Genomic DNA, 72089 nt, shown 5'->3' on the forward strand with positions numbered 1-72089 from the left:
CGAAGAAATACATTTTTTGGATATTATGCTGAGGTAAACTCTGAAATAAAAGCCATCAGGTCTCCATCTGGACTTGACCAACGTCCTCTTGCAAATCACGCAAGTGTGCTGCCATATACACCACTGGCAAAACTATCCTGCCTTTCTTATTTCATGCACTATGGCATGAGGCACTGAGGTAAAGGCATTAGTATATGCAGGGCCGGGCTTAGGGGTTTTGTGGCTCGGTGAAAAAAAATTTTGCGCCCTTCCCCAAAAAATTTATGTAGTAGCTCTTCGACTAATAAACTGAGTTATGAACATAAATCTTGGAGAGAAAAATTGTTTAGGAAGAAATCATTTCTTTATTATTTCAGAAACTGCATTATTATCAGAGTTAAATTGATTTCAAGCCCAATTGACTCTGGTCAATTTAATCGAATACCAAAAAATATGTAAAATAGCCATGGTTTTTTGCAGTGCATTTGTGATGTAAAAACAAAATCAAAACATGGACCCCAGAGCTGTCTTCTCTTACTCCGCCTTGGGCGAGTCATGACGTTAACGGCTACAAACGTACTTTAAATACAGTATTGACAAAAGAGCAGGGCGGAGAAACATCTGTATTTTAGGAATTCTGTAGATTTCTGATAATAGAGGTAGAAATATAGCTGAAGAAAGGCAGTCAAACCTCACTATCCGGAGCAAATTTATAATGCTGTGCCCCAAGTAGTCGCCTGACGTCAAAAATGACGTTTTTTTGAGTGTCATGAAATGCCTTATTCCTGACGTCATAAAGTAGGTGATTATGTCCATTTTGAAGACGTCATCTGGGTGCCATTTCATGACGTTATTAAATGACGCATTAGTAAATAACGCACCCCCCCCCCTACAATACGTATCGCGTTATAAATTATTCATGTGGAATAACTAAAAAGACAAACACAAGTATTTGAAGAAAAAAAAGTTTTATTCAGTCAAATATGCATATTATATCTCTACAGTGGTTCAATGGACGAAATGGATTATGAACTGCGCAACAATGGTAAGCTTACAAAATAATCTTTCAAGGGCAGCAGAACACATTTGGAAACATCCTCCTCTAAGGATACTTCAGTATATATATTTTCGATTTTTCACATCATGTGTTAAGAATCAGGAATGTGAAAAATCGACCATCGCCGCTCACTGTTGGCAAGAAGGCCACAAATTCAAATTTCAAGAAGCGAGAGTTTTTCACAAAGTCAAGTCCACAGTTGATCTAGATTTCTACGAAGGCACATATATTCGGGCCTTCAAAAATATACTAGTGAACGATAATAAATCTACACCTCCGATCGCAACACCATGGCTTAAATTCATTTTGAGCGAGAATTACAAGAAAATTCGAATGGACCAATCGGATAGCACTATTCCGCAAAGGTCCAATCAGGACGCTGCATTAGTATCTCACGCAGGCTCACAGTTTCATTCTGACCACGACGTTTGAAGTGAACAGACGTACTTCTTCCGCTGAGCAACCGAGCGTGAAGATTTGGTATTCAACCCAAATGGGAAACTCGGTCAGCGAAACTAGTGGTTAAATTTTTCCTCTGAAGACGGCACCCATTGGTGTTGAAATGCATTAGGACTTTTTTTTGTGTATTTGCCTTATTCGTTGGTGTCTTCTAAATAAACAATTTATGACAAAAATGCTGAAATATATATACAAATAGAAAAACTGCTTGATCCCTAATTAAAAAGGGGGGGATGAGGTGGCTTTGAGGGGGGGGGGTAATGATTACACACACAGGAAGGAAAAAATTGATATTTAATTATTAGATTAATTATATAATTTCCCTAACTATGTTCCATCACCCCCCTTTTTCAATTTTCCCCCCTCGTCACCCCTTCCTCTAGTGAACCCATAGGAAATCTCCCTAGCTTCTACTTTGGAAATACTAGATTAAATGAAGGAAATAACTTTTTGGAGTCCTTGAAAATGCAGAGGCAGGAAAAACTAACTTTGGGACAACCATTAAGACACCTATGCCTATATATTAGAAATTTATTTCTGCCGGTTCACAATAATTTTAACTTGTCTGTTATTTCACTAGAATTTTCTTCAATATACTTCAACTGCTGAATAACACACAGAAACACAGGTTAAATTATTTCAAGGAATAAATTTATTTTTTAAAAAACAAATTATGCAAACATAATATATATAACTCATGGAAGCACACCTTTACAACTATCATATTCATAACAGTATGTTGTACATTGTATTCTGATACAATGCATTCAACAACTAAGCTACTGCACTGGGATTTTATCTTCAAATTTCGAATTACAGAAAAATCTTTAACAGAGAAGGAATTTTATTTGTATTAAATAAGTAAATAAGTTACTGCTTTGAGCATAAATGATAACATCTAGTCATTTTCCCCCAGCTGTGTAACCTAACGGCAATTCATCTGAAAAAAAGGTGAAATAAAATAAATATATATTGTATTTAAAATCAACACTTCATATGAGCCACAAAAGCCCAAAAACTGTAAATGAAAATTGCAACAATTATAGCAAAAAAATAGTACATGCATGAATATTAAATATCCATAATTACTCATCGGAGACCCTCGTAATAGGACACTAATGAACTAATCTTTGAAAAGTTCTTAATATATAAAAGTATAACTATATTTCAACAAATATTCATGAAAACAATACACTTAGATTCCTTTTAACATTTTGTATTTAGACAATGGCAAGCCATCCAAGTTTTCTTCAAGAAATGATAAGAAAAGCTTGCGCTTGTTCTTTTGCTCAAGCATATGAAGACTACTACTACTAAACGATACATGTAACTTGTCCATATTCCTCTGCGGAATTTTAACGAATTGGTACATGTTGGAATGTGCATGTCCGTGTTGTGAACCTAACGTGAAGCTTGTTTCTGTGTAATGCTTGTTATAGAAAGCCATCTGCCTCCTATTTTTCGAACTATGAGTGAAGTGTAATGATTGGAAATTTTGGAACAAAACCAACTTTAGCCGACCACCATTGTGGCGACTTGGTGGTCGGATGAAGTTAGGTTTTCTGTGGTTCCCAACTTCGAAGACTGGCAGTTCCAGCACATAAATGGGTTTTTCTTTTTGTGTTTTTCAACTAACAGACACAAGAGTATTCCAGAGCTATCTGCATTTCTTAAAATAGTTCAATATAGATCCAATAATTAAAAGTTTATGTATGTTTGACTAGGCATATCCTTTTTTTCAGGGGCTGCCCCAAGAGTAGTATTGTATTTATGGTTTTGCCACACGTGGGCTACACAAATTTCTCAGCTTTTGCCCTTTTTTTGACAATCCATCTCTCAAATTTGAACTCGCTTGGTCCTTATGCCTGTAAATATGTTCATGTTTTTTTAGCCACTCACATGCTTGCATACCCTCTTGGTTGCGCGCATGCTTTTATGGTCTCTTGGTCGTTCACATGCTTACATACGCTCTTGGTCGTTCGCATGCTTGCACACATTCTGGTTCATTCTTTTGGCTGCTTATTGACTTGGTTCTTTGCCCTCTAGGTACATACTCACAGTCACTCTTTCGATCATTCAGATGCTCACACACTCTCTAGGTCACTTTCGGCCATTCACCTGCTTGTACATGCTTTAGGTCACTCATTGTAAATCATTTATTTGGTCATTAATTGTAAATCAACCACTGCCTAAGGATGAGCCCATAGTGGAGCAAAGAGGTACGAGTTATAAGAATTGCAACTTGGAAGGAAAAACTGCATGGGGTGGAGGAAGGGATGTCCACACATAGCAAAAGAGAAGGATAGAAAAAATGACTGGAGAGGTTCTGAAATGTTATGGTGTGATGCAGAAAGAAAGAAGGGAGAAATGGACTGATGAACAGATAGCAAAAAAAAATCAGCAGATCTAGGTGAAAACAAATGTTTGTTCAACCCCCAGGGGTGCAAGCGCCCCTCATCTATTTCGGAGCTGCAAATTTCATTTTTGGAGCAGAAATTTTGAAAATGGAGCAGAACTAAAAACGAACTATATCTGCAATATAAGGAGTAATTTTTCTGTGAAATGCCAAAAGTTTTGCCAAAAATGGTTGAAACAAATAATTCTAAATAAATTTCCTTCACAAATTAAAATCCATTTAAATTCTTTCTGAATTATCTTATGTCACTACTAAAACATGCATTACTGAAATGACGAATAAAAATTATTACTCTTTTCAAATTAAGCAACATGCATACTAAAAACCTAGGCAGCAAGAATTTCTGCTGCTTGAACACCAAAATCTTATTCATCCTGATATAGCAAAAAAAAGTGCATGCAGAATATAATAAGGGTTTCCGGGAAAAAAAAAATTAGCTTCTCACAGAATTTAAAGGAATTATTAAATTTAAAAGCAAAATGCAAAAAACGAGAAAAATATAAAAATACCTTATTTACTTAAACAATTTCTCAACCTAATAGCATATCAATAGATTACGAATCACAAGTCGCTTTCAGAAGTTCAGCATCTCAATGATAATTTTTTTCAAATTTTTCACGCTCTTGAACATAAGATTTTGTATGTCTTATTCCATTAAAGCATTGGATGGACAGATTTTTCAATGTTCGAACAGACTTTTATTTATTTGTTAACAATGAACTCTCTTTCACTGTCTGCATTACCATGTGCTAAAGAAAAAAAGCCTTCACCAAAACTGGCAAAATTCTGAAATTTTGGGCTGCTTCCAAGGTCACAAAGTGTGAATATGTCTGCCCAATATCTATCTATCTATTCTCTGAACTGATTTCACTTCTTGTAATTCTTTGCATTGTAGTGTAACCCATTCATCACACATAATTAATAGTTCTGTTGGTGATACAATGTTAAACAACATCCCAGCAATACGCGAGGGAGTAATGTGCCATCCCAGCAATGCACGAAAGGGAGTGCAAAAAACAAGAAAGAGTGCAAACGTTTCGTTCTCTCCAACATGTTTTGAAAAGGTAGGACATTAATATAAAAAGTGTATTTCACAGAAGTTATGTAAAATGAGCACATGCTCCTAGTACAAACTCCTTCCTTTGATTTGACTATTGTTAAGAGCATGCCCCTCCCCCACCAATGCAGTGGCGGACCATGCGGCCATATTGGGCGCCGCTCTAGGAGGGGTAGCAAATGGAGTGGAAAGGGTGAAAAAAGCTTTGTTGACCAAAAAAAACGCCATCAGTAGCGCCAAAAACAGGTTCCGCATGGGTAGAAATTTTTTTCCTTGAGCCGCCCCTGTGTGTGTGTTCACCAAATCCGGATTTTCGCAATGTCAAATTGTCACGACCGGCAACCGCTGACGATAACCACATGACCGCATAGTGGCTAGATAACAAAACTATGAACATTTTAGCTGGAGTTTTTACAGATCCCATTTTTTCCCAATGATCTTCCGAAAATGTCGGTAATTTAAACGAGTAAACCAATCCCCTTTCCGATGTATGTATGTATGCCGTTTTTGAACGCAGGTTGGCAGCCGCGAAATTACCGTTATTTTCAGTATATAACCAGTAGGAGAAAAAACGGTCTCAGAAATCGGAAAATTCGGCATATTCATTCAGGGACTTTGATAGCCCACCGGTTAACCAATAACAGTATAGGACTTTATACTTCAAGGTAGTAGAACTACTTTCCAAGGTCACGAGATAACGCGATTGTGGTAGGTGGTGGGAAGTGAAAAAAAATTCGGACAAATTTCCCCCTCCGTATCTTTTTCCGTGTCTCGGAAAGACCGCGTCCCGTGAACAAAATTTTCATGCTTCTTTTTCCTAAATTCCGGGTATTTGACGCACTACAGTGCATTAGCGGTACCTCTGCGAACCACAAACAAGAATTGGCACAAATGCGCAGAAATTCGGCGCCTTGCCGCACCATGTAGCAAGAGAACCGTTTCGGCGCAGTTTGGTACAATTGGCGCAGCTCTTGCACCCCTGAACCCCCAAACTTCAGTGATTGGCCTCTTTCTCTCCCTCGTTTTGCTTCTCAAATTTGTGTATAGTAGGCCAAAACAATACAATTGTTTTATTCCTAGACTATTATGCATTCTCATACCTGTTGGTCGCCGCTCTATGCACACAGCCTAAGAATATTCAGACCTAGCAATGATTCCAGGTAGGAATCCAGGGTTCATGGGTGTTTGAATAATATGCAAAGCAAGAGCAGATGAAATAGGGGTGGGACAAAACTGATTCAACCAAATACTGAATATTTGCCAAATGTTTTGGCCGAATATAAATTTGCTTAAAATTCATAATTACAAAAAAGAAATTGGTGTCTAATTAAAAATCAAATTATTGGTAATTTCAAATGATTGATATAGAATTTAAATTATGCAACTTATTATTTAAATAAATATTTAAAAAAAACTGGAATTGAAATAATTGAAAGATTTTGTAATATTCATGCCTCGTAAAAATGGAACGTACATAGAGAGAGTGTGTTTTAAAATTCATAGAGTGGCACTTGCATCGAAAATAATCTTGACTGTGGCATGGCTTGGAAAAAGCTTGGCCCCCGTTATAAATAAATGTATAAAAACCACACACATCACTATATTATGATACATATTCTTGGTACAAACGCACATTAATTCTTTTTAACAAATAAATGCATTTGTATATATTGTCTCCAACCAACCAAGTTCCCTCCCCCCTCTAAAAACTAAAATACAAAATGATGAGCAAGCCAAACATGAGCTTTTCTTAAGCATGTGGGAAAGACTGGAATTTGCATTAATAGTAGCCTGGCAGTCGAGTGCTTAGGGAACTAGCTTCTCACTGTGCAGGTGTGGGTTCGAATCCCAGTTCGGACATGGATGTATACTAACAAATTTCCTGGACGGATCATGTTGATTCCTTGGAAATACGTGAAAATCACATTAAAAAATTATTATTAGTAGTACAATTTCTATTTTCCATGATACTGCATGTTAATTCATTCATTATATGTGTATATATATTGAAACCTCATTACAACAGTTACTCAATATAACAACAAATTCCTCTACAGCAATATTTTTTTTAAATCTTGTTTTTGGAAATGTCTTGTTCACAAAAATATTTTTGCTTGACATTTTATAACGAATTATATTATTGTTTATTCATTGAAATAACCAGTGTGGGATCTTATCAATATTTTAAAATGTTAAAATGTGTGTGCTGGCAATTTTTAAGTTGTGGTGCTATGGCAGCCCATGAGCAATAAAGCAAAATTTGAGCTTTCAAAATTTTACCATCAAATTTCACGCTATCATCAAACAAAATTTAAACAGTAATAGACCAAAACACCAATGAAAAATATGTTCAGATAAAACCCCACTTACCTTTAGAATCTTTATAACTTTCCTCATACATAGTATCCTGTATTCTGCGCTGTTTGATGTGCATGGATGCTGCCAGTGTGAACAATACAGTTACACCTAATTTGAAGATATAATAAAAATAATTTAGCACACAACCTTTTTTTGTTTATCTTAATTCAAAATAATGTCACAATTTTATATTGCTTGAAATTTACGAATGTAATACAGTATATATGATGATACATATTATCAAGTGATACATTCACATAAGGTACTGATCTGTAACGACTAAAATACTGCAAATTTTCTTTTTAAGAAGAACCTTGTCTTTCGAGGACAATTCTTTTTTCGAAAAGATTCTACCTCAGATTCAATTAACCTTTTAATGGCTGAATTCAGATTTAGATTGATTTTTATTATTATTTTTCCATCTATTTCCTTTCCTGATCCTTCAGTTTAAAAATACCAATCAAAAAATCCATAAACAAAAATTTCCCTGCACGTTTTCTGAACCCAACCATGTCCATACAAAGAGCATTAGAAAACAAAAAATTAAATTTTATTCTTCCTCAAAAATGGGCAATTTTAAAAAAATCAAATTTATGGCATAAGTGCTGAAATATATGAAATTTGTGTTTTCTAAATTAAGTTTGGAATTTCACACCTTCAGGCGAAAAAAAGTGCTTTCATGAAATTTTTTTTCTTCTAATTATTGAAACTGATGTTCCCAATTAGGAACATTGGAACTAAAAAGATAAATATTAAATTTGGCTAACAACACAAATTAGTGATCACTAACAAACACAATTTTGTTGCCTGTTGTAAAATAAATTAAGGGACAGAAATAAAAAAAAAATTTCTACATCTATTATATTTATTTTTAATTCCACTACATTTTGATTTACGGATGCAATTGAGCCAATCACTCCTAATCTACAAGCGATAAGTTGCCAAAGCAGCAAAACTCAGAGAAATCAAGCCCGATTTTAAATTAATTTGAATTTACTTTGATATGCTACTTAAAAATAATAAAATAAGCATATTTGTAATTTAAACATGTTACTTTCCCCTCAATACATGAAATAAGTTACGATTCTTTCAATAAAACAGTGATAGATCGCTGCCATGTAGCAATAATTCACCAAACTTGGAACAGAAAATGTGAGCGATCAGAAATGTTTCAGGATTAATTCATAATTCAAGATTCAACTAGCTCTATAAATTAGAAATCCTCTAGTTAAGCATCATTTCTTATACAAATACGACGCCACAACAGGAGAAATGCCCAACGAGATGGCCGCATTTCTAAACCATGCGGAATATAAAAAGAAAATGATTTCATATTTTAAAATAGGCTCTTGTGCATAAACACAACACAAAATTATGGCGCCAAATGTTGTCTCTCCACTATTTCCCACAGATTTTTTTATTCCCATTTTTTCATTTAGTTCTTATTCTTATTAAAAACATTACCACAAATATGATTTTGAAAAAATTTAACACAAAATAATTAAATTTCACTTCTCACGGACAAGCTCCGTTTCTCGGTGAGAACTTGGCACTAATGCAGTTCACGATCTATTTCTCACATTGATATATATATATATATATGTTTATCAAGCTGGAAATCTTTTTATACGAATTTAAACTTTACGGAAGCCGAACAACAAAGGCATTCTCGCAGTTATTTCGTAAAAAATGACAAAAGACTCAAAACGCTTTAAAAATAATTAAAAAAGGAAGAATTTGTAGAGAGCCTACGGTAGGATAACATTGCACATCGCTGCGGAAAGGTACAAAATGGCGGATGAGTCGGTCTCCCCTATTCTAGTGGCTATACTAGAAGCCTGAAACATATCTTCGTGACGTCACAACCCGGGTCCTACCACGTACACGCTTCACATTTAAAACTCACAACCAACATGTATTTTTTGACAATTGGGAGGAAAAATTGACAAATTTAAATTTTCTTTATTACAATTATTAAGTACGGTATATGGAAAACACTGAATGTTAAATTAATGAATAATAAAAAAGAGGTAATTTAATAATTATAAAAAAAGATAGGTTTCACAAATTCTCTGCCAACACGTATCTCTAGATGTTTTTTGTTCCCAAGCAAATATTTTCGAAAAATCAGGCAATATATTCGACTGTTCAGCGACTTTTCTTTTTTATTTATTTATATAATATGACTCATTAGAATTTGTATTAAAAATAAAAGGATACACAGGCAAAGTACAAAAATAAAAAGAACGTCACTAAAATATTTTTATTCACTGACATTCATTTTTATTCATTTTATTCTATACATTCATATTATCAATTCTAATTCAAAGGGAAATTAGTTGCTCTAAAGATAGATTTTTGTAAATGTTCAAATTTATTAATCTATGAGGCAATCTATGAGGGGAACTTCGAAAACATAACATTTCAAAATTCTGATATTACAACATTATGATAAGTCTTACTCTTGTTGCACTCATTTCATCTATAAATTTTAGTTTTTAATTTTAAATGGTGAATTATGAACACTTGAAAATATTTATTTCTAACTAAAATTCTGAAAATAAAATGTTAATATGGGATCAATTATTTTTCTAAATATTAAGTTTCAAAATTAAAAAGACATCTCCTGAAAAATGTAAACATTTTTTCATACGTCTAATCAAAATGCGCACACACACTTTTATTACTTTTTTGAAAATACTCCAAATTTTAAAAAAATAAACTATTCAATGCAATTAATAAAAAAAATAAAGATGATTGCTTCTATCAAACAAGTTTCTTTTAATTGAAGTTCTTTTAAGAGGTGTTATACCTTTTAACATGGCGTAAAACTATACTCTAATAGAAATATCATTAAAAATACTATTTAACTATCGATTTATTCTAAATTTTTTACACTTGTTCTTGATTGTATGTGCTATCCTATGCTGGTATAAAGTTTTACATATCTTAGATACTTAATGTTTTGTGAATTTTCAGAAAAAAATACATTAAAACAGCTTGCATGCATGATAAAATATCATGACATCAATGTAATTGAATATAAATAAAGGAAACTGTTCAATTCATGAAATGAAGCAAAAGATTGATATTTCATTGATGCAATCTTATTTAAAATTAAATTTTAACTGTAAAAATTTTTGGAATTTAAAATTTAATTTTAAATAAGATTGCGTCAATGAAATCCCAACCTTTTGCTTCATTTCATGAACTGAATAGTTTCCTTTATTTTTAAAGGAATTTTTAATCAATTTTTATTCAATTACATTGATGTCATGGTAATTTATCATGCATGCAAGCTGCTTTAATACAATTTTTTTTCGAAAATTTACAAAAAATTAAGTATCTAAGATGTAAAATTTTATACCAGCATAGGATAGCACATACAACCAAGAACATGTGTAAAAAGTTTGAAATAAATCGATGGTTAAATAGTATTTTTAATGATATTTCTATTAGGGCATAGTTTTCACCATGTTGAAAGGTACGAGACCCCTTAATTGAAGATTTGGTATTAAAGTTATTTTTAGTTTTTATATAATTATTCAGGAATACATTAGATATTATTTTGATACAGTCATGACAGAATCACCTTGAATATTTTACCTTCGAATATTGTATTAATGTCAAACCTTTAATTGAAGCTTTCTTATAAAATGTTCCAAGCTTAAAATAATTACATAAATTTTGGCCATTATCAAAACAACTAATTTCTCGATTTCAAGAAGTTCACAACTTCAGCACTTTTCCTGTTAGATGTTACACGTTTTCAACCATTTCTCATTTCTGTGGCCCCCTTGCGAACATGAATAATTTTCTACTCCCCCCTTTCCCCCCCCCCCCGTTTTCCCATTAGAAGATAGTTATTCAAAGATTGTCTGAAGTATAAATATTTTTGAATTTAATTTGATTAATTTTTAATTTATGAAAATAACGAAAAATCACAATAAACATAATAGAATAGTAAAAAAAATAGAATAAATTGTTTTCAATCAATGTAAACGCTTCGCTTGAAGAAAGCACAATGTCATCAAGTTACTGTACTGGATGAAATTTGTATTTTTTCCAAATTATTTTTTTTTTTCAAATTCAAATTTCCTTTATATAAGATTTTTAAACACAGTTACAACACATTTAGAGGCTAAGCAAGCTTATGAGCCCACACAACAATATCCGATACATATCTGTCGGTATAAATAATAACGAGAGAAAAAAGAAAGAAAAAAACACACATATATATATAACACCAAAAAATAAGTGGCAACAGGAATGGAATTGTTAAACAAAAACATTTGCCAGTTAGCAGCGTATCTTATACATAAATGTGAAAGTATGTCTCTTCTTTATACAAATCTACAGTTTTAGGCCGATCGTCGCCAGATTTTGCATATATACCAAACAGGACCGGGATTGAACCGTAGGCTACTTTAAAAGTTCGTCAGAGTTGGGCAAATGCCCCAAATGGGCGAAAAACTGTCGGACAACAATGGTTTTGGGGTCTCAACAATCACTGTCGGAACGTTTATTTTGGTTACCGTGGTTTCCAACAATGCGTTTCAGACGTGTATATATATGCCTTTACACACACAATGGTTTGTCACACCTTTAATTCTGTTATAACAGTTTATTCCTTTATAACGGTTTGTCACTTTTCCATTCCTACCAGTAATTGAAGAAAACCCGGGAAGCGCCGGGTATTTCTGCTAGCCTATATACAGGGTATCCTGTAAGTGCTAATGCGGCCTTTATCTCATCAACCGCCCATCGTAGAGATATAGTTTCAATTTAAAAATTGCTTAAAAGGCGTTTGGATAATATTCGCTGCACAAGCTGGACGTATGACGTCGCTAACAACAGAGAACAACGACTACAAAACTGGGAATAAAAATGTTCATCGCCAGCTGATGAACTCAATGATTGCTTCAAATCATCAACCCTCTGGCACGAAGTTAAAAAGTTATCCACCAACAATTGAGTTCAACTGCAAAATGACTCAGCACTGCTATCATTTTTACATTAGTTGATCAAACTTGCCCATGGTACAATGGAAGAATTGCCGTAGACCCAAGCACTAGACTGAATACGTTCCCAAATGGATTTTTTCAGTTGATATAAACCCAGTTCAACAACTTGCAAACAAAGTCTTACCAAACATTCAACAAAATCACCGAAACCACGAGTGGCTTTGTGAGAGAGTGATTCTGGCACCGGAAAATGAGAGTGTGAACGAGATCAACGGAAAAATCCTAAAAATTATTCCGGGAGACTCCACATCTTACAAATCGGTTGGCACTGTCACAGACTCAGCGCAGACAGTTCTATATTTTGCAAAATTTCTGAACTCTATGGATATTCCGGGTGTGCCACCACACAACTTGACCCTCAAAGTCGGAGCACCTATAATGCTTTTAAGAAATTTGGAGATACCGATACTCTGCAATGGCAGCAGACTCTGCTTGAAGAAATTGTACAATTACATCATCGAAGCACCGATTCTTACTGGATGTGCCAAAGGAGAAGACGTCTTCATTCCACGTATGGGGTCGTTAGCAGTGCCGGGTATTAACCTACTTGAGCCCTGATTTTCCCACGGACAGCTTTATGTGGCGTGTTGGCAATCCCAAAAATTTGGCATCTACACACCAGATGGAAAAACAAAAAATATTGTGTATCCACAAGCGATTCCCTGAAGTTTTTAATTAAAATATTTAAAAATTAAAGTAATTTTTACTTGATGCTGAATTTTTTTTGATCGAGAAGTAATTAATAAGCTATACGTATGTATATAAATTGTTTACGGGGCGGGCAACGTCAGCGGGTATCAGCTAGTGCAAGATAAAAGAAGATTACATTGCAATATCAAACAGATAATTTGAATCTTCTTGAGTTAACACCAAGATTTTATATTGATAAAAAAAGATGTACATGAAGATTGTTCTTTTATTAACTGAGGAAGTAAATTAAATATTTTGTAAATTAAATTTTTGTGTAAATTATTATGATTTCATTGAGAAATTTCAGTTGTACCTTCCAAATACTGTACTGGATAAAATTTGTATTATTTCCAAATTAGTTTTTTTTTGTGTAAATGATTATGGTTTCATTGCGTATTTTGGAAGCTACAACTGACATTTCTCATTCTTATAATGATAAAAATCGCAAAAAGTGGTAGAAAGCAGTTTTATTAATTTTATTCTCTTCATGCGGATAAAAGTAGTAATGAGGGAGTAGCCACACAAATGAATCACAATTGGAAAGTTCAATCTTTCACATCGTTTTCAAGAATAATACATGTATCAAACATATGGGTTCATGTTGTAGCCCTACTATGAATTTTAAAAAATTAACTAAAATACGTGTGAAAAATTTTTAAATATTTGTTTGAACCATTCGTTCCAGAGAATCATGTACGCAGTGACAAAACTGTTCATGTGAACATAATAATGATTCATTATCAGGATTTCAAGCCCATCGGAAAATACAAATCGGATTTTCAAAGAAGAAAATTATCAGTTTGTTGATTTCATTGGATGACAAGCTACCTTCAAGTGTCTTTTTGGCCGCTCTCTCTCGAGCGAACGAAGCAACGCGCGAGTTGGTTTAAACACAGCACAATATTTCACATAACATTCCGCACTATATTTAATATACAGGCGCATAGGTAACGGGCATATGGCATTTAACTGGCGAACCTTTGGTTCTAGAGGCATACTTCCAGTTGGAAAAAGTATCCGAATAATGTGTTCATTATTCGGTTCATTATTCAAATTCTCACATACAGTATTTGATTCATGTTTGCCAGGGGTTAAATAGTTATTAAAATAAAAATGCTAACTTTTTATGCGGACACCCTGTGCCCCAAAACCCAATTGGAAAGTTGTTTCCCGGTCTCCAACAAAAAAATTCAACGTTTTTAAATGCAATATTCAGTGAGATATTCGAAGAATGTTGAAAAAAAAAAACAGCATTAAAAATGCGGGAAAACCATTTTACCCGCATTTAATGCTGTTTTTTCCCAAATTTCCTCAATTTTTTGAATTCGCATATCTCGGTGAATATTGCACTTAGGAACGTGAAATTATTTTAGTTGGCATCGGAAAAGACAGAGAAACAACTTCTTAATTGGGTTCTTTGGCACATGGGGACGGTATAAAGAGTTATTTTTTTTATTTTAGAGCTATACAACCCCTTACAACATGAATGACATATCTGAGTTGGACACGTGATTTGGATACTTTTTCTAGTTGGGTATGTCTCTAAGATTAATGGCTCACCAGTAAAGTGCCATACGCCCTGTTACCCATGCAGCCTCCATATACACGTGAAAAAACAGTTTGAGACGAAATACAGTCAACTCTCATTTTAATAAATACCATCATAAAACGGGAAAAATATCGCTTTAACGAAAACTTTTCTAATCCCCCCGAATAAGTTTATATAGGAACAATATAAAAATCTGGAATTCCTTTGTAACGAAATATCGTTATTACGAAGTGATTTCTCCCGTCTCTTGGAGTTTCGGTCTAGTGGGGTTTGACTGTATTTCTCCCCAAAAAATCTGACATTTTTGCAGTAAAGTAAATGAACTTCAGCAATTTGATCTGAAAACAGTCCTTTTTACTTTTATAAATTTAGGAAGAAAACAAAAGGAAGAAAGCGTGGGGAGGAGAAAAGAAAAATGGCCAAGACGGGCTCGGTTGTGCGCAAATGCCTCGAAATTCCACTTGTGCGCAAGGGGATTCACGCCTCACTCTTAGTTTTATGACAAAATTTCACATTTATGAGACGTATGACTACGGGCACGAGATTAATCTCTATATATATAGCTTTCAATATTAAAATATTTCATTTATACGAAGCACAATTTCAATTATTTGGCATTTTCATTTTGACTCGAACTCCAAATGTTTGGCATTTAGACATCATTTCCAACTACCAAATCCACGCAGTTTTCGCAGATTGTGAAAACGCGTCGCTGAATTGGTTTTTCATGCGTATTATCAACACTAAAAACCATCAGTTTTAGGTTGACAGGTACAAAGAGACGCATTAAGCGGGTTATGGATATTTCAAAGTGAAGACTTACGCGAGAATTTATGCCACTTTTCTTAGAAATCAGCAGATGCAGTGAGTCCCTAATAAACGGATTTAAATTGCTTTAAATGTGGTCATACGCCCTTTTAGAACGCCCTTTTTTTAATGTCCACAACATTGTGTTCTTGCAGGATAGGAAAATTGCATCGAGATTATTTAAGATGTTGCAGGCCAGTAGTAGGCCAGCAGCAGGCTTAAGTAGTAGGGCAGTTAAAAGGAAGTATTACAGTATCGATTAGAAAAACCTTAAAGATGTAGTGTAGAGGAAGTCCCAATACAGAGGTGGCTTGAGCTTACCTGCCGCCCGGGTGCGAAGCCTCATGTGCCACCCCTAATGGAGAGCCTGCCAGGAGGCTGATAGGGCTTCGGTGAAGGGCACTTGTAGATAAACCTAATTTTTTTTTCAGAAGAAAGCCGCACATCATTGTTTACCGTGCAAAATGTGGGTGACCATACGTCCAGCTTTTGAAGTAGACATTTTTTTTGTTTTTTGTTCTAGAATTATTTTACCATTCTTAATATAATACCAGATAACTTAATTCTTCAAGCAACACTTACTTCTGTGAGCCATCATCACTTATCCTGTAAAAATGATATTTAACGGGGTAATTTTCATTAAGAAAAGTTTTTCAAAAGTGTTTCTGGTATTACAGGGGCCGGACAAGTGAAAACCAAATTTTTCCTTTGCCTTGATTTGACTATTGTGGAGCAAATTCTGAGTGAGGGTATGGGCCCCTAGGTTGAATGAATGAACGCCAGAACTTTGCCACTAGACTTATCCCGTTGCCGAGATCTCTTCCAGCCCAGCTTCGTGGCAGAGTCTGGAACACTTGTTTTTTCCCCCCATGATGTATATCGTTTATTGCGTATTTTTTTTTATTATTAATTATTCATACATCATATACATTTCGGAAAAAAAATAAAATCACCAAGGGATCATACGATCCATACTGGTGATCATAGATAAAAATGTACGATTCATTTCGTATAATATTATCACAAGTATATAAATACAATTCACCATGTATGAATGAAACGGTTTCTAATAATACTGTTTTAATTCATTATTGTACTTTCAAATTCAATGTGATGACAATTCAATCAATTATGATGTGCTTCTTTTTCTTCAAAAATTTTCAAGTAAAAACAAATGAATATATTATAGAATGTTAGTACATCATTATGCGGCAAACAGGAGTGTCAGTTTTAATAAAATATTATATCAGTCGTTATAGTGTTATCTCAGAATTAGAGGGAAAAATAGATGACAAGTAGGCACAAGACGTCAGATACGATATTTTAAAAATATTGTTCAATATCAGTAATGGAAAGTACGAACTTTTTAAGCAATTTTTTGAAGGAGTGTTAATTTTTTTCATTTTGGATATCGATAGGTAGCCTATTGTATTGTTTCGGAGCTAAGTAAATGAAGTTTTTACATAGAATATTTTTATTCGGTTTAGGAATTACTAAAATTTGATTTGGTCTTCTGGGATTGATAACATTACGTCTATTGCACCGAACTAGATTTCTGTGAACGGCAATGCAGATGTTATAGAAATACAAATGTCTGATGGATAAGACATTAAGGTTAGTGTAGTTAATCAAAGTTATACTTCCATTAAAATTAGGTAAAATTTTGATAAATTTATTTTGCATTCGTAAAACTTCGTTAATGTTAATGATAAAGTCATGCTATGAGGCCATAATTTATTTGAGATTGAATCCAGGCATTATACAGTGTGTGTAAAAAATTATTTACTTTGAATTTTAGATAAAAAAATTTGCTTATAGAAAGAATCTTAATTTATGTGAAACATTTTTTATATGGGTTTTCCATTTTAGGTTAGAGTCAATGTAAATTCCAAGATATTTAATAGATGAGACTTCCTCTAAGTGTTGGCAGTTACAATTTGTTTGTGCATTACAGGAATTATCGTGATATGTTAGAGAGAATATGTCAGGAGTTATAATATTGTCAGTCTCTTTCAATTTGAAACTCATGTATTTAGTTTTGTTAACATTAATATTCATGTCGTTTGCCAGAAACCAGTTACGTATTTTTAATAAGTCATCATTTATATTAGTATGTATAGTATTTAAATTCTTTGATGAATATGAAAGCACGGTATCATCTGCGAAACTAATTAATTCTCCTTTTATGTCAAGATTACACAGATCATTTATATAGATAAGGAAAAGTAGGGGGGCCCAAACTAGAGCCCTGAAATACACCACCTTCAATTGGTGTAAAAAAAAAACAACATTTTTACAACATTTTCCCCGGACAATTGGATACTGTCGCGATGATTAACATTAATCTGTGGACAAAGAAATGACCTTTGACTGGGATACGACACTTCTTCCCCCTTTTCGAACTGGGATGTGATTTGTCTTCTCTCTCTTCATTGGACTGGGACGTGGCATCTCTTCCCCTGGCCATTGTATACGCCTTAAACGGACTTGGATGTGATTTGCTTTTCCCCTGCCATTGAATTTGTTCGCATATCTTTTCATATACATATTATTTTCATCTATGTCATTGTTATATTTAACCCTTACTGAGCTGTTCTTGTTCCCCGTGCAAATTTATTTTATATTGTCAGTTCATTGCATATTTACTACCCTGAGCACGTTTGGTATTCTATTTTTCTTCTCTTTGTTCTACGGCGAAAATTTTTGTCTTCTAATGTTTTTCGAAATGACATTTGCAATGTAGTATTTTTACAATGGTTTTTCGGAGGGTTTCAGGCTTACCCAATCCTGCCGCGTGTCTGCGGAGTGTGGTCATTATAGAGGAGTTCCCTTTTGTGGTATTGACTTGCTGGCACCCTATACATACCCTCATTTGAAGGTGGTGTAAAACGCGCAGTGATGGTAACCTGTTCCAGCAAAATTTCACTCAAAAATTTCTATTTTGATTAAATTTTTCCCATGCATTCCGAAAAATGTGCTGCCATCTAGCGGGCAAAATACATAACCAAGTATTTTGCAATAGAAAAAGTATAGCACTGCATTAATTTCTTTTTCAAAAAGTTCTTTTGTTTGATGCTCTCTCGAAATTTCCCACCTGGGCAAATTTTGGGCAATTTTTCCCACGAATATGGGAAATTTCCCACGAGTTACCGTCACTGAAAACGCGGAAGAAATGGGGCTTTTTTCTGTTCAGTCAGATGCTTGCCGATCATTGGCTGTGTTACTGAAAGTATGACGTCATTGACTAAAGATAGAAATAGGGTTGCTGTAATATTGGCGATATTAGTTTCCTTCACCTCACATTCTGTCAAAGTCCCGTTTTTTTTTAATGACGTCACGATTACAATTTGTCGCATCAGTTTCTTTTTGAGAGGTGATTTAGGGTTGCTCTAAATTGGAGATGACGTCAGAATGATATTGGCATGCTTTAGGGTTGCTCTAAATTGGAGATGACGCCAGAATGAGATTGGTGGGCTTTAGGGTTGCCCCTTTTCATTCGTTGACGTCAGACCCTGGATTGACTCCTTCTTTGCTAACTGAACGGCAAGTTCCAGGGATGATTTATGAATTTTCTCCCTATTGTTGGCAACAGAACCGAGCTGATACAGTGTTGTGGTCTTGGGGTTGAATTAATTTAGGGAAGACGCTAGATTTCAATAACGGAGCCATTGGTCTCTTCCCGTTGACGGAACTCATTAAATAAATGAGCTCTAGGGTTGCCCTTTTCTCACTCGATGACGTCAGACCACGTAACAGCAGATCCATGATTGTTCCCTTCGCTGTCAACTGAACGGCAATTCGAGGTACCCCTACTGATAATAACGGAACTGGGCCGCCTCCTGTCACGGTCTAAAGTCGGGTTTTCCTAGCAGTAGAATTCGCCAGTTCGGGATAATCACGTCATCGGTCTTCCCCATAACTGAACTTGAACTAAACCAGCCCCTAAGGCATATTTTCTCATTGTTCCTCGACAGTTCTTCCTCCTTGAACTTATATTAATTATATTTTGTCCCGTTTTTCATTTAAACCATTTTTTGGGAGTGAAAAATCGGGACTGAGACCCCACCTCTGGGGCCCCCCAGGCCTTCCCTATCGCATGAAACTCTCCGAAATTTTGTAACACAAAAGTATTGTATTTGTACTTTCTTTTTTGTCCGGAAAAACGAGTTAGAAGTGTCAACTTCCATTGTTTTTCTTGTGTTTAGAATTTTTTGAATGTCCCGTATTTGTCTTTTACTTTGACCATCTGTCCCGACTTTTTTTTATCGCATTATCGGGACCGTATTTATTACTGCTGATAATATATGCAGGTATTTTCTTTATACGTGTAGTACTTCGCACGCAAATTTGTCAAGACCGATTATGACCGAGAAATTGTAGTCATAGTTGGAGATTTTCTATTGTATTTTGTGTGTACTGGTTTGTAACCGTTGCTGGGAATTCATGGGACTACAGAAGACATTTGCTTTGCTCTTCGGACTGGCCGGATGGGAGCATGCCCCGGCTGACGGCCGGGTGGCAACTACTGTTCCCTGGCAGACGGCCAGGTGGGTCTGCTCCCCAGACAGAGGTCAGGGTGGGAGGCTGGATCCTAGCCACGCGTTTTCCTAGCGACGGTCGCGTTGCTTTGTCCATCAGTTCAATTGATCTTTGCAGGACCCATGAAGGTGCATAAGGCCTCCCACGGATGTTCGTCCTGATGTACGGTTCTTGAGCCTTTTGTTTTTGGATCAATAAACGACCCTCCGGGCTTCGTCTCCGGGGTCGTTGGCGCCTGGGGGGCTGCTTGGTCTGTGGGAGTCTGCTCGGGGCCGTGCGACTTCTCCTGGCTCATTTCGGTGGGCCTGTCGGCCGCCTGGGGCGATTTTGCTGCTGCGTGGGATGTGCCTGCCCCGCTGCAGGATGGACCGGCCCGGATTGGGGCTTCGGTGCCGTCTCGCTCTTGGGATCCTCGTGGGGGGTGTTTTGCTTTTCCAGCGCACCTCCGATACGTTAGAAGTTCAATAGAATATTAACGTGGAGGTGTGTCTGGTGTTTCTGTCACGATTAACAAATTTTGTGGTGATTACAGATGAGATGGGATTGGGAGTTGGAGAAAAGTTTCGGGGTTTAGTTAAGACGGATGAATGTACACATATTAGGATGGAGGTATGTTTTAAAAGCATTTGAGGGCCCCCCCCCCCATGCCATCTCATCTGTTAGCTTACACTTGCCATATTATATACACAGGATACAAAAAGAAAAAGAAATGAGAATGTTATTATGAAATAAAAAATAAAAATATATATATTCATCGGAGCGAGTCATCTCGCTTAACACCTTATTGGTGAGCAAATGGGTTTGGTAACTTGCGGACTAGAAGCCAGCATCAGTTTTATTGGGTTGAGTTCACTCGCTCCGACGGATTTAATGAAAATACACAAAATAGAAGTATTGTGTGGGGGAATATATACAATTATGGAGCACCCGTGGCATCTCGCTTAGCACCTTATTCGGTGAGCAACATGAATACGACAATATGAGTACGCACGTGTGTTGTGGACATGAGATGCATGGACAACTTGAATGGAGGAGAGAGAAATACACACATTTATATACATATATATAACTGCTAGGTCGAGTCGTCTAGCCCTAAACCTATTTTGGTGAGCAATGTGGGCTTGGTTTAAATGGGGGATTGTCTGGAGAGAGCTATAGATTGCCAGGGAAAGCATCTGCTCTTGGTGTTCTGGTTGACTCGATCTGGCTGGTTATATTTATATTTAAAAAAAAATGTGTATATATATATATATATATATATATATATATATATATAAAATATAAACTACATGTAATGGTTATTATGAAACCATTCGTGTCGTCCCGCCTAGCACCCTAGCTAGAATAGCGGCATGAAGGACACTTGTGGTTATCACATTTACATCATTGTAACGGGAATATCATACAAATTCTTGTTCGGGTCCCGTTAGTACATGCTATATCATGTATTAGCAGTGGCAGTCATGTGGATATTATTTTTGTTGTTTTTATCCATTTCTGTTTTTCTCCCACTTATTTTTGTTATATTTAAAACATTATTTTATAAATCTGGTGGACAGATTTCTTGTTTTTCGTTGCCGTGTACATATCTGACAAGGCTTGTAATCCTTGTTGCTGTGTTTTTGATTATTTGAGTGAACCATTGTTTTCTATTGTTTTTGGAATATTTGTACATGTGTCGATGTTTTGTAAATTTGCACTCTGTTGCATAGTGAACAGGAGTGCCCACCGTACCGCAGGCACATTTGTCTGTTCGGTGGCATTTCCGTTCGTGTAGATATATAGGGAATGGGCCGTGTCCCGTTATGAAGATAGTCACCTCCCTATTCCAGTTTAGTGTGTTGTATGTGACTCGAGGGACAATTTCGTGCACTTTCGTAGCTGTTGTTTCTTGGTCCCAAATTTGCTGTCATTTCTGGAGGGTTGCTTGTTTAAGTAGTCGCTTCAGGAGCGTTAGTGGAAAGGGTTATCAAGTTTATTGTCACAGTTGATTGCATCTTTGGCTAGAGTGTCTGCTCTCTCGTTTCCAAGATTACCTATATGGGCCTTGGTCCAACATAGGAAAATTTTTGGGTTATTTAATAGACGCCGCCTCAATACACGTACTATTGTGCTTCTATTTGTTGGATCTAGAAATGCTTGAAGGGAGGAGCGGCTATCAGTTATTATTAAAACTCATTCTTCTGCTCTCATTGTGTATTGTGCAGCTGCTTCTATCGCTAACAATTCTGCTTGGAAGTTACTATTGTTTTTATCTAGCGCTGCTTGCCACGTTTGCTTTTCTGCATTGTTTGTGTATACACAACAGGCTGCCCCGACGCCTTCATCGGTTTTGGTGCCATCTGTGTATATGTGGGTGCTTGCTAGTTTTATATCGTGTCCGTCAATCGAAATTTGATTGGCGATAGTTCAGCATGAGGGGTGGTGGTGCCAGCCATGCTCCGGTGCTTCAAAGTTATTGGGGTCAAAGTCAAGAAGTTCTGGTTGAATGTTTTTCCTTTCAATGCTTCCATTTGGAGCTTTAGGTGTAGTGGGCAGTTGCCTGTGATCACCCGGAGTCCGAGCGTGGCTGTTGTGTCATAGGCTCCAGTTATTGTTAAACTAAATTTCCTCTGTGCGCTATCTAGGGCCTGTTGTGTTTTTTTGGTTGGATGCTTATATCAAGCTGAGGCGCCATGGGCTAAAAATCTCTCATGGGCCCCTAGGCTGGGATCTTTTGCAGACCCCCAGTCAGATTTCACATGCCCCCTTCTATAGTTAATTTATATCCTGGAAAAGCCAAAAAATTACGAGAATTGTCCCGGACTCTTGTGGGGGCCATGCGTGAGGGAACCAAAATGCACACATGCCCCTTGTAATGGGGTTCAAGGGCGGCACTTGGCCATGCGACCCATTGCAGGCACCGCTAGAGAGGATGCTAAATCCGGGGTGAATGGGTAAAAAAAAAATTCCATTGGCCGCAAGAAACAAAACTCGCTCTGGAGGGGCGCAAAATCCGGAATGAAAGGCCGAAAAAAAATTTTTGTAAGGAATTGTGTGGATAAATTGTGAGGGAGGGCATGACCTTCCAAGGGTAGGACTGACAGGACTCCAGCTTGAGGCCCGGGACTAAATCCTTATTACTTTTCTTCTTCACTCTATAAATTAACTGCTGTAGAAGGGACCCCATTTAAAATCTGGCATGGGCCCCACGAAAGATTCCAGCTTAGGGGGCCCTGACGGAGGAGGTAGGAGGTGCAAAAAATAATTCCCACACCTGTACAGATTTTGTCTCGAGCCGCTCAGATAGCTTACATTCTTGTTTCTGGTATTACGGTCAGAGGCCTTGTGTATTTTCTCAACGTTTTCGTTGTCGAGGTATACAGTCTGACTCAAAAGCGTGATGTCATGTGAATTTTTACTGTGTTAAATTTTGGGGTGTTAATGCTACGCTGCTGCCCCTTACAACCTGCCGCCCGGGTGTGTTAATGTTACTTGAATAGGAGAGAAATTGCGAAAAAGATATTTTATGCACTCTGTATGAAATTAAATTTTTTTTAGTCAGTGACTAAAAAAATTTAATTTCACGAACTTTTCTTCGTGGCCCCGTATTAGCAGCCGTAGCTCCCTTTTTGCGAGATTTTAATCCGTGGCCCCCCGGGACCATATGGCCCCCGGTTGAGAACCACTGGATTAAGGTGTTTGAAGCCCTAAACCACTTGGGTCCAGGGCCGCAACTAGGGGGAAGCAGGTGGGTCTCGTGCCCAGAGCGCTGGACCCAAGGGGGCACCAATTTCAATCTGAAATCTCTCCAACATTACGGGGGCGTCAAAATGCGCGCTTGCCCCGGGTGACCAAGCATCTAGTTGCGGTCCTGTTTATGTCCCCTCACACACTCCGCCAACCTCTGATGTGGTCCGCAGATAGCAAAACCACACAGCTAGATTTGCTTTGAAAAGTTCAACACTTCATCAGTACACACACATACATATCTATTGTTTTTTTTCCCCCCATAAATCTGAGGGGAATTTTTTTACATATGTGTGAGAGTTTTCTTATATAGTAAAAATTTAAGCATTCATATAAAAATTTGTTTAACTACTTTACCATATAGCGTTATTTTTTGTTACAGTATATGTAAATATGTCAACGGTACAAGATTGGTAATAATGTTTAGTTAAGCAGAGGTGCCGCTGTCAAATACCCGGAATTTCGGAAAAAGCATAAAAATTTTGTTCACGCGCCCCCACAAAACGCGTTCCTTCCTAGTTCAAAGAAGAAAAAGTACAAAGGAAAAAACCTCTCCGCCGTTTTTCTTTTTCCCTCTTTCTACCATCTATCAGTTTCTCGTGATTTTGAAAAGTAATTTTACTACTATGAAGTAGAAATGAAGCAATTTACTGTATTTTATTTATATAAGCCTTGGTTGTTGGAGAATAAGATGACGAGACATCTAGTTGCGTCGCTGAATGAAGGACCGTATACCGAATTTTCCAATTTCGGAGTCCGTCACCCCCCCCCCCTCGCGGGGTACATACAGGAAATTGTGGTACTTTGGTGGCCAGGGCCGAATAAACCATTAAGCAGGAAGAACATGAATAAAGGAAAGCCACGATTAAACCACCAGGCATAAGGGGCTATTCAAGTATTACCTAAGCAGATTTTCACCCATTTTTGACAACCCCCCCCCCCCTGTCAGCAAAAGTCAGCAAAACACTGACCCCTCCTTCCCGCCTGTCAGCAAAATTTCGTCCGCAGCTTAGAATATTTCATATCTTTAAAAAGGGGTGGTTGATGACGTAAGCAACCTTCAAACTCCCCTCCCCCTTTTCATCAAAAGTCAGCAAATCCGAAACCCCTCCCCCCTCCTCGATGCTGACGTCATACTTTAATGATTTCTAACCAAAAACAGGCTCGACAAATCCCATGCGCTAAGTCAGCATGGCGACTAGAAAATTGATATCGGCGCCTAAACATTTTTATACGCAATCGTTAAATTGAAGTTTAAGAATGGTACAAATGTTTATAATTTTATGACAGTGTGCCTCTCAACATGGAAAAAGGGATAGTCGTAAAAGCTCTTGGCTTCAAGAATATCCGAGTAAACGTTTCATGCACTCACGAAAGCCGCGGGCTTCTCAACCTTTGAAAGCCCGCGGCCCGGTCAATTTAATTTTCCAAGTTGAAGGCCTAATCATACACGACTAATGGAGAATAAATGGGTAAAACTTGAACGGCGAAATCACCCATGGCCCGGTATGAATGATGTCGGTGAGCGGTACTGGGCCGCTGCCCGTCGGTTGAGAAACACTGCTGTAGAGTAGAAACCGAGATATTTTTTAATTACCAAGTCATGAACGGCAAAGCTGTATTGATCTGCTTCCAGTTGAGTTTGTTGAAGTACAAGGAGAAAGGATGAGAGATATACGATTAACTTCAACTGGTATAAGAACACACCTTTTGTTTACTACTTAGATGACCGGCCGATCCAAAGAACTGCCCTTCTTTGAAACTTTCGGCTATCTAGATGCTTTATTCCGTGTATGATGTTTGTGTTCTGATGCTAGTCTGTCTGGACACCATAAAAATGTAACATTGTGTTGGCCAGAGATGGTAACCTCTTCCAACAAAATTTCCCTCAAAAAATTCTGTTTTGACTAAATTTTTCCCAATCACTCAGAAACATGTACTGCCATCTAGCAGGGAAAATACATAATTAAGTATTTTACAATAGAAAAATATTGCACTGCATTAATTTATTTTTTGCAAAAATTCTTTTTTATGATGAACTCTCAAAATTTCCCACAAATGCTAAGAAATTTCCCACTTGGGAGAGTTTTAGCCAATTTTTCCCACGAATATGGGAAATTTCCCACGAGTTACCATCACTGGTGAGTTGAGTGATATACTCATATATATGAAAGGATGATTCAGAAATCACATGGTGGTGATGACTGTCAGTTTCGAGAATGTTCTCACGGGTTCTTAGAGGCTTCCAGGGAGGCGTGCCGCACCTACTGCCCCGAAAAACATCTGGTGGTCCATTCCTTTGCGTGTTTATGTTCTCTACCAATACCAATTAGCCAGCTTTGACTAACCTTATTAACCTTAGGCCCCTTTCACACGAAACGATTTTGTCGTGTCGTCCATTCGTTCCTTTCATACACTCCGATTTCCTGCCGGACGGGTTGTTTGCACCGAAGAATTTTTCTTTTTTTCATTTAGTTTTCAGTTCTATCATGGATCGGAAGAAGCGTGTTATAGCGATGTGGCTCTTATATCGTCGTATACGGTACAGAAAACGATACAGCCGTGCTCACTGGGTGCACCCAATCAATCAAAGGAGAGATGTGGTAGGCATATTCACCACATTGTTTTCAGAATTAAGAGCAGATGAAAACAAATTCTTTAATTTAGAATGTCTGCGTCGTCCTTCGACGAACTCCACAACCGCTTGAAAGATCATATCCAGCGGCAGAATAGCAAGATGAGAAATTGCATCCAACCTATAGAAATGTTAGCTGTAACATTGAGGTAAGTGGAAAAAAAAAGTTACGTATTAATATTTTTTTTATTGTTTGAAATATATTATAGATAAACGTTTTATACCGCTTCTCGCTATCAACTTAAAAACGTGAAATTGTAAACTCACGCAACATGGAATTGTAAAATCACACAAATAGAATGAATGCATACAAATTGAAAAAAGTTTAATTTTTTGTATTTTTCGGCTGTCATTGAGGGCCGAGTTCTAAAACATCAATTGAATCGTATCTATTGCAATGAGTAGAAGGGCTCTTCCCAATTATAATTCATTCATTTGTTATTCACTTCATTTTCACTAAACTTCTGTAGAGAAAGCATTATTCCGTCAAAGAATGATTGGTGACGGTTTGGTTTTTCATCCTCCAAAAACTTCATCTTGAGTTCTAATGCATCAGGCTTTCGATGTTTTCTTCGTTTAAAGTCCAGATTGGGACTTCTTGGTGAAGTCGCTTGGGTTGAGCTCGTGGCACCTTCGCGTCCATTGTTTCTGGCTGAGAGAGAGACTCTTCCCCCAACTGATGAGTTTAGATTTCCATATTTTTCCTCAAAGTTCTCTTCTACACTCCGTGCTTTGTACAATTTTGAAAGAAACTGCAGTTGGTCACTATAAATATACTACTTATTATTAGAAGCCCCTGCACCCGATTTTTTTTATGGATTTGGCTTTCATGTGTGACCTCACAAAAGAATCTCTCACATTCGTCCACTTTTTCACGACTTCTCTTTCTATAACAATGAAAAAATCAAACAATAATAAACAAAAATGAAACAAAATGAAAACAACAAATTAAACAAAGGAGGAAAATCAGGAGAAATTTTAAATAAATTTCATAACTAAAATATGCCTATGTATAAATACATATATTACGGTAAATGTAATAAATGCGTTTATTATACATACATACTAAGGAATAGGGTAAGTGATAAATTTAGGAAAAAGTATCCAAATAACGACCAGTACCCAAATACGTCATTTATTTTGCATGGGGCTGTATAGTTTATTAAAATAGAAATGTTAACTCTTTACACGGACTCTTCTCCCTGTGCTCCTACAACCCAATTAGAAAGTTGTTGCCCTATCACTGCTGATGCCAACCAAAAGAATTCCACGGTTTTAAGTGCAATATTTTCTGAGATATTCTAATTCGAAAACGAAAGAAGGTTGAAAAAAAAACAGCGTTAAATGCGGTAAAACAGTTCAATAAAAATGGTTTTAATAAAAATTGTAAATTTTAAATAAAATTTATATTAAGATAATATTAAAATACTTGAAATTATTATAACGTATTTAAAATTAGGAATTGCATGTAAAAAATTAAAGCAGAATGTAAATAAGATTAAAATTTAAAAATTTTAAATTAACAAAAAATAACTTTTTTGATAAGTTTCTAAGAGATTAAAACCCGATGAAAAGAAAAAAAAATTAAATTAAGTATTATAATAAAAATTAGGTTATTAATTTTTTTTAATTTTCACTTCAGAATGGTTTCGTCCTGTAGAATGAAAATAAAAAATTAAATGAAGGATAAAAATACAAAATTAAAAAATAAATTTAGTTCATAAACAAATAAATTTAGTAATAAATATATACAGTGGATCCCACTTATAACGTTTTTCAAAAAACTGTCATGAAAACACGTTGTAAGCGGAAAATTTTACTGAGAATTACTTTGAGTTGAGCCCGCGAAAATACGTCGTACTGAGCGGGAAAACGTTATAACCGGGATCGGGTGTATATATACAGTATATAAGTTACTAATGTACATAAATTTAACAAAAATACAATAGGCATTTTGACAGCAAGCATGATCGTCAAGAAAGTATGTAGAGCTATATGGTCAATAATGAGGTCAGAAATTCTTCCCACACCATCGAAAGAACTGTGGGAAAAAATAGCTACAGATTTCGAAAAAAACGCCAATTTTTCGCATTGCATAGAGGTTGTTGACGGAAAACACATTCGTATCATTTGTCCCAGTGGTAGTGGCTCAATGTTCTACAACTACAAAGACTCTTATTCTCTGGTGTTGATGGCGGTAGCAGATTAAAATTATCGTTTTGTGCATGTGAGTGTCCGCAGCTATGGTAAAGATTGCGATTCTGCAATTTTTAAGCGAAGTGGGTTGTGGAAGAAAGACACCAGCTACCAGAAGATAAATGTCTGCCCGGAACACAAAGTCCCCAAGTGCCTTATTTCTTCGTTGGGGGCGAAGCGTTTGCACTCCTCAAATATCTATTAAGACCTTATGGTGGATCAAACCTTCCGTTAGGGAAAAAAGTGTTCAACTACCGTCTGAGTAGGGCGAGAAGATATGTCGAGTGCGCGTTTGGCATTCTAAGTAACAAATGGAGAATATTGCACCGAGCAATGAACGTTGAACCTGACATCGCAGTTGACATTGTCAAGGCTTGCATCATTGTTTCGCATAATTTTGTATGAGAGAGGGATGGCATACAGTTTGAGGACACAACAACGATAACAGGGTTGGAAGATTTGCAACCAGAACGTTTATCACGCGGAGGTTTGTCAGCAAACAGCATGATGCAAATATTACGTGACTACTTTGTTACAGTGGGAGCAGTCCCATGGCAAATGTCAAAAATCTGAAAACTTCAACCAGGTGTTAAATATACCATAATTACCGATATTATAGAGGTATAGGTAAACTTTATGTGATTTACGAATACTAATTTCATGGATGTCATTATTTTTATTATTTCAGTTTGAAAAGACTCGGAAGCATATTCCGGTGAATTATTATTATTACTATTTTGTAAAAGAATATTCGGTATAATAAATAAAAAGTTGGAAACTACTCACCAAATTCATTTTGAAGCTGATCTCCTATGGCATTAAAGTCCTCTTTAAGTTCCGCACAAACTTCTTTCCATTGCTTTTTTGTAGCATTTCTGTCCTTATAAATTTCCAGGGATTTATCCCACAACACGGTCTACCTTCTATTAGTGAAATCATAAGTTCCAGATCGATACATTCATTCTTCATGATCTTTTCACCAGCAATTGCCCTTCAAAAAAAAAATAGACTATTACGGACGACAGACGATAACAAGTCGTGGCGTGGGAATGCATATACTCAGTCACGTACTCGACCACCACACGGCAACGTTCATTGTCAGTCGTTGGGACGACAGCTTCAGCGCCATCGGACGACAAAAAGTCGTCTGTCGTGCTTTGTTAAAGGACCCTATTCTTTCTTCACTTGACTACTCCCCTACCACGACAAAATGGCTGCCGGCACTTTTCTCGGACGACCAAAATCGTTGCGTGTGAAAGGGGCGCAAGCCTTTGTTATAAAAAGTAGCTTAGCCTTCTGTTACAAAATGAAAGGAAATCCTATTGGGATTACCAAAATTCTCCCTGGTCTTTTTTCACAAACAAAATGGAATGTCAACTAGAAGGGAAGAACATGGAGATTTCTATAGCCCCGTTCACATGTGCAATAAAACATCCCGGGAGGTTCCCGGTAACGGGGATTTTCGCTACAAACCATTCATATGACGTTTGGTTCATGCCGGTAATCCCCCTCTTCTTTTTGGAAGTCGTCACTGGTTACGTAGGTTGAACGGAAGTGATTGATTCAAGACGGCTGACGATGGAGCTTATAGTAGTTTTCGCGGTGCAAACGATTATGGGAGAGAAGATCGGTGTCGACCTCCAATCCACCCCAAGAAAGATGGGCTTTTTTTGATGAGCTTCTCTCCCACCTTTTTCTTTCCTACGAGGGGAAAAAAATTGTCATGCCGGTAATTATCACCAAAGCGACCCCTAATCTTGCACATGTGAACGGGGCTTAATGGTTTTTCATAAAGGGGTTCCCCCTTCTGGATTTCAAGGATCTATTGTGATCACAGATACCCTTCTACAGAATGATACTCAGTATATACAGTCGAATCCCGTTATAACGAATTCCAAGAGACCGGAGAAATCACTTCTTTGTAACGAAATTTCGTTATGAAGGAATTTCAGGTTTTAGCATTGTTTTTATGTAAACTTTTCAGGATACCCGGTCCGTCCTTGTCAGAAAACTTTCCTGGCACAGGGGTACAACAAAAAACGGCGACTTGACCTCAGCAAAAAATTGCTACTGCAGGGAGTCCCCCATCGAGGAATTAGCACACCAATATTCTCGATGAGTACAAAAAACAAGCCTGCCGTTCGGAATCGGCAATAAATTGTAGATCCTGGTCTAATTAGCCCTCGTGTGCAGAAAATGACTGTGGAGCGACAAAAATGATCAAACTTATCTAGGGGATTAAAAGTAATCGTTAAAACGAGATTTTCGCTATAACGGTATTCGATAAAATTGGATTCGACTGTAATAAAAGAATAAGTAGTGAATTATTTTCTCATTCAAATGCATTGATTCCCATTGAAATATTTCCAAAGAAGTGAAATAAAGAACGTTCGAGCTCACGTGATCATGCGCAAGGCTACCATTCGAGTGGGTTTCTAAAAATCGTGGAAAAGGGGGGTTACTGCATTCTACTGTGGAACATCAATAGTCAAAAGCGCCGGTGAAAGAAAAAACTACGTACTACAGTCACCTTGGGCGCACTTTGTGAGTGGACACATTGGGGGGGGGGGTGTACATTTCGATGGGTCTACCAAAGCGAAGTTCGTACTCATTCGGCCACTCAAGTTATGGGTTTGGCTATATACGGAGTGATTATAAAAAAAACTATCCCGACATATGGGGCCCCTAACTATCATGCCATTCACAGAAACTGAATGAAATTTTGGCATAAGGTATTTTGATGTATACGCTTAAGAATGATATGGAAAACAACAGTGTCACTCTAACAGTTACGGTTACAGTGAGAAAATTTCGAAAATATCAAATGGCAACACCAAGTTTTTTGTATTGGAATGCGATCTCCATACTGAAAAATGCAAAACATTTTTTCATATGTCTACTGAAAGTGCACACACTTTTTTTTTGAAAATACTTCAAAAAAACAAACTATTCAATGCAATTAAAATTGTTTTATAGAAGCAAGATTCTTTTAATCGAAGAGTTCTTTTATGAGGTGCCATACCTTTTAGCAAGGCAAAAACTATACTCTAGTAGAAATATTAGAAATACTATTTAACCCAATGATTTATTCTAAATTTTTTACGCATGTTCTTGATTGTATGTGCTATCCTATGCTGGTATAAAGTTTTACGTATCTTAGATACTTAATTTTTTGTAAATTTTCAAGAAAAAAAATTCTTCAGAAACAGCTTGCGCGCATGATAAAATACATCAATGTAATTGAATAAAAATTGATTAAAAATAAATGAAACTTTTCAATTCATGAAACGGAGCAAAAGGTTGAGATTTCATTGACTTAATCTTATTTAAAATTAAATTTTAAATACGATTGAGTCAATGAAATCTCAACATTTTGCTTTATTTCATGAATTGAATAGTTTTCTTTATTTTTAATCAATTGCATTGATGTCATGGTATTTTATCATGCATGCAAGCTGTTTTAATGCATTTTTTTTTTTGAAAATTCATAAAAAATTAAGTATCTAAGATATGTGAAATTTTATACCAGAATAGCATAGCGATAGCACATACAATCAAAAACATGTGTAAAAAATTTGGAACAAATCGATGGTTAAATAGTATTTTTAATGATATTTCTATTAGAGCATAGTTTTCCGCAATGTTAAAAGGTACGAGACCCCTTAATTGAAGATTTGGTGTTTGAGTTATTTTTAGTTTTTATGTAATTATTCAGGAATACGTTGATACAATCATGAGACTTAAATTTTACATGAGATTTACACTCAGAATATTTTACTTTGACATCAGTATAATATTCAAAACTTTTAATTGAACCTTTCTTATAAAATGTTTCAAGCTTAAAATAATAATTACATAAATTTTGGCCATTATCAAACCAACTAACTTTTCGATTTCAAGAAGTTCACAACTTCAACACTTTTCCTGTTAGATGTTTCACGTTTGCATTCTGTACCATACGCTAGGACACCTACTTTTTGCAGCAATGCTTGAAGTAATATGCATGGGGTAGTATCAGTTTATTTGAATTCCTCACAAAGCGATATGAAGCTGGATTGGTGAAATAAAATATTGATGTCCACAATATCATTTTTGGAGATTAGCGAGCAGCTATGATAAAACTTGTTGAAGATGTCATTAATGTACCATCATTATTATTATAACGAGTCGCGGAATGGCAACAGTATGGCATTCGAATGTCGTTTTGGTTGTTATGGCAACATATGTCTAGGCCGGATGTTTGTTATTAAAGTGTCAGTTATGTTCTGCTTCTCCTCTGCCATGTACGATGATATCATCAGCTACTGCTATGACACCTTCCAAGCCCATCAAGAGTTTGTGTATACGTCTCTGAAAGATTTCTGGAGCCACCTTGATGCCAAATGGGAGTCTGCACCAACGGAAGCGTCCCAATGGAGTCTGAAATGTTGTTAACAGTGATGACTCTTCGTCTAGCACTACATGCAGAAAACCCCATTGCAGATCACATTTTGTGAATGTGTCTGACCATTACCTACCTATCATGCAACACGTCATCTATGGTTGGAAGGGTGTAATGTTCTCTTTGAAGAGCCTTGTTGAGGTGGAGAGGGTCAATGCAAAGTCTCAGTGATCCATCTCGTTTAGGAACTATCACGAACTGATTCACCCAGCTGGTTGGCTCTACTACTCGCTTGATGATTCCTTGCTCCATGAGTTGGTGCAGCTCTTGCAAGAGTTTTTCTCGGAGAGCGATAGGCAGCTTTCGAGGAGGGGAGACCACAGGTACGACTTCTGGATTCACTTTCAGCTTGACTTGTAACGGAAATTTGCCGACTCCTTCAGAAAAACCGCTTTCCAGTTCTGGCTCCAACATCACATTGGCAACTCTGATGAAATTGCTGTGTTGTACAGATATCAAATTCATGGCTTCACATGTGGGAAGCCCCAGGAGTGGTGACAGTTCTTGGTCGACTATAATAAAGTCCATGGTGTGACGCAACCCAGTCTTAGGGTTATGTACCTCAGTTTTACATGACCCGCGTGCGATAAGCTACGAATTATTCCACATTTTCAGTTTGCGACGACATGGCAAAACATTTGTATTCGGTGCTACTTTTGACCTGGGTAATAGGTTGATGGACACCCCTGTGTCTAACTGGAACACCACTCTTCATCCGTTGACATGGAGAACACACTTTGCAGAATGTGTATTTACCGAAGACACATTCTACATACTCGTCTTCCAGTTCAGGATAAGCCTCATCCGGGTCGTGCCCGATTTGTCGGATCCGCCTAGCTTTGGATGATCGCCTTGCTTGTATCTGACCCTTCGCTATGGACATGCACACGGTCTCAAAATGATTAACTCTGTTGCATTTTTTGCTTGCATGCAGGACAAGATTCTTTTCTCAACGGATGCTCAAGCCCGCAATATTTGCATTCACTAAACAAAACTCAGTTCCAACTATTCATGCACAAAGGATAAATTAACTTATTTTACCATGAAGTACACCGAGTTTTTTCCTAGGAACCACTCATAAGAATCAGTTACAAGATGATTATTGAGTGTGACAGTGATACGAGACTGATTTCATTATTTCTTTCCTCTGTTGACTTTTTTAATTGGTAACTTTGTCGTTCCTTCCTCAGTAGGACAAGGGTTCCATTCTGTCTTTCGCTTCCCTTTCAGTTTGACCTACAGCTGCAAAGACAGGAGCACCGAGACACCTACAAGAAAATGTAAAATGTTATAGGTGTAGTATTTTTATATTTTTATAATATACAGCATATAGGCAAAACAAAATTATTGAATTATAAATATTCTGAATAGTGCAAGAATGCTTACACAGGGAGATGACATTTAAATTTAATGGTTTAAAATGCAAGTTGAATTTGCAAACGGTGAAAAAGCAGTATAAGCACCGTTCTTGGTACTGCTTTAGCACCAAGCAGTGCCGAGTCTAATGTAACCCAAAGAAAGAAATAAAGGTTTTTTTACTGCTCACCTGTTTTTTCCCCCATCCTGAACGGCACAGCAATAATCCATTAGAAACAGAAATAATCCTTGCGGCACATGCATGTGAAATTATCCTTAGGACACAAACACGTAAATAATCCGAAATGTGCTGTTGTTGAAGTTACTAGGCCTCGGCCCAACAGAAGCCATTTAACACCGTCAAGAATTAAAAAAATCGGTGCTGAAATGCGACTGCGAGCAGAACATCCTTCAACAACGAGCGATGGAAGTGAAATGACACGTAGTTCAGCAATGCATTAGTGCAGAAAACGTTTTGTCCAATCGCTAACAAGTGCATGCGAATATACAAATCAGTGGCTGCACCTGTAGGCCGAACTTTGTTCAGGCTTGGCCGCCTCGCTACGCTAAGACAGCGCTTTGCTCCTCCAGCCATTAAAGGGGGCCTCTGCCCCCGGCCTGTAATTATCAACTCTGTTTGCACCATAACCAGAGTCATGGCAATATTATTTCATGAAGCAGGATACATGGCAAGAATATTTCACTAAGCAGGAATAAAGCCCTAGCAGACCGAGAAGACAGTATAATCCAGTTGAGGCTGAAGGTAAACAAACGTTTCCGAGGTGCAACAGTTGGCGACTTTCTGAAGGGGTCTAAACTGCATCCCACTTGATCTGAAAAATGTGCTCCAACGATTAAACAAGTGGATAAAAACTGCTCTCAACGCAGGAGGAAATAAAATTTCGACATGAAACTGCAGCGAACATATCTACTTTCAAATTAATTACGCAAAATAAAGTCAGAAAAAATAAATATTTCAGATGTATTGACTGAATTGTGTACAAATAGCTACATACCTTTTGTTTTTGCCCGTCATCAGATGATTATCGAAGTTCTTGGCTTCTTTTCACAACTATTTAAATGAAATTTCTCCCACTAATGTGTTACAACAAATAAAAAAGCAGTAACAATAAGTAAATAGTAAAATAAATATTAAAAACTCGAAGAATTTAAATAAAATATGACGATAAATACACGCGGCGTGCTTCATTAAAACATACAAAATAGCCACTCTAAGGACCCGGATTGTGACGTCACAACCTCGGCAGAGCGATACATTATGGCTTGTACTTCTAGGAGGCTTTGGCCAAATCCAGGGTAAAAGGGCAGAAAAAAGAAATTATATATTATAATAAAATCTTGCTGTTCCTTTGAACACATCAAAATAAAGTGATTAAAACAAGTGTTTTATCAAATTAGATGGAGGTCAAGGGCACCAAAAGTAGGTCCCACACGTGTACTGATTTTGTCTCGAGCCATACCTGAGTGCAATGTATGTGTGTGGATCAAAAAATTCCAATAACCCTAACACACACAACTAAATATCTTTTCAAAGTTTCATGGACCTACATTTCAGATACTCAGGCTCAACATAAAGCACAGGTGCATAAGGTCAAAGCCTCTTAAAGAAAGTAAAGATGGAAAATCAAGCATTTCTATCTTTACATAAAATATGAAAACATTTTAAGTAGTTGCAAATAATATTTCAATGTATTCATAGTGATGGAACACTACTAACAACCATACATGCACTTCACACACATTCCTCTCATATTTTCCTTCAGCGCAGTTTCTAGAAATTGTTAATTTGTTGATCAGTTCGAAAATTTTTATAAAATTGCTCATTTGTGTGTTTCAATAACTTTTTTTTCATTCAACAATTGATTATGTGTCAAAGATTCTCTCACATCTTTGGGTAGGGTGAATAATTTCTGAAACTTTTTAAGCAGATGATGTTTGGGAAAGCTAGACCAAACTCACTTTAAATGAGAAAGAGCAAGTTTTTGCTTATTTTAGACAATTGCACTGCTCATTCAGAGATAAAATATCTTCACACAATCAAAATATGATTTCTCTACCTAATTAAAGATGCCTATTCACAATAATTATAAACAGGTACATACATAAACAGTTTTTAAAAATCATTGAAGGTGAGATAAAATGGAAACCTTGCTAACTTGACACCTGCTTAAGTGGGCAATTTTCTCGATCCTGTAAGAGTGTTGAGTTATCAAGGTACTACTGAACCACATATACACATTTCTGTAAGGAATTTAACATGATTGGCATGTGGATGAATAGTTTCCTTCCTTAACACAAAACTAACATTCCTAAATTGGAATGCATTGGCCATGTTCAGAAGATGGTTGGTGCATGTTTGAGTTAACTGAAGAAAACCATGAAAGGATTGAGTGGTAAAGGTAAATTAACCGATAAACTTATTGATAAACTACAAAATTACTATGGTATTGCTATTCGTAGCAATGTGGGAAATTTAAAAAATATGCAGTTACAGTGTCTGTGGTGGTAGAGTGGTCATAGTGACGAACTCGTATCATGAGCACCGTGTTCGAACCCCACCATTGCCACAGTGGTGGTCGGCCGAAGTTGGTTTCTTCTGGCTCCTAACTTTGAGGTGCAAATGTGAGCAAATCTCCTCATTAAAAAAGTCTCGCCACAGAGAGCAACAGACCTACAACGATACAATTACTTAATCATTACACTTCAATCACAGTTAGAAAAACTAGGGGCAGATAGCAGCACTAAGCATAAACGCTGAAACAAACTCCACATCAGGTTTCACTACATGCACATTCCAATATGTACCAGTTCTTTATAATATTTGCAAAGGAATATGGAGGAGGTACATGTGTGGTTTATTAGTAGTCTACAGTTACAGCTGTATTTTTTCATTGTTGCTCCAGTGATAAAGAGCATGCGTGGACAATGTCCAAGAGGACCTGACAGTTGGTGTAAGCATCAGAAAGCTGCATGTGAATGACATAAAATTACTGAAATCTCCTGCTGGCCTCTCTAATAACAGCATAAATGTAATAAAGCCAACATACATGAGTCCTTGTGCACAATCCCTGTTTCAAAGTGCTTGCATGGTACGTTGCAGAACAGTGTGATTTGGACAATTTTGCCTGTAGGGGCACTTTTATCGAACTGCAAACAATGCTTTTGGGGACTATTGCAGTTCTGCGTTTTAATTCTGGCTATATAGACATACTGTCTGTACTTGAAACCTAGGAATCCTAATTGATGAACTAGTGTCTATTTACTCTGGGTTGGGCGATGCACATGTGACATGTTCGAGATATCATGCAACACTGGCAAAAATGACCAGAAAAAAAAAAAGAGCAAGAAAGTCAAAATTAGAGATATTTGAAGCAAAGGAAGTTCTGTCATACAAACATGGAGAATTCTGAATGTTAGGAGTGTATGTGAAACATTTTTGTTAATGCATTTACTGATTTACATCATTCTTGTCTGCTGCAAACCTGATGCCTACAAAACTTTACAAGATATAAATTTTTTCCTGGGGTTCTGTACAGCTATGAGTATGCAATGAACTAGGATCTAAGCAATATCTTTGAAACGTTTTGTGATTTACACGATTTTGAATTTAAAATATTGAGTTTTTTTAAATAAAGTTTTTTTCACGTAAACCATACCTTAAAATTTTTAAATTTTTTTGTATTTCAAAACTTTTAGTTCATTGAACAGAACAATATTATAGCAACGTACTGTGTCAGAACAAGTTGATTTAAGTAGTAGTATTTCACAAACAATGTTTTGCATAAATACTAAAATTATGCTAATTTTAGACGTATAATTACTCTAGGCAATATACATTTTTTTTTAAAAATATTAATGAAAAACATTTTCTTATGTTTACATATGTTAAAAAACACGTCTTTTAGTTTTATTCCACATTCAAATTAAAAACAAGCATTTCATCCAAAATACATTTTTGAAAAAGTACCTCACACGTAGTCAGTCACCTTAATGCATGCTTCTCAAATAAAATACACATTATTTAAATAACTGAATTACACTTAACTTTATAATGCTATTTCCTATGCGAGTTTAATGTTACAAAATTATAAATGGTCAGATACAGAAAAATTTCAAACAAAATGTAGAAAAATTAGACTTGCCTTTAAAGAAATTTGCAAAAATCATACAAGATCTGTCTGTCATTTCCTTCAGAATACACCATACTCTCAATGCTCTGTAGTATAAAATATTAACATTAATACCACTCAAACTGAAGTTTCACTCATAAAAATTAATTGTGGTGTTTGGTCAGAACACGATATCTCCAAAAAATGGTTTTTTGATCTAAAAGAAAGTCTTGCTAATTATAACTAATTAGAAGTGAGATAAATGTGCAAACATGCGCGTACAGCTAAACAACATGCTGATGTATGATATTTTTATTTGTATTTGTATGATTTATTTTTGATTTTCAAATCGCAATGAAAATGCTCATATCTCAAAAATGTGATTTTGGAGTTATGTTCTGACCAAACACCACAGAATTACTCATGCAATACATTAATAAAGTGCTTAATAAGCTGTGTTATACATGCAACCATTAAAAAAAAAAAAAAAAAAAAAAAAAAATCAAAATCATGATACATATAGAACCTGCAGCAATTAAGGAAAGTATGAAAATTAAATATAGAATTTGGCACTCATTTTGCATTGAATTAAAAAAGAAATTTTTAACAAAATATACAGTGGGGTCTGACTGGGTGGCATGTAGTTTTTTTAGGATGCATTATATTTTTAAGCGTTTTTGCACATTGCAAGTGTATGTATCACGTTTGCATGTCAACTTTTACCCCCAAAATATACGATTGGAATTTTCATGATAGGGTTTAGAGAGCCTTGAACTGTTTCACGTCATTAAGACAGCCCGAAAATGAGCATTAATAAGACAAACATAAGATGTGGCATTATCGGTAGGCCAAACAAAATATATTACAATACATGCTATTCCTATTTATGAAGGGAATTTATTATTTACGAATATATATTCGTAATAATCGAATATGGTTATTCGAAAAATCTGGTTCCTTTTTGAGTGAAAGTGGGTTCTCCTAAAAAAAAAAGAATCTTGAAAAAAAATTATGCCCCCCCCCCCCCATAATTCACTGTATCTATGAATTTTCTTCCAGCATGCCGTCTTTGATCTTATATTTCTTCTTTGAGACCGAGTGGTGGGTCATGTTCTGGGTAGGAGAAGATATCTGTGAATCAAGTATAATTCATTTCTAAAAACGTGTGTTCTATCTAAAGGTTCATTTACTTTCATTGTCTACTAGTAGGAAAAACTTGCAAAAAAGCTCATTAGCACTGAGAATTTAATGTATGGAATTCCGCAGATGTAATAAATCTAAAACAAATATAAAGTTGATCCCCCTTATAACGTTCCTCCCATTTAGAACATTTTTTCACTTAGTACAACTTATTTCCGTGGTCCCAACAATAAGTAATCCTCATTAAGATTTCTCGTTCAAAGTGTTTTTCTGTTTACGTTTTTTATGGCAGTTTTTCGAAAAAAGTTATAAGCAGGATCCACTTTAATTAACAGGAAGCACACATTTATATATTTACTAATAAATCAATCTATAAATTCCCTTCTGAGTGATTTTTTATTTCTTTAAAAAAAATCTTAGCACTTTCAATATCTTCTGATCAAATTTAAAGCAAATTATATTCCCTCTCTCAGACACTATCTTCTGATTCCCTATTCATACTTTGGTTTTCTTTCAAATCCTCCATGGGTTAATTTTTAATATTGACACCTCCAATATTCTAATGAAACTTTCACATTTCTCTGTTAGACTCAATCATTCCCAAAAATTACAGCCCATCTTTGCCTCTTTAGATTGTCACAAATTTAGCTTTTTCCCAAGAACTATTATCGACTGGAACAACCTACCATCAAATATTGTAGATTGCACCACGATTTCAGAACTCTCTCGTACCATCAATCGTCACTTTCACCATATATAAATTCCGCATCCTCTTGCATAGGCCTCGGCCAATCAATATTGAATAAATAAATGATTTTTTCCCCCTCCCTGATGGTCCACCACTCTGATCTGTCGCCATTTAACTGGCACATATTTTTACACCTGAATATGGGAGCCATGTCAGATTTGTGCTGGAGAAACTTAACAGGGGGCAGCTTGTGTGTGTGCGCCCAGCATTTGGCGTGTTTTGTGTTCAGTAGATGGTGCCATCTAGCGCCATAACTAGATACTTTCTCTAACAGAGCAAGCACACCCATGTGATGTGGAAGCAGTCATAAAGGGTGAATTTGGTGCCCCCTTCTAGTCCAGCCCAGGACTTACCTGTCCCTCCCAGTTGCGACCCTGCATCTATCCTCCAAACTAGCAATGCTTGCATTTGAAATTTAATACGTACATATTTGTGTTGTAGGTCTGTGTGATCACAGCGGCAACTAAAAGTTTCAAAGGAATAGACAACTAAAAATTTGAAAAACTTAGAAAATCATATTTTTAACCAATTACCATTGTGCAATCATAAGATCCAAACCCGGATTTTCACCAAAAGCAAAATTTTTTGGGGATTTATAAGGGATTTCTTTCCTTCTTATAAAGAGGCTTCTTTAAAAAAAAAGAAAAAAAAAAGACATTTCTTTTACATTTACATTTCAACACATTTCATATTTTACATACATTATATTTCAATTACATTTTGAGAAAAAATTCGGCCAAGGATGTTTGCTTTTAGGAAGATATCTACTGAATGGTTTGCCAATATTCAAACGGCAACATCAATTAAAAAATAATTAAAAAAAATATATCTTCATTAAATGCACATATATTTTTATTTTTTAACATATTGAGCAAAAAAACGAGGCATTTTCAGGCATCAAAGCTTCCAAGACAAAAACTCTGGGATGGACTGTAAGCACCCTCTCGAATAAGAGGGAAAAGAAACTATCCATGTTTTTGCCCCAGATAGAAAAGATGAAAAATTTATTAGATGGATACTAAAGGATTGGGAATCTGCTGATATTCACAGTTCAAAATTATATTCTAGTTTAAAGGCATCTAAAATATCATTCACCAATGAAGCTTTCCCTTGACCTATCCAGAGCCATCAACAAACTTTTCTCTTTCTCCCATGTAATTTTACTCTCTCAAAAAAAGTTTTCTTCTGGTATATCCTTCAAATCGTCGCTATTTTTATTTATCGTATCCAATTTAGAATAATCACCAATCACTTTCATATCTCCCAAATCATATTCCGGTAAGAGTTCCTCCTCAATTTCTTCTTCCAGTACTGAAAGTCTTTCTGTTTGTCGATACCATGATTTAAAATTACAGATATTTTAAATTCAAAATTGTGGACAAAGAAAAGAAAAACTTCTGCAAGATATACCACACTCAAGAAAGGTTTCTTTTAGACTTAAAGAAAATTCTGAGTTTTGAAAAGAATACTTCTCTTAAGCCATCAACTCCAACTCAGTCATGACCAACCTTCCAAACACATATATAACTTCATAATGAAAGATATTGTACACAAATGAAATGCAGACCTAAAGATCCTTCTTATAATTATGACAATGAAGTGTTGATAGAGATAAAAACCAGACTAGGGCCTGAGATAAGACTAGCTGGTATTGAGAGAGGGCGGCAACTGGTCCCCTTCTTCCTTTAACACATATGGAAGGTGAAGAGTAGATACGAAAAAGAGAAACAGAAGTTGTTGAAAGATTTCATGAGCTAGTGTGGTCCTCTAAAAGCTCTGGCACAGCAACACTTCCTCCATGGAAAGAAAGGTGGATATGATCATTTCTCAGGAATAAATGTTAAACAGCAAACGTTCAAAGAATCTGAAAGAAAAGTTTCAAAAATTTTGTCTCATTAAAACATATACAATAAAATATGATAATTGAAAATAATATAATAGTTATGAGAGATTAGTAGATAACAGTTATATGATATTTAGTACAAAATCACATTATTCCTCTTTTTGAATGATATCAAACACGAAAATATAATGTATTAAAAAATAGAGATAACGAAATAATAATGGATTTAAAAGAAATTAAGATATGCAGTTTGCCATCGCTCGACTGTATGTGAGTTTGATGTACTCACTACCTTACTCATCATTTAAGGATTAAATTTTAACCCACGTTTGTTAGTTAGTGCTTTAGCCTCGTATGCCTAGGTCATTGTCCAAGAGAAAGCTCCACACGGCCTCCAGCTTGAACACTCGGAGTTAGCAAGGTCCACCACTGGGAAGTATAATCACTGACTTGATGGCAGGAAATGTGGACTCCCTCTGGCCTTGGAACTCAAAGTTTCAAAGCAAAATATTTGTATTGTTGTGTGGTGAGCGCAGAGCTGATTGGAAATGTTCTGCGGTAAAAATTCCCACAATATATAGCGATACACTTTTCTTAGAATTCATCCAGATTGTTCGATGGCATACGTCAGAGTTTTCGCCATATTCTGCTTTGGGGCATCATAGAATCAGATAAATTCCTTAAGACAACACATTTCTGCTTTTGTGCAACACATTCTTCATTACATAACAAAGTTATTCAAATTAATATGAGAACTACTTTGAAGCATTACATTGCACAGCTACTTTTGAAGATAAAATTTCATTTTTAAAGCGGGACTTTTCAGTATAAAAAAAAAAGTTACACAATGCTATTTTTCTAACAGTCTGTGAAGCCGTAATGCATGATGATGCCCTGCAATGAGATAATGAAGCTAATTTTCCCATATTTCTCAGATTTAATGTCTCTTTACATACTCAGCAATAAGTGGAGTTTTGTAAGTGGCAGCAGATGAGCTGCACTAGTCTTGTGTTCACACACAGTCTAATTCACATAATTACGATTGTTTTAGAAACATTAAAGTGTGTTTTAATGGTACACAAAATTTTGTTAGTTGTTTGCAACTTTCATGTGTAATGAAGGATGTGTAAATTGTTTGTAGAAAAATCGAAAATTCGTCACATCATTTGGTTACACTGGAAATTGAAACTTATTGTTTCAGGGCTGCAATCGTAATAAATTCTGTCTTGCCACAACAGTCAAACACTATGGACATTGTCCTCAACAACCTAGCTGGTGCAAGGGCAAAAAAAGTGGCCACATGCACAATTACACACAAGAAGGTACTATTGTCTTGTCTGGTGGAATCTCAAAGTGATATAATCTTCTATTACTTTCTTTCCAGTGGAGGAACAATCAATGCCAGAATACATTGTGGCTATTCAGACAATATTCATGAAATTTTAAAGCAGAAAAGCATATTGCTCGTGTGAACTGCAAGGACGTTCTTTAACTCCAAAACAACAATGGGCAGCACAAAGTGGAAGCCATGAAGATAAAAATTCAGGACCACCCTCCATATTCTACAGACCTTGCTCCCACTAACTTCCACCCAGGGCAGCAACTAAATACTTTGTCACCCGAGGGAAGCCAGAATTTTGGTGCCCCTTGCATGTAGAAGTAGTAGAGGGTGAATTATGTGCCCAATCTGATCCGGGGCACCAGAGCCACCTGCTATACAGAATCACTTGAACAAGAGCAAACCAAATAATTCTGAAAAAGAAAAAAAATAAAATCTCTATTTTTCTCAACTCCCGATTTTTTTCAACGAACTTTCAAAAAAATAAAACAGATGGTTGAATGTTATAGATAATGAAGATTATTTCTCAATCCTTTTTTCCAAACAAATTTCTGGCAAGAACTTTGTTTCCCACCTAATATTTTATGCAACAAAAACAGGGCTGACCCAGGATGAAAATTCAGGAAAATCATGTGGGGCAACCCAAAGATGATTGAAAAGATTTTAACCCTTTATTTGTGACCGTGTTGCTCTCAAGCAACATAGTTTTCTAATGTTTTTGAAGTAAAGAGATTTTATATTTTGAGCTAGTTTTCAGCATTGGCGATTTGATTGATTTTCACTTGTGAATTGCACCCAAAGTTTCTACAATCGATAGTAGATGGCTCAAAAGTACACCTATCTCCTACTTTTGGATATGTCAATTAAGGACGGCTGTTAAACTAAGATTTCAGAGTGAAATATGAAATGTGTAGGAGAAATATTCATGTGTATTTCTAAACCAGGGCCCGACAAATTTAACTATATAAAGTCCAAAACACCCGAAGACGGCCCAGATAGGGAGTATGGGTATGTTTTGGATTTGTGAAAAAGAGGAAGAAAATAAAAGATCTTGTCTAGGCAGAAACCTGGGAAACAAGTCTGATAGTCTCATAGAAGAATGAATAATAAAAGAATGAAACGAGAGAAAAAAGATTAGTCTAGACTTGGATGAAGCTATTAAAAAAAAAACTGGCTGTAAAAAAAAAGTTTGTGTTGTAAATACATGGTTGGGCAATCGATACGAGTGCAAAGAAACAAACAGCGAGTCGAAAAATTCCTAAGGGTAATTACAGATAATCTTATGAATGCCAGTAAGAAAACACAGCGGAACAGCTTTGATATAAGGGACTGTCCCTTATACCAAAGCTGTTCCAAAGAAATATGCAAAACCAACATATACAAGACATACTCAGAGTCAAACATTCAGCACCCACAGATCTAGAACACCTCCAATGTCTCTCGACATTCCTGATTGCCTGTAAAGTGGTAGGCAGGTACTTCTAGTATGGTAAGGGGAGCCTCAGAAAAATCCCTTTGCCCGGGGGTCTAAGATGCCCTTAAGATGGCCCTATTTACTTAGGTTACTGGCAAAATGAAAGGAACACCCAAAATATCAATATTTTGGAGCCAGGGAGGAAGATGTTGGTGACATGTTTTGGCATAATCAAAAACTTGGCGTAGGCCTATACAGTGTATTGGGAATCAACCCAATGGACACCAATTAATTGTTAGCCAGTTAAAATTATGTGGTCGGTAAAAAATTTTATCAACTGGGGAAAAAGTAAAAAGTACATATATAAACCTATAGACAGTGTCGGGCTCTGGGCAAAGTGATATTCTAGGGCCTCTAATAAGCAGAAAATACCTACTTATAAACTGCTATGGTTTCGCACAAAAGCCATAGCAGCAAATCTGAACACGAGGCCCGGGTGGGACCATGCGATAAGACATGCGATGCCTGTAGATCTATTTTGGATTTATAGGCATTGCAGCTACTTTACTTAGAAAAAAAATGTAAAAAAACCCCCGAAGCATGCCTCCCCCCTCCATCCTTAAGCCGGGCCCCTCCGTATTAAATTGACAACGTAAAAAAAATAATATTTACCTCGGGCCCTGCAGCAACCATAAAAAAAACACGCAACAAAATCTGCAGCAGGACGGTTATAACCATAAAAGAGATGTTCTGTTGCCATGTCAAAAATAGAATGTTTACACAAAGCAAGCCACCTGGCAGCCCAGTTCATTAAAAGTTTGTTGACCAGATAATGTAATAAAAAAACCGGGACATAATGAAAATTCTTTGATAAAAACCCCGGATTTTCTTAAAAAATATTTCTCAGAAAGCGTTACAGTGATGAACTGCACAGCAATAGCCAAAATTACCTGTTAGTAATACTGCAGAACTTTTCTTGATAACGGACACCCAAATTTTTGTCCGCTTTTACATTTTATCACTTTTACCCCCCCCCCCCGGGCGAGATTATGCATAATTCTCAAATAAAGTCGGAAAGTCTGATATAGAAAATAATTTATATATGTATAACCTTTCTTCTCTTCATTAAACTAATTAGTTATTTTCGCCCGTGCATGATATATGCACCACACATATTTTGCAACAAAAAATAAATTTAATTAAAATAAGTGAAGATGAAAACATTCATAAAGGCGCGTATACACTAGCGCGCGGATCATGCAATGAAAGCATTCGCAATTGGTTCAGTAATTTGTACGGTGTTGTGAACGATTCTTGGGCTGTTTTTACTGGACCCACCTCGAATCGGTATTTTCAACGAACACAAAGAGAATTTGTGTACCCACGAGCGGATTAGAACCACTGCAGGGGGTCGTGCGTTGCAAGATCTGCGCGCTAGTGTATAAGCGCCTGAACACAACTATCCGTCTTGTAAGGCGTCTTTCTTCACACGCATCAACAAAACCAAAAAATTACTATTCGAATTCATCAACCTGGACCATAGTTATGTCCAATTAATTATATCATTAAAAAAATAGACGATTTATCATATTTACTAACAAGGGCTTAGTGGGGGGGGGACTTCGGGGTCGCCCCCCCCCCGAAATGTGAGAAAATGACCGAAAAAGATCGCCAAATCTATTGTTCTATCACTTTGGTCCCGCCGAAATGAAATTGATCCCCCCTCCCGACCGAAATTTCTGGCTACGCCTTTGTTTACTAATACGAGCTTGGGATTAAACATAATCTTAGTTGAATACAAATTCTCGGTTTATGACCAAAAGTTAATAAATTAGAGTTTGAAAAACAATTAGTTTGCCTGATTTTACTGTCCGCTTTTGGAGAGTAAAATACATTAAAGCCCTATACTACGGGACCGGGGATCAGAAAAGTGTCCGTTAGAGAAGGTTCCACTGTAACGCCTGGGATTGTGCAACACCCACTATAAATAATTATATCTACCCTACAGATGGTGTTGATCTTGTACACGGTTTTCCAGTTCAGTGTCGAATTGGAAACTAACAAATAAAAGTATTATGATAAAGAAAAAAAATTAAGCAATTAGAGAGGTTGCATAAAGTTATTTAAAATATTGGGGTGGGGTCGAGTTTTGTTGTGTTTCAATTTGTGTTACTTTCCCAGGAAACGCGAGTAATTCCAGTTAGGAGGAGGTTTTGATCCCTAGCTGGGGTCTCCAGGCCATAATTGTCCACGGGTCCCTCAGAAGTGAATTTATAGAGTAAAAAATAAAAATTAAAATAACATTCATACTGGGCGCCGTAGCCTGGAGGCCCAGTCAGCTACCTTTATGCACAATCCATGGGTTTTAGGGGCCGTTCAAGTATTACGTCAGCAAATTTTTAGCCATTTTGGATTCCCCCTGCCAACACAAGTCAGCAAAACTGACCCCCACTTGTCAGCAAAATTTGGTCAGCTCTGAACCCTAACGCATATTGGTGGGTTCAGAGACTTACGTGTGGGGGCTCGTAGCTTTGAACCAGACGATCAAGAATTTATTTTTAATGCAAAAAATATTTTTAAACAAATTAAAATTTCGGAAGAAAAACCTTTATTTGTTATTATAATTAAAATTTTTCTTAATTTCAATGCTATTTGAAGGCTAAAAACTCAAATATTTTTTTTTAAAGAAATTCATTGCGGCCCACCCTATAAGCCATATATGGTAAACCCTTGACCCACGACCAAATGTGGCCCTGGGCGTAATCTTATGTGGCCTGCCTTCTCAAACTTAATTTTGTAAAAATGAACTAAGCGGCACATTTACAGATCGCTTAAGCGGGTCGTGGCAGATTTAGAAACCCGTTGAGTGACATGTGGCACAGTTTTAGAGCACTCAAGTGGCCCCAAGTGCGGTTTTACATCGCTCAAGTTACCCGCGGCCCATTCCCAGATTACTTAAGTGAACCGCGACATAATTATCGATCCCTTGAGATGCGTGGCACAGCTCCAGAGCACTTAAGCGGCCCGAAAAGATTTCACTTGGATGCGCGAAACATTTAGAGATCACTAAAGTGGCTTTGTAGGGAACTTATCAATAGGGAGAAGGATAGTTCAGGTGCCCAAATACTCGAAAATACGATAAGTTTTTCTCGTTTCTGGCGCACCGAGTAAGATGCCATAAGAATATTTTATAATTTTATAAAGGGTGGTTGATGACGTGAGCATCATCCAGACCTCCCCTTCCCCCCTTGTCATCAAAAGTCAGCAAATCGGAAATTCCTTTACCTCCATCGATGATGACGTAATACTTGAATGATCCCTTATGCAGTCTCCATTGCCGGTTGCGTAATGAATTAAGGGCAAAACAAGTAGGGGGTTGCAGGTTCCAACGGGTGGAGGGAAAATGCCTCGCGCTGCAAAATTTTAGGAGGGTACAAAAATGACATTTTAAAATCATTAAATTTTGCAGTGGGATGGGGGCAGCAGAATCATGTTTTCCACCCTCACTAAAGTCCTAGTTACGACCCCATGGGAGTAAAAACACCCCCCTCTGAAAAGTCGCATTCTATTACTTTTGGATTATCCACGTTTTCAGTAATCCGAGGTGATTTCGGTCTCGTGCACTTCGAATCATCGAGACTTCTGTATTTCGAAGAGTTGGTGATTGTAGGTTAAAAAAACGTCAACCAAAGCTTTAATGTTCAGAAAAGTACGGGGGAAGGGGAAATAGACAACCCATCTTTTCCAAAAAACTCCGATTACCGTGACCAAATGCAATTTCGACACCAGATGACGAGTCGTTATCACTAATCTGTTTAATGACGAAAAATTCTTCACCACCTTCATTAATCAGTTCTTCATCAATAGATACTTCTTTCAGTGTAACGTCTGTAAACGTTTAATTTCTTGTTTATAAGTTAAATTATGAACCATTTTGACTGCACAGGCAATAATCCCAAAATGTACGAAAATGAAACACGGATACTCGGGCTAGCACTATGTGACACGAGGATCCGTCGGTTAAATATAGCATATAAAAGGGTATTTTCTCTTTCGGTCTTTCAATTAATAAAAATATTTAAAGATGCTTTTAATTTTCAATCGTCTAAGGAGGGCGAATGAGCCTTCTGTGCCCCGCCATACCCCCTTCCGCGTACGCCCAGAGGCAGGTTTAGGGTTTTGTCGCCCTTTACTCATTCTACTCTAATTTTCTTGACCATCCGTAAATATGGCACTGTCTCTAAGTCACTCTCGTAGTCGTTCACATATTTTCACTCTCCAGTTCACTCTTTTGGTCGCTCACTGATGTGGTTACTTGCTCTCTACGTGACTCCCATGCTCACGCATTCTCTCTATATAGGTCACTCCCATGTTCATATAGTCTCTAGGTCGCTTACATGCTTGCACACTTTCTAGGTCACACATATGCTTGCACACTTTCTAGGTCACACATATGCTTGCACACTTTCTAGGTCACACATATGCTTGCACACTTTCTAGGTCACATATGCTTGCACTCTCTGGGTGACTATTTTGGTCTCTCACATACTTGCACACTCTCTAGGGGAATCTTGTGGTCATTCCAGGGCCGTTTTTAGAGAATCATGCGGTCCCGAGCAAAGTGATTTTTCTGAGGCTTTATCTGGCAAGTTTACAGTCTTTCGGAAATATCAACCATATCTCATTTTTGTGAGGCCCTCTTCTCCTTAGGCGCCCATGGTGTGCGCGGCATAGGGTTACTCACATGTTTGCACTCTCTAGGTCATTCTTGTAGTCACTCACTAACCAGTCCTTCGAACTCCCGTTAGAAGAGGATTTATGGTTTTTCCGCCTTTTTTTATTCTATTCTAATTCTCTTAACCACCCATTCCTCAAATTTGCTGCCCCTCTGAATTTTCCTCCCTGGGCTATAGCCCGCTTAGCCCCAACAGATCTTCAACGGTACAATTATTCGATCATTACACTACACTCATGCATAGCAAGAAAATTTGATTTCAGTGGCAGAACTACACATAACAAGCATCACTCAGAAACAAACTTTACCGTAGGTTCACAACACGTACACGCACATTCCAACATGTACCAATTCGTTAGAAGTTCCGCAGAAGAATATGATCGAGGTGAATGCGTGGTTTAATCACAGATTAGAGTAGCCCGCTTAGGCCCCCCTGTAAATACGTCTCTGCGTACGCCTCTCATAGACTGACATGACAAACGCTGGAGCTGTAACACCCATAGACAAAGAATAAATATTCTTAAGTTTATCCTTAGTATATGCCGAGACCGAACTTGTTGAGTTGCCGAGAAATCTTCCACTCCGACATCGTAGCAGAGTCTGAAACATCAACTGGCGTGACTAAGATGAGGCCTCCTTGAGCCGAAATTTCAGTGTTTTTGCACGGTCTTGCCCCTGGGCACTGGCTAAAACTGACAAATGTTGATAGAACCTGGGCCGTGCAAGGTTTGTGTGAGAAGTTTCTGTTCTTTTTTTTCAGTAAAAAATGACCCCTTTCCGATTCCTCTGAGAAAATGGCGTAAAATTATTGAAAATATTAGGACAGCTCAAAAATATTGAGGAGGCACATTTATATGGTTTTGCGGCCTGCGGACTAGACGAATTTTGGTTCTACATTCTCGTCTAATTTTCGTGACTACTCTTTCTTCGAATTCACCACTCGGCCTCTCCTCACTCCTGAAAATGCACCTCTGTCTCTAAGTTACTCATTTAATCATTCACATGCTTGCACACACTTTAGGTCACACTTTTCGTTGCTCACTGACATGGTTCCTATTCTTCATAGGTCACTCTTTTGATCGTTTACTGGTTTACATATGCTTTGTAGTTTTTTTGTTCACTCACATGCTTGCACACGCTTCAAGTCACTCTGCTCACTCACGTGCTTGTAAATTCTCTATGTCGTTCTTTTGGTCACTCATAGTCACACAAGTCCCACACTTTCTTGGAGAATTTATATAGGGTTATACAATCTCCACAAAGTATTTGTACGGAAAAGAAAAATAGATTATTTCAATGCGTTCCACCTTTTAGAAAAATTATCCAAATGTTTTTTGAAACACCCTGTGTAATTGCTTACACCTGAAATGTAACGAAACATGAATGATTCTTTGTTTTAGAAGCGGAAATTAATGGTTTCATTTCCTAAAAAATGCGTAAATAGTATATGTTTAAAATCTGGTCAAAAACAACAAAATTCCCAACTGCGGTCAAAATGATCGCTCGGTAAAATCAATGCAATGACTGAAATGTTCTTTTGGCGCCAAAAGATTCCTTTTGACAAATTAGGAGCGAAATTGTAAATTTTGAAAAAATAAAGATGTAGTGGGTGATTAAAGTTCAAAAAGTGGTCAGAATGACTGCTCGATAATGCTAGTGGTGGGTCCAGCTGGGTTTAGGGCTCTTAGTCAAACGGGGGGGGGGGGGTTACAATATTATTTAAGAATTTTATATTTGAGTAGCTTATTTTTCAAAAGAGAACATTTTCCTACTTTTTTAAATGAACTTTTTAACGGTTTCTGCATTTTTTGGGATGAGCTTTGCCGGATTATGCAACAAGGTTTGTTCAAACGGGAATATTTTTTGACGTGGAAGGGAATACGTCTTTGAAATCATACTGGTTGCATTCGCGAATAGTTTCGTAACAAAATCATTTAAGCGCTCATATCTCAGGAAGTATTCAGAATCTATCATTGTTTTTGATGTCTACGGGTAGATCTCATTAGAACAAATTGAATGGTACCAGTTTTTTTTTAATACACTAGACTCTCAAATAATCCGGCCGTGCGCTAGTCCGGGTCGTCCAGTAATCCGGCATCTAACGAAATTGTTTTATGCTGTATCTCAGGAAGTTCGCAACGCAAATAAAAGCCAATGGTGGATAGGTATTTTTGAGACAAATCTGATGTTTCTCTGGTTTTAGTTCCTCTTCCAGTCTGGGCACCAGGCTCGCGGACCGCTTTCGTAACGAAATCGTTTTACGCTGTATCTCGAGAAGTTCGCAACGCAAATAGAAAACATTGGTATCGTCTGTCAGCTATGCCAAAGACAAATCTGATGACATGAAATGATGTTACATTATGATAATCATGTCATTACCTACCATGCAATTCAAGGCACAAAGAAGCCACTTAAACTTATCGAAAATGTTGGGGGGCTCAGGGTCAAATAATGGAGCGTCGTATAAATGCGAAAACCGTATAACGAACTTTTTTCGAAAATTACCCCCCCCCCTTTTCTACAGACGTTTCCCAAAAAAAAAAAATTGTAAAAAATCTGTCGTTTTGATTCAAAATCTTATGCTTGAGAAGAAATATTATACTACCATAACATTACTGTTGCTAAAGTCTCAAGCAATATATTTTACGGTATTCATTTCAAGATTTAACAGGGAAAAAAAAGGTTATTTAAACCTTATGTAAAACATCATATACTTGTTTGTTTTGCTTTCTATATCGATCATTTAGTTTCGAGAGCTGAAATACAAAATAAAAAATCCAAATTTTTATACGGTTCCCTTGTCTTCTAACTTCCAGTAAAAAAGTTGTTGCCCTGTCTCTCCTGATGCCAAAAAATCCCATTTTTTTCTAAGCGCAATATTCACAGAAATATTCGAATGCAAAAATCGAGGAAACTTCGGAAGGAACAGCGTTAAATGCGGAAAAAACTATTTAGCCGCATTTAACGTTGATCTTTCTGAAAAAAACTTTTTTTTTTCAATAGAGCCGGGTTCAATGCTTTATTGACTGTTTTGCTTGGATATAGAAACCGCAAAACACGGTTTTTTGTTGGAGCTTTTAAATAACGCATTTTTAAAATTTTAAATCTTTATTAAAACATGTTCAAAACTGATCAAAAATATCATAAGAGTGTTTGAGATTTAAGAAACAGTAATGTAATGTCAACCTGTGTTTTCAGTAATTTTTTTAATAAATTTTTCTTGATTTTAATTTTATGAAATATGATTTTAAATTACAATAGTTTTTAATTTTTGATTTCCCAAGGGAAATTTTGCGGAAGAGGAAGGAGGGTCATTTTCAATAAGTTTTCAGTTATACGATTTTTGCATTTATATGACGCGTTGACCCGCTGTTTCGGCGGCGTGATTGAAACCTCGTTTATACGGCACGTCGTATAAATGAAGTTTTTGCATGGGACTTGAGCCCCCCCCCCCCAACATTTTCAATAACATAACGCCTATGGTTCTGGCTGGATTATAAAAGTATTCTCTTCCCACAATATTAACTTGAATGCTTTTTTGCTCAGCTATCTGTGTCCCCATAAGCCAGGGCCGCAGCCAGAAATTACTTTTGAAGAGTTGGGGGAGGCAAACATACATGTATTAGTAAACTTAATCATGTGATACCGATGATCTGTAAATGTGCCGCGTTTCCCCTGCGTGACATGGAACTGTGTCGTGGTCATACCCGCAAATAATCTACTGTGTGGTATTTTGCGCAAAATTCGCTGTGGAAAGACTATTTCAAGTTTGTAGAGCGCCATCTTTCGGAGCGTATAGTATAGTAACAAAATGGGATTAAAAAGACAGATTTTTTGAATTTCAATAAAAAAAACCAAAAACAAATTGTAATTTGTTATTAAGTTAACAATTACTCAAAACTGAATTTAGTTTAATAAAACGTCACTTTTATAATATAGTACTTTTTGTTAATAATTAGTATGTTTCAATCAGATCACCAGATTATCTCATCAGTAAGTGAACATATTTGAGCCTTATAGAGAATGGCTTGAATCATCAATTTTCAACTTTCTCCCCTTTTCAGCGTATAATTTCTACGGCGGAGCCCTTTTTAATGTAATTTTTATATGGCGGGACCATTTAGGCCTCTTTTTTTTGTTTGTTTATCAAATTTATTGATTTATTATATTATTCTCGAGTGGCCGCGGAGCCCCTGGGACGTACACACGGAGCAAAATCATGTTTGCCCCGGTCGGCAAAAATCCTGGTTACGGCCCTGGCTATCAGCGCATACCATAGCCCATTCAATAATTATTTCAGTACCTGTCAAAAGCCATTGAACCAGTCAATCATCTTAGATTTTATGGCTTTTTCAGTAAAAAATATGCATGAGAAACTACAGTCGATCCCTCTTAGTTTTTCCGCTAACAACGGTTCTTCATGATGTGTTTTTGAAAACCGGGAAACACCCAAAAAAAAAAAAACCAGGAAAAACCCAAATTTCAGTGAAAAATTGTGATTCGATCGATAGAAATGGTGTTTTCCAAAGACTTGGGAGTTAATTGGTCAGTGAATGTATGTTGTTTGAATTTCGGGGGCTCAAAGTTGTGAAGGCTTCATTTGCCCATGCAGAAATTAGACCCCCGTATACAGGAATAATGTGTAGGAATGTATAGCAACTGAAGCCAAACGTCGTACAAATGAGTAAGGTAAGAAACGTAATAGGGAGACGTATAGAAAGGGTTCCATTACATTTTCCTAAATGCAGTAAAATCTCCACAGATGATCACCTGTACTCAAACACAAATATGCTTCAGTGGTCGCCTCTATTTGGCGTGAAATTTCTATGGCGGAGCCCCGTAGGCTCCTCTTTTACTTATTTATCAAAAATTTACCCGATTTTTTTTATTTTCTTCGAGTGGCTGCGGAATTCCCGGGAAGTGCACACGGAACACCGGTTGAGAACCGCTGCTTCAGTGATAAGTTTCCCAAACTTTGTTTCACATAGCCCTTCTTTTTTAAAAAGAAATTCTCATCTTTCCTAACTCAAGCCCACCCATAGGATCCTAGTATAAACCCATAGCTTCTACCGACCCACTGGACTATTGCATCGTCCCCTTCCCCCAGGGGGCGATATTTCGCACTTTGGAAAACACTGCTTTAGTGGCCATTCTTGGTTATTATACAACTTAATTTAATGGAAGGTCACTCAGCGGCGGACGGGAAATTGACCTTTTTATTTTTGATTTTTTGTTTTGCACTATTTAGAAATTTCTTATATGTAAATACAAAAAACAGGACTAATTTTAACCTCTTTTTAGAATTCATGTGTGTATAAATGTATGTAATTGAAGAATTTTCGGAATAAGTGCATATTTTCAAGTTGTGCGGAAGATTAATCACATTTTTATAATCTTTCAAATTAATATTGCTCATAACACAATAAAAGTTCTTTATAACGACAGCTCACAACCACGAGAAAAATTTTCGTTGTAATTCTCATTATAAACGAATTTTCACTTTTTAGTTTGTAAGGACATAAAATTATTGAAAATTGCTGCTTTATCTGCATTGGAACGAGATCATTTCGTTCTGATATTAACGAATGAACAGAGCTCTAGTCATGAAATTGATTTTTGATCTCAAATCAGTCGATTCTCTAAGAGTATAAGACGTTTTCCATAGAATTTCGTATCATCAAAGCGGTTCAGACGACCAACTGAACAATTAGAAGTCTGAACTTATTACATTCATGCTCACTTCCATTTATATATGGATCTGTCAACATTTTCCATCGAATCGGAAATTCAACATTCTAAAATAGTTTGATGTTTGGCTGCTCAACTCCAAGGAACTTCTAGCTACAATGGGCCATACCCGAAGCCTGGGTGTCTTATTTGCTTGTCATTTTTTTTCCTTTTTTTTCAAGTAAAAAGTAAAATCTCTTAATGGAAAAATCCGCCCATTTTTTGACATTATTCATGTTTTGTTACTTGTGTGCACGTGTAGTTTGCTTCTTTGTCGAACAACTTTTTCTTTCTATTAGTGAGCAGCTACAGTACTAGTAACTAGAAATTCCGAAATAAAATAAATGTGGAATTCATTTGCATGAGAATATTTTTTTGCAAATGAATATGCACCGAGTCAAATAGAAAAGATGCATTTACAAAACGTTATTTGCGTGGTTATTTGTTCTTTAACATATATTTTCTCAGTTTTAGTTCATATTTTGCCATTTTTTAGTGGAAAATTCGGGCTCTAATCATTACAATCTCATTTCACGTATTGTTACCAAAGTGAATGGGACCGCCCCTGAGCAGGAGCGTACCCAAGACCGATTTATGGGGGAGCACGGAATTTTTCCAGAGAAATTTTGAGTTGGTGCCAGTTTTCCAAAAGCATTTAATTAACAAAAAATTATTTAATTGTTGATGGCGTACGCCTCTGCCCTTGTGCCCCATTCTAGTTTGATCAGTGCAGTCCAAGTAAAAATATACATTCATTCTCCCTTCCTATTTCTCTCTCTCATTAAGACCGAGTACAACTCCGGTCTATCGCCATAGACAATTTACATATTATAGATCGAGTTGTGCCGTGAATCTGAGTATGTCCCCCCGAATCCCCTGGGTCCCCCAGATCTTACGAATCCCGAAATCCCTGGAGGGAGGGCAAGCGGGTCTGGTGCTCCTTACGCTGGACCAGAATGGGAGTCGAATTCACCCTTTAACTGATTCTTCTACATGCAAGGGGCGCCAAATTCTGGCTTGCCCCAGGTGACAAAGTATCTAGTTGCAGCCTTGTGAAGGGGGTCATCAATTCCCAGAAATTTTTCGACCTTAAGACATTTTTCTTGCAAAAGAAACCATACTTGGCTCCTACGGAATTTGACTGGCGCCTAAATTTTTTTCTGATTTATCCAACCTTGTGTTTATTCATATTTTATGATACAAAGTGTATATTTCTCGCAAAATCAAATTACATTTCACATATTTAAGTTTAATTTTCCTCTCATATATTGAGTCATATCAGGTTTTAAATTAGGAAAAAAAAACTTTTAGTTGCATAAATTTCCTAATAAAAAAACTCGATTTAAATATTCACTTTTTCAAGTACGCAAGCCAAATGGAGTTTAAATTTTTCTTAAGTAAATTTTAAATATGATTGAAAAAAATAAAACGTGTAAGTTTTATTAATTTAATTGATATGTCTAACAGAAAACAATTCTTTACTACGCTTTATCCACTATAAGTATTAGAGGGCTGCAAAATCTAGATTGTTTTTGAAGATTTTGAATAAATTATCATTGAAGAAAATGCTTAAAATGCATGAATTTATCAAAAATGTGTAACTATATTTAATATTGCTTACTTTCTCTGTCAGGAAACTGGGCGGAATCACGAGGAACTGGAACTTTTCCGTTTTTTCTTGTAATACATTATGTTCAACTAACGGAAGGTTATACTGTATATGCAAAACCGAATGTAATCCACACAAACCATAAAATACTGTGGAACTGCCTTATCTCAACATTCGTGGTTTTTTTGTAGGGAAAAACGGAGTTAACTTCAACCAATACCGTCTAGGGCAGACGATATTGCTCTAGAAGGTATTGTCACTGACCTCCAAGGATCCTTAATTAAGAACACTTGATTTTAAACCTTCGGTTCACGTGTTTAAGCGCATCGCTTGTTAGTTCTACTTTTTATCCATATCTGTGGCAGGGCCGTCTTAAGAGCATCGTGAGCCTCCGGGCCAAGTGATTTTTTTTATGCTCTACCTGGTAAATTCCGAAAATATCAAACCGTTGTCATTTCTGTGAGGTCCCTGTTCTGTTGAGGCTCCCGGGCCGTTCCAAATCGGGCCCATGCGTTAAGACAGCACTGATCTGTGGTCAATCATTTTAAATCAGCGAAAAAATTTAAAAGTTGGCGACTCACAAGCTGGGATTTTTGGTGGGATTTTCTAGATTAAAAATTTTTCTTCCCCCGTTCAATAAATTTATGATGTAAAAAATAAAGCACAGTAATAAAATTCGTACCCCCTGGGGGAAGCGGGCGGGAATTGCATCCATCCCAAGAAAGTAGTGAGAGATGAGCAGGCCTAGACATAATCCCTCTCCTAAAACAGTTTTTCTAAACCTTTTTCAAACCGCAACCCGATGAATCAAATTTCCATGAGTCTACGGCCCGGTCTGTATTAATTATCTTATGAACGAGTAAATTATTGAACAACCAATTACTTTTTAATTCAGTGCAAATTAATTGATTAAAACCATTCACACAAAAAAATTGATTAATTAATTTAAACACTTTTAAGAAATTAATTTAAAACCCTTTTATAATCAATTTATGTTACGGTCGTAACGGACTGTTAGAACGTTTTTCCGTTTTGGTGATGTATTATTAATAACGCACAGAAGTTTACTTTATTAATAACGCACAGAAGTCAAAATAGTTACGTATGAACGAAGCGCTTCATCAGCAACTGCAAACATCCTCATTAGAAAATATAATTGATCACAAAATTAATCGGAAGGTCTTAATATTGAATTTCATAGAATAGTTTTGTAGTTTTCATTCACAGCGGGAAATGAGATTCTCGCCATATATTAAAATTTATTTGTGCTGACTTACATCGACGTAACACTTATATGTTAGCACGTTTTGTTAATAATTTAGTGTAAACTATATTTGATGACCGAATTTTGTATTTTATCTTAGCTAGAAAAAAGTAATGATATAAAAAAATTCTACATCGTAATTCACCATAAAAATCAGCTGAAGAGCAGGAGATTGTTCAATTTTAGGCGAAACACTCCTTTAAGTGTATTCACGATAGATGCTCATATAAATTGTGTAAGTTTATAAATTTCAAGCGACTTTTGTACTCTAAAATTTGAAAACTTTCCTCTAAATTCGTAACAAAAATTTATATTTGTTAACCTATCATTTGAATAAATTAACAATACAACACTGGAAAAAATCACGAAGGAGACTCGCAACGTAATTCACTGCATGCAAGACCGATTCAAAACACAATATATTCAGCTGGTACTTCACTGATTAGTCACTTCACTTGCCATGCACATGTCAATGACTTCGTTCATTTCTGAGAACAGGTTAATACGTCCTCCATCATTATAATTGGACTGCTAGAGATTTTTTTTAGGTGTTTTGCGGCTGGTCGGTCATAAATATCGGAAATTCCCAATCACTCACCAGATTTTCCTACTTTGAAGTTATGCGGCTTGGCCTCTGGCGAGTAGCAAAAATGTAAAACGCGTCTGGATCCCCTGTCCTATTGATGCACCCACTGTATCAAGAAAGCCTCCCACAGTGATGGTAACCTATTCCAGCAAAATTTCCCTTTTGGCTAAATTTTTCCCATGCATTCCAAAAAATATGCTGCTATCTAGTGGGGAAAATACGTAATCAAGTATTTTACAATAAAAAAGTATTTCACTGCATTAATTTCTTTATTTTTTTTGAAAAAATTATTTTGTTTAATTAACTCTCAAAATTTCCCACTTGGGCAAATTTTGGCCAATTTTTCCCACGAGTTACCATCACTGCCTCCACACAACCGAAAATTTAGAGAAAGAGGTGGTTAGGGGGAATGCCCCTCTCTCTCTCTCTCTGTTTATTGGCGGCTAAAAACAAGCAATAGTTTCGGGGGGGGGGGGGGTATTCAAAATGCACAGATGGCAAACGCGGATTTCTCATTCTTCCCTTGTTCAATCATGACCCTCACAAGGGTGAGACAGACAGGGCTCCAGCCCTGGGATCGCATCATTTTTTTGTTTTTTCACGTTATAAATTCATCATGCCCACAAAAGATCCCAGCCTAAGAGCCCTGCTCTAGGATATGAAGGCCATGTGTGTTCAATATTTGCGGAAACAATTACAAATTTATGCTTATAACAAATTTTTATTTCTGAATCTGGGGGTGCTCCGCTTCTTGCAACAAACCGCTTTTCCGAGTCTGACGCCATTTCATCTGCAGTCAGACCTCGGTATAACGTCACACCTGAGGACTGAATAAATATGACTTCATTAACGGGGTGATTTACTAACGAGTAAACGTTTTGTCAGTTAAGCTAGAGAACTTTAAGAAATTGACATTGTAGGCGCGTTGACGTTAAGAGAGGTTGAAGTTATACCGAGGTCTTACTGTATATGAATGATTTCCAAGAAGGAGAGCCATATGGCTCTCCCATGAAGGAAGGTTCCACAGAGCTCCTGGCTGAAGTCTAGGAGGAATTTTTTCAAATAAATCCACAACAGATGGGGGGGGGGGGAATCCTGCCCTGATACCCACAAAACATCTCAATCCAGAAGCCTTGTTCGATGACGTGGGGGGGCCCATTGCTGAGAACTACTTTGTAGATAAATTATATTGAATGTATAGTATATTGTACTGTATTTTTATAGGGCTGTGATTCCCAATCTGTTTGTTGTAGCACTTTCTGGGTGCCGCGGACAGGGCCGTAACTAAGAGAGTAGATTATTGATGTCGAGTGGGGGGCTGAAACAAATGTAGTTTTACATCACCTTCTCAGTGTAAAAGTCGATGACTTTGGAAGATAGTTTTTGTATTCCCTAAAATTTGCCGTCCTCTCAAAATTGCTGCCCAGGGCCAAAATTTTTTGTGAAAACATCACAACGTTTTACACGCCACACGTTATTTTTCTGCAATGACTAATGAAATACCAATATTCAAATAAAACTTAATTTCTTTGAAATTTATTTTCCCTGTTCCCTGAGCCAACGGATCCATTTGAGGCCCCTGCCAATAATTTCTGCAAAAACAACGTAATGCACCCTCCATGGCTCCCACATAAGGTTGACAGGGCCCGGGACAATTATCATTTTTTTATTTTTCATGCTATAAATTCACTATAGAAAGGCCGTGAAAAATCTGGTTCGGGGGCCCGACAAATATTACAGCCTAGGGCCCTGCACCAAGATGTGGGGCCATGGCACCCTCTCTCTCTCCTGCGTACGCGCTTGAGTCCCGTATATTCGGGACGACCAGCAACTTTCAGCCCTCCTTCAATGTTTCCTTCCGGTGGGTGCCTCTGCTTTCTCCCCCCCCCCCTCCCACATTGCTTGGCTGACAGGGCTCCAGCCCAGGAATCCAGGATGATTCTCGTCATTTGTTTTATTTTTCACGCTGTAAATTTACTATGTAGGGGCCCGCCAAAGTTCTCAGCCTTGGCACCCTGCTACAGGATGTGAGGGCCATGCCACGGCGTATTGCGATTAAGCTCTTTACGGGGGCAATTCATCCAAATGAATTTTATTAATCAATTAAATTATTTTTGCGGTGAATAAATACTCAAAATCCAAATTCATGTGCGACTTGATTTATTTAGATTTTTTTTTCACTCTTTCTTTTTACTTCTTTTTTCTTTTTAAGAGTAAGTCACTGAATTCCCATTGAAGCACATTCAGCAACTACGCCAGTCAAGTTAACCTCTTCACCTGTCAGCCAAAACTGGCTGTTAAATAATTGATTTTTGTTTATTGTATGCCAAAATGAACCTTAACAAAGTTTCTTTTTTAAAAAACCTAATTACCTGTCGAAATCCTTACTAGGACCATTGGAGTTAGGTACACATGTGTGCCTTAGGTCTTCACTTGAAAAAATAATCATTATAAACGAATTAAAACAGAGAGCTCTTAAAACTGGAGCGAAAAGGTCAAATTATTGAACTAATTAACTAGAAATAATATGAGTGATGCTCTACCCTATTGTATATACTCTAGATTAGTGGTTCCCAACCTTTGGACGCCCGCGGCCCGGTAAATCGCTTTACCGTAAGTGAAAGGCCCGTTCATACACACAACTGACGAGAAATGAATGGAAAAAAAGAAACTGCGAATCACACACTCACGGCCCGGTGTGACTAGTGTTAGGGCCCGGCGGTTGAGAAACACTGCTCTAGATGGGTTCCAGTGTTTTAGGGTTGGGTTTCGGCCAGTGACAAAAAGGGGTAAAAATGGCAAGATTGAAAGTTGAATAATAAAAAAACACCTAATAAATAATGAATAACATCTAAATGATCAAATATTTGTGTCATTCTGGTTAGTTATGATTTCCATCATTCCTTTGGATATCTTACCACATATACATTGTTGAGTAGGTAACTCTCAAGTAGTAACTTTCGAATAAGTTGCTTGTTTCATGGGCATATATAGCAATTCTAATGTAGTCTTTTTTAAGAACCTTATTTTCCCCAACAGAAAAGTTGATTTAACATCTCAAGGAAAGAACTTTGTAATTGTCATGTATTTTTCTTTTTCCATTCGCAATTGTCTTTTTTACATACTTATCTGAACATTATGAGCCACTTTAATACTGAAACGACGGAAGCGGTCGTTTTGACCGGAAAGCTATGCGACCATGTGAATACACTAAGATTGAGGTTTTTGAATACCTAGAATACAAATGTGCTCTGTGTTCCTTAGTTGGACGAAGCTCTACCTATAACAACGGTAGCTGTGAAAATGACCGCTATAGAGATTGTGTACTAATATGATTACCAAAAAATCTGAATTAAACAGTCTTCATAAGCGAACATTGAAATAATACTGAAAGATTAGATGTTATACCATAGAGTTTGCGTTTTGCCAATGCCCGTTTCGTACCATTCAAAGGCGCACTTTTGAATAAGCTCATTGTCGTGCGCTATTCAATTCATTCAGTGTTTCTATGTATCTTGACGCTTTTAATACATTAGTTTGTAGTAAAAGCTAATTAATGTATTAGAACTATTAAAGAGAAAAAATATTAAAGTTACTTTTAATATTTCTCCAACATGCAGGATGTGCCGTAAAGTTCACTGAAGTTTTGTGGTTCAAGAATCCTCACTCGTAGCCCCAAGAGAAAACTTTCCAAAAACAATCCTTTTTACGACTTATTCAAGTTCATTCATCTACGTCATAAACATGCATATTCATACAGAAAAGGGTAAATTAAACATTCAAATCATTGAAAATGCCCATAAAGACGAGTTATATGGTAACCCTGTTGATTTCCAGAAACAACCGGAGTATCGCCTATTATAGCGTCTTACCGTCTCATGGAGGTGGAACCACATCTGGTTTTAAAATTCAATATAAAAAAAACCCAACAGATTTAAACACTGAATAAAAGGAGGGTTTGAAGAAAAAAAATTGCCGAGCAATGTTATTCTCTTAAATTCTATTCATGATTAAAATGTTCAGTTTTGACCGACGAGCTACTGGAATTACTGTTTCTCAGTTACTTGTTAGGTCATCTCCAAATGGTTTGTTGACATGACACTATTCCATCAAAATTAATAACCGCTGTAACATCGGTAACTAAAAAAAAATGATTTTGTTTATAAGCTGTTATATCCCGGAAATTTTTAGGGTTTCCGTGACTTTTGATTCCGCGGTACATCAAAAAAGCTCTCGTTGGAAATTTACGCCGTAGAACAGGGGTTTCCAGCAAAAATTCGCAAAATTCGTTTTTCGCTAAGAAATAACATTCATTTCGTGAATTATTCAATCATCCAGATGTGGGAACTGGCCCAATTGATTCGGATAATTGAGTGCTACTGTATTATTATAATGCGATTTTCAACCACTGTTCCAGGGCATTTTCGAGTACTTCCACAATCCCTCCAGATCGGATAGGAACGCCTTGAGATACAACGGTTCTGATCTCATTCCTAATGATGCTGTGAATGCCATAAATTCGCTAATCTCTACAGCCTGATGATAATTTGAAGAATTGTTCAAGGTGACGGATCTTTCTGACGAAGTACGTTAATACTAGTGCTTAACTGTACATACAGGGCCGCAACTAGGGAGGAGCAGGCGGATCTCGTGCAAGACCAAGAACATGTGCAAGCATGTACAGTACGCACAACATTTAACCGAACGATGACGATATCTTGGGTTATGTTTATTGTAAAAAAAAGGTAGAATTCTCTTCTTCGTTTAAGATCTTCCATAAGTGTATTAAGTTCATTTTTTCGTAAGGGGGCATCTAGATGTTGAAACTAGATCCAACTTTTGAATGTTCAATGATAACCCCATTTTTTTTCTTCCATATTTGGATTTAGAATCTCAAGAAATGCCGAAATACTAAATTTCATCAATTTCGAACGAACAGTTAGTGAAATATAATTTATTGAAAAACGAGTGACGTTTATTGAAAACGAGTTTTAATGTTAAACAGAAACATCTTGTTTTTGAGCATAATAGCTGAAATAATATTGGTATCTCATTAATTTTTATCTTACATGATAGATTCCAACGGACCAAACATAATTTTGTTACTGATTTTGGATTTGGCTTTTTTTTAAATATGAGTTATGAATTATTAAAAATAACTTTAAAATAATCACTTTAAAAATTTGTGAATAGAAGCTTACATTAATTTTTACTTCATTCGAATCGGCATAATCCAAAATCCAACACAATTAATTTTCATTCTAATCTGACCTCTATTTCGCGAGATATTAGCGATTATATGAAAATGACCACTTTTAGGGACCATATACTAGATACAAATTTGAAACTCATTGAAAAATTCCTCGTGAAAAATTATGCAAAGTTGTTTAAATATGGAGATCATAACTTTACTGAAATGGTAATTATTGTTTTAAGTATACGATGATGCGATAAATAAGTCCCATCCAGTTTTTCAAACATTTTTTTTTCTTTTTAAGTATTCGAGTAAACAAATAAACAACAAAATTTTGAAACTTTTAACTATTTCAGAAATCCGTTTCATTCCTTAGACAATATTCATGAGCTGAAATGGTAAATATAATAACGTGCAAAGAACTCACAAATTAATATCATACAATTAGATTGATGTTAATATTTATGAAGATAATAATCAATAAATAACGGTTCTCCCAATAGCGTAAATCATCATAGTGTGCGCCAAGTTTAGGGAAGTGGCTCGAAAATTCTTATATTTTTTCTGAATTGATGAAATTGTCGTCAGAAACAATTGCTTTGTGACACATCGTTTGAAATAATTATGGTATAAATATTCGTTCAATCTCGGATATAAAGTCACTAAAATGAAGAGTAATGAAAAGAAAAGTTTGTTTTTCACCTCTATAAAGTAGAAATTATTTATTTTTTAGCAGCACTAAATCCAAGCACTCGCGTAGCATATGCAGTATTTATCGTTCGAAACTTGTTTGATGTGTTTTTCCCCTGCAATCAACCTTGGGAAATTCCGTTTCTCAATGCTGAGAGCGTCCCCAAACACATTTTCACTCATATCTCTCTCTCTCATGTTTATACTTACAGCGATGAAATTTTATTTTTAGGGTAAATGTAATGCGATAAATCAGATAAGATGGGAAAAAATAAGGGTTTATATCGAAGATATTGAAGTTCGAACAATAAAAATATGTGGATGACCCCTCATCAAGACAAGTTGCACATAATCGGGTAGAAAATCACAAACCATAATTTTTGATGTGAAAACCACTTCATTCTGCAACTTTTAGAACCCAAGATATCGCCATCGTTCGGTTAAAAGCTTTGGGTACTGTACATGACCAAAGCAGTGTAAGCATGGAATAACCATAAGTTATCACTTGAGTGATCTGTAAATGTTACTTAAGTGATGTGAAGATCCTTAAGTGAGTGGAGTTGCACACCGGGGGTCACTTAACTGGTAATGTGTCGCTTAGTTTATTTTTACAAAATTAGTTTTAAGGCCACATGCAGTGGGCCATTTAAGGGGTCTGGGAATGTGCCACGGACCACTTGAGTTATGTGGAACTTCACCGTGGATTCACTTAGGTTATATGTAAATGTGCCCTAGGTCAATTGAGAAGTCTGTTCATGTTTTGTGGGTCACTTAAATGATCTGGGAATGTGCCGTGGAACCCTCAAGCGATGCGGAATTGCACTGCGGGTCACTTGAGTGGTAATGTGCCGCTTCGTTTATTTTTACATAATTAGTTTTAAGGCAACGGGCCACTAAAGTAGAATCGCACTGCAGGTCACTTGAGTGATCAGAAACTATGCCGTGGGGCACGAAAGTGAAGTAAGAATGTAGCGTGGGTCACTCAAGTTAGGTGACTCACATTGTGTTCCGCAGAATTCCACAGCACTGTTCGAGATAAGTGATCTGGGAATGTTCCTTAGGCCACTCAAGTGAAGAAAGAACGAGCCGCGGGCCACTGAAGTGAGGTGGAAATGTCCCGTGTGGGTGACTTAAGTGATCCGCAAGAGCTCCCTAGGTCACTTAAATAATCCGGGGATGTGCCGCGGGTTACTTAAATGACGTGGAATCACACCGCGGGTCACTAAAATGGCAATTTGTCGCTTAGTTTACTTTGATAAAATTAGTTTTGAGGTCGCGGGTCACACCAGATGATTCCGATAGCCAAATTTTACGAGTTTGAGTTGCGCACGTATACTTTATTTTTAAAGCGCCATCTATCGAGCTGTTTGTAAACTTCAAAAGTTTTGAAATTGCTTCGAATCTAAGTAAAATGAAACATTTTTTTTAATATAAAAAATGTAAAAACGTTATATCATAAAATGAAACTAAATAATAACTCAAAGTATATAATAGTTTTTCAGTCAACGTGATTATTTAATAAAGAGTTTTAGATAAATACTCTCTGTAATATTTTCAACGTATCTGCAAACCGATGTTTTCGGATAATCCTCCTATTGCCGGCACATATGCTAGGTAGTTCTCTCCATGTGACAACGCTCCTCCTCAGATCATAGCCAGTGTTGATAAAGAGGTTCAAGTATTTTTTAGGGATATTCACCCCGAACAACCCTCTGCTTTATAAGTAACAAACATCAAAAATCTCAAAAAGAAAAAGACACCTAGTCAGGACACCAACAACACTATCAAGTATCTTCCCGAAAACATGGTTCGCCAGCTGGTCAACATATTTAATGAGTTAACTTTCAACAACCACTTTCTGGCAGAATATAAACTCGCTAAAATTAAGGTCATCCCCAAAGCTGGGCATGACCTACACTATCCACAGAACTGGCGCCCAATCTCAGTTCACTTGGGAAACTTTTTGAGAGAGTGGTAGCCATCAGACTACACAAATTTGTTGAGGACAATATTATCGGTCCAGAGCAGCACGACTTCTGCAGCAAGCACTCGACCACTACTCAATTATTGCGGTTGGTAGAACGAATCCAAGAAGCCAAAATTTATAAAGACACTGCAGCAGTAGCCTTTTTCGATTTAAAGAAATCTTTTGATAAAGTTTGGCACAATGCTGCTTAAGATGATTCGCATGGGAATGCCATATAACATAATTAAATTTGTGAGCAATTATCTAGACTCGGAAGTGTGTTAGGTTCCATCCTACACAATTTTCACATGAATGACTTCTCAGTTGCCCCTAAGGGGTTTTCGGCTCTTTATTCCGATGATAGTGCTCTTTGTTGCAGACAAGGACCCTAGCAAGACCCTTTCAAATCTACAAGAAATGGTGAGACTGGTCGAGCGCTGGTGTGTGCGAACCCGTGTTGAACTGAATGCAGATAAAACCAGATTCATGTGGTTCACTAACAAGATCTCATTACCACAACAAGCTTATATAGAGGTACAAGGTGTCATTATTAACCCAGTCACTCACAACAAATATCTGGGTGTGATAATGGATAAGAGGTTGTTTCTCCCGGCAGTATGTTGATGCCATTCGTAGGGCGACCGTGGCCTCGGTCATGCTCAACAGACTAAGCCACAGGCACTCAAGTCTTTCAATTCGAAACAAAATTATTCTATACAAGATGGCAATTAGACCGATTTTTCTGCGCCTGTCTGGCTGTTTTCGAAGAAAGTGAATATCACCGCTCTCTACAGAGATTTCAAAACAAGATTCTGAGGCGCTCTACACTGGTCTACCGTGATTTGTTAGGAACGTTAATATCAGACGGGATTCTGGAGTAGCTGATGTGACGTCATATGAAAAGAAACTGGCAAAGAATTTATTTGATAAACTGAACGATTCTGAATTTCCACACCTTGCGGAGATTTCTTCATACGACAATAGACATAAAGCACGATTGAAAAGACCTAAAAATTTTCTGCACATGCCTCGACCTGCACTGCCAGGTCTATGAACATTGTATGGAAATTACTGAATTGTAGCACGGGCTCATGGAGACGAGATGCTGCTGCATGTCAGTACATTGTAAATATATATATATATAATCTCTATTATCTAACTGAATACATATCATTATTATTATCATTTATTGGTGAAAGTCTCACCATGGCCCTGATAAGACTCCTTTTTTGAAAAAAAAAAAAACTGATCCGTGCGACTTGACCCTCTCTTTTGGGCTGATGTAGAAGATGATGTGATCCTGGTTTTCTTGTTGATGCTGCAAAATTGTAAATACATTTATACTCATTCTCACTACTCGCATTTACTCGTAAACATTCGCATTAATATCTATTTTCGTTGAAGCATGCTATATGGAACTAATTTGCACTGTCTTCAGTGTAATCTTGTATTATTTTCTCAAAAAAAAAAAATACCCCTTGGGTCTCAGGTGAACCTACGTTTTCATCCACCTCACTAGTTTTTAATTATCATTGCAAAGCGCACTACCGCAACAGGAATTGGCAGAGTCATGATGAAGGGGGTTTGATGGGTTATGACTACCGATTGGAACCCTGTTTCACAATTATGGTTTTCAGTTCGATGGTTATTTCTTTCGGAACACACGCAGTCCCTTATTATTCTTCAGATGGAGCCCTCTAATAGCTAATGGGCTCCCCGTTCGCATAGTAAGCCTAAAGGCGGATACACACTACAATGACGTGGCGTGTTACCACGCGTTAATGCGTGTGATATCAAGTTCCACCAATGAGTCTTCTGTAGGTTCGTTCACACTGTGCTGACGCAACGTTGTGAAGTATGTGATGAAATCTGACGTAACACGCAAATATCCGTGCACACTACTCTGACGTCACGTAGAAATGCGTGCGATATAAATTCCATCTGTGAGTCTTCTGTAGGGAGGTTCACATTTCGGCTATGAGGTGAAAGCACAAAAATTCTTGTTCAACAACAGATCAGAATATGCCATGGTCATGATGTGGATGCGCTTGCAATTCACCTTTATCAAACCAAACGCGCCCCAACGTTAATATTCTTGAGGAACTTCTAACATATAGGGGATGCGCTGAAGCTTGCAATTCATCAAAGTTTGCAATCAGACCACTGTTCATAACGTTTTGAGGTGCATCCACAGCCAGAAGTTGCAAGGGTTAAGGTCAAGTGAACTGACGGCCAGCCAGGTGTCGCGCCATCCGGTTATTGTCAAAATGGGACTTCGGCAGCGGCTTTGCTGGTATTGCAATGTACATCTTGATAGAAGTTGTTCTATCCACACTGATGCTGTGGAAGTGCCGAAATCATGTGGTTGCACAAAATAGATTATACTGCTGGCCAAGTACAGCATCGTCTACTTGCACATTTTGCACTTTTTTCTTTTGAAAAAGAAACTTCCATTGCTTCAGGAGTATCCATGCAAATTTTCAAGTCATTCTGACCAGTACTTATTGCATAGTTTTGGAATCAAAACTTTAATTATATAATAACCCTGTATATAGCTGATTATTTTTCATAAATCTGTTACTACTACTATATAGTAGAACCTTGATTAACTGGGCATAACCATGAAAGTATAAAAAAAATCCCGTTGAATATTAAGGCTGGGTGATATACAGTAGGAGATGTGCTGCTACTTATGGGAAGGAAAATGAAAATGTCTGTGAAGTAATGTAACTACTAAGTACACTAACCTTTGTCCTTTAGGAACAGCTGGTGTCTTTATTGGATTATAGAACCACCAGCCCCTAGCATGATGGTATCACTACTGTTGCTGCTGCTTTGTGAAGGGAAAAAAATAACCTTGTGAGATAATACACCACTACATTTAGAAGTGTGATGCAATCTTTATTCATGAATTTGTGAAAGATATAGAGCATCAGAATGTAGCCAAAGGTTAGAAAATGTGGAAAGAATGAGAAATTTCGGCTTCTGTATCAGTTTCTTTAAATAACTAAGATATTTCATATGAAAAAAAATATATATATTCAGGCCACTTTTATGAGACTTTTTGAAAAAAACCACTTGTATCATCTAAAGATATACCATCAGAATGTGCCACAAGAACATAAAATGTGGTAAAAATGAAAAAATTAGACTTATAATAAACCAATATGATATTTTTCAAGAAAAAAATAATATTTATGCCACTTTTATTTGATTTAAAAAAAACCACTTGGTTAAAACCAAGGTTTAAACTCTGTCGAACACGTTCAGTCAAATTCTCTGCTCTTTGACCCACCGAGAATACAGAAATCAAAATGCACGGAGAGAAAGTTTCAAGTCAGTAAACAAATTATTTATTTAGTCTTTGAAATTGTAAAATTAAACAAGTTTATCTGAATATGAGATGAATAAACATATATGTTACAATAAATTTTATTTATGCGATTATACATAATAACTTGTTATTATGTACTTTACTAATCGTCCTGGTGAGTTTGACAAATTGCCCTAAATTTATCACTTTCACCGGTTATTATGCATATTTACCCAAGCATCATTTGTAAATTTAATTAATAAAAAATTGTAGCTTTTACTGGCGATTATGCATAATAACCATACGTCGCGTCGTTGGTAAACGTGAAAAAACGTACTATACGATATACATAATAATTCATACCTATATTGTATCATTATATCGGAGTGCGATAGCAAAATTTATTATCATTACATCGGGGCACGATCGTAAAATTTGTTATCATTGCATCGGGGTAAGCTCGTCAAATTTGTTATTATATCGGGGTCCGACTATATTCATCAGACATAACTAATTTGGAATTTTTTTGGTGTTTTATCTTATATAATGGGAGTAATTTTTCAAAGTTTGTACTTACAATATTATGGCTACAAGTGGTTAAAATATCCATTTGTTGAACTTTGGTTGACAGGTCGGTGCTTTCAGCCAGTGGGCGTCAAAAACGAGGTGCTATGTATACTCTATCATCCACCATTTTATGACACGAGTACGAGCACCCCCCTCCCCAGAGTTGATAGAATTAATTTAGATATCATTATTTCTCTCACAAAAAATTCGAGTCACGCAGCCATAGGCGGATATAGACTTGAAGGCCATGAGGGGGAGGGGGCACGATTATGACAATTCATATATACACAAATACATTAGATCAATCGACTCCAACTTTGACGCTGGGGGAGAGACATATCTCTGCCCCATGCACGCACCAACATTTTTAAAACACTTCCGATGCTCTGCTTTTCGGGAATATGTATTACAGCCAGCTGTTTCGAAGGGTATTGCTGTTCCTATTCCAATCTTAAGAGTGAAATATGTAGCCGTAGAGATAACACACACTAAACCTGAAATACATCGATTTTTTATTTCATTATTATTTATCTATTTATTTGGTTGTTTTTACTTGATTTTATTTGGTTCTTGGGTTCAGAAGAATGGCTAAAATTATATGCGGAAAATGTGAGATTGATGATGGTGAGTTAAAGGATGGTATAAAATGTATCTCATGCTGGTCATCTTTCCACAACGCTTGTGCTGATCCTGTCCCGACTGCGTCTATGCCTTCGAGCGAAAAAGCAAGATGGAAATGTGCTAATTGTCTGGTGTTGCAGCGGCCGCGGTATAATAGGTCTGAGTGTCTATAGAATGTATCTTTGCAGACAGTAAATCCGGATCAAGTGACTCCATGTTCAAGCACTGGCGTAAAACGAAAGGATCGTTCCCCACGGCAACTTGTGGACTCTAATTTGAAAAAAAGCAAGCGTTACATGGAAGAGATGAAAAACTTGCAAGAGCAATCAGATGAGGGTTTCGATATGAATAAGGGCATAAGGCTGCTGTTGTCATTACACATGGACTTGGTCGAAAACCTGATGAGAATCGAGGAGAATACCGGAAATACACAGTCAAGATTGGGGGGAGGTTAAATCTACGATCAGGTGCATGGATGAAAGAATAAAGGCATTAGAAAATTCTCATGTTGATCCAGTGATTGCTGCTGCCGAACCATCGACGAACTACGATAAGCTGATATCTAAGATAGATGATTTGGAGGATCGTTCGAGACGAGATAATCTGGTGTTTTCCGGTATCGCCGAGGAGGAAAATGAAATGGTAAATGATTTGGAACTCAAAATTAAGAAGATCTGTGTCGACCGTCTAGGAATAATGATGGACAGAGTGCATCGTGTGGGAAGATCAAGAAACGGTGGCCTTCGTTTGATCATTAGTAAGTTTACCTTCCACGCTCAAAAAACTTCGGTGCTCCGAAACCGATCAAAACTAAAGGGAACAAATATCTACATCAATGAAGATTTTTGTCATCGTACAAGAACTATTCGATATAAACTGCGTCAATTTGCACAATCATTAGGATCTAATTT

The 72089-nt window shown here is 36.8% G+C and overlaps 1 long non-coding RNA gene across 2 annotated transcripts; it reads right to left on the reverse strand.

Annotated features, from left to right (window-relative positions):
* Positions 1–38243: 38243 nt before the first annotated feature.
* LOC149072470 (uncharacterized) lies at positions 38244–45622 on the reverse strand. Of its 2 annotated transcripts, none has more exons than XR_016194394.1 (3): positions 45579–45622; positions 41878–42174; positions 38244–38529 (listed from the first exon to the last, which is right to left on the reverse strand). It is a non-coding gene; the product is annotated as an uncharacterized LOC149072470 (long non-coding RNA). The 2 variants fall into 2 exon arrangements; XR_016194395.1 differs by having other exon boundaries at positions 40844–42174.
* Between the last annotated feature and the right edge of the window lie 26467 nt (positions 45623–72089).

This window comes from Pholcus phalangioides, unplaced genomic scaffold (genome assembly GCF_987345545.1).
Source record: "Pholcus phalangioides strain wild (caught in Gottingen) unplaced genomic scaffold, Ppha-v1.0 ptg000017l_1, whole genome shotgun sequence".
NCBI classification, from domain to species: Eukaryota; Metazoa; Arthropoda; class Arachnida; order Araneae; family Pholcidae; genus Pholcus; species Pholcus phalangioides.